This window comes from Halyomorpha halys, unplaced genomic scaffold, assembly GCF_000696795.3.
Source record: "Halyomorpha halys isolate HHAL.00 unplaced genomic scaffold, Hhal_1.1 Scaffold1014.1, whole genome shotgun sequence".
Classification (NCBI taxonomy): Eukaryota; Metazoa; Arthropoda; class Insecta; order Hemiptera; family Pentatomidae; genus Halyomorpha; species Halyomorpha halys.
This window is the reverse complement of record NW_027116643.1, coordinates 242,441-302,012: the sequence shown is the minus strand read 5'-3', so window position 1 is coordinate 302,012 and position 59,572 is coordinate 242,441. Positions and strand designations below refer to the sequence as shown.

At 30.1% G+C, this 59,572-nt stretch overlaps 5 protein-coding genes across 12 annotated transcripts in view; 2 read left to right on the top strand and 3 right to left on the bottom strand.

Moving 5' to 3' along the window:
* Positions 1-15,675, bottom strand: part of LOC106687803 (alpha-1,6-mannosyl-glycoprotein 2-beta-N-acetylglucosaminyltransferase) — a 226,440-nt gene extending 210,765 nt beyond the window's left edge. For all 4 annotated transcript variants that reach the window (XM_067053366.1, XM_067053365.1, XM_067053368.1 and 1 more), the window contains exon 1: positions 15,488-15,675. The gene's annotated coding sequence lies outside the window, so the exon portion shown is untranslated. The remainder of the gene's footprint in view (positions 1-15,487) is intronic.
* Positions 15,676-28,500: 12,825 nt separating this feature from the next.
* LOC106687811 (ras-related protein Rab-24) lies at positions 28,501-34,677 on the top strand. Of its 2 annotated transcripts, none has more exons than XM_014431911.2 (6): positions 28,501-29,014; positions 29,137-29,221; positions 29,289-29,415; positions 30,623-30,722; positions 31,222-31,272; positions 32,676-34,677. In XM_014431911.2, exons 2-6 carry the CDS (start codon positions 29,160-29,162, stop codon positions 32,780-32,782), a joined length of 447 nt encoding a protein of 148 aa, XP_014287397.1. In that variant the 5' UTR covers positions 28,501-29,014; positions 29,137-29,159; the 3' UTR covers positions 32,783-34,677. The 2 variants fall into 2 exon arrangements, with proteins under 2 accessions (XP_014287397.1, XP_014287396.1); XM_014431910.3 differs by having other exon boundaries at positions 28,558-29,014; positions 29,133-29,221.
* A 294-nt stretch (positions 34,678-34,971) lies between these two features.
* On the bottom strand, positions 34,972-43,743 carry LOC106687796 (E3 SUMO-protein ligase ZBED1). 2 transcript variants are annotated; one of them, XM_067053356.1, is made up of 2 exons: positions 43,640-43,743; positions 34,972-37,345 (listed from the first exon to the last, which is right to left on the bottom strand). In XM_067053356.1, the coding sequence occupies exons 1-2, from the start codon at positions 43,685-43,687 to the stop codon at positions 35,648-35,650; spliced, it is 1,746 nt and encodes a 581-aa protein (XP_066909457.1). In that variant the 5' UTR covers positions 43,688-43,743; the 3' UTR covers positions 34,972-35,647. The 2 variants fall into 2 exon arrangements, with proteins under 2 accessions (XP_066909457.1, XP_014287375.2); XM_014431889.3 differs by lacking the exon at positions 43,640-43,743 and adding an exon at positions 41,309-41,874.
* Positions 41,317-53,048, top strand: mRpS29 (mitochondrial ribosomal protein S29). Of its 3 annotated transcripts, none has more exons than XM_067053357.1 (9): positions 41,317-41,385; positions 45,302-45,405; positions 45,488-45,701; positions 46,234-46,326; positions 49,171-49,316; positions 49,869-50,032; positions 50,121-50,262; positions 50,930-51,022; positions 52,736-53,048. In XM_067053357.1, exons 3-9 carry the CDS (start codon positions 45,584-45,586, stop codon positions 52,919-52,921), a joined length of 942 nt encoding a protein of 313 aa, XP_066909458.1. In that variant the 5' UTR covers positions 41,317-41,385; positions 45,302-45,405; positions 45,488-45,583; the 3' UTR covers positions 52,922-53,048. The 3 variants fall into 3 exon arrangements, with proteins under 3 accessions (XP_066909458.1, XP_066909460.1, XP_014287390.1); XM_067053359.1 differs by lacking the exon at positions 41,317-41,385 and adding an exon at positions 43,861-43,977; XM_014431904.3 differs by lacking the exon at positions 41,317-41,385 and adding an exon at positions 45,024-45,218.
* Positions 53,049-53,723: 675 nt separating this feature from the next.
* LOC106687814 (uncharacterized protein C3orf38 homolog) lies at positions 53,724-56,399 on the bottom strand. The gene is made up of 3 exons (XM_014431914.3): positions 56,162-56,399; positions 54,345-54,529; positions 53,724-54,270 (listed from the first exon to the last, which is right to left on the bottom strand). Exons 1-3 carry the CDS (start codon positions 56,280-56,282, stop codon positions 53,788-53,790), a joined length of 789 nt encoding a protein of 262 aa, XP_014287400.1. The 5' UTR covers positions 56,283-56,399; the 3' UTR covers positions 53,724-53,787.
* Between the last annotated feature and the right edge of the window lie 3,173 nt (positions 56,400-59,572).

Genomic DNA, 59,572 nt, shown 5'->3' with positions numbered 1-59,572 from the left:
TATTATTGTCTGACATATTATTGTGTTCTGAAGGAGCATATTATTAGTTTATTGTAGTATAGGTGGCATATTATTAGTATATCGTACTATTCTCTAATCCAAGATAATCTTAAGGTGGCACATTATTAGAGTATGGTTTTACTTTTTTGCCTAAGAATTTTCTTAAGGTGATATATTGAATAGAATTATTGTTTTGCCCAAGACTGTTTTAAAGGTGGCATATTACCAGGGTATTGTTACCATGCTGATATACAAGATCGTCTAAGGGTAGCATATGATTAGTGTATTATATTAGTGCCTGATCCAAGATATAGGGGCATATTATTGGGTTATTTTATTATTATCAGGTGAGATTCAGTAGCTCATTTGTAAGGCATTGTGCTTCTAACTCCAACGACCCGGGTTCGAATCCGGCTGTGACAGATAATTATTTTCTTTAGTTACATTAAGGTAGCATATTATTAGAGTTTTGTATCATTGTGTTATCAAATATGACCTTAAGGTGGTATATTATTAACATGCTGTACTATTCACATACCCAAGATATTCTTAAGGTGGCATATTATTAGAGTATTGTATTATTGTCTTATCCAAGATGATCTTAAGGGGCATATTATTAGTTTGTTGCAATATTGTCTGATCCAAGATGTTTTTAAGAGGCATATTATTAATATATTGTATTATTCTCTTATCTAAGATGTTCTTAAGGGGCATATTATTAGTTTGTTGTAATATTGTCTGATCCAAGACGTTTTTAAGAGGCATATTATTATTATATTGTATTATTCTCTTATCCAAGATGTTCTTAAGGGGCATATTATTAGTTTGTTGTAATATTGTCTGATCCAAGATCTTCTTAAGAGGTATATTATTAATATATTGTATTATTACCTTATGCAAGATGTTCTTATGATGGTTTATTAATATAGTATTGTGTAGTTTTCTTTTTTCCAAGAATGTTCTTAAGGTGGCACATATTCATTTCAATCCTAATATTGATCGATCCCGATGACCTTTGCAGTATTCCGCCTTCGCCTATTGACTGCTCTGTTTGTTAAACCTATTAGTTCCAAAGCAGTATCCTCTCTAACTCTACTTATCAATCTATAATAGATAAGTAAATGGACATATAAGTTACGGTTTGATATATTGCGATATTAGCTGACAGCGGGCCATATTAGCTGATAGAATAGATATATCTATATAAGCGGATGGAGTCCGTAAAGAAAGCCAGTATTTACCCCAGCAGAGCGGTCCCTCCCCGTCTTCTTGTATCCCTCAGCCCTCGGCTTCCCGGCCATTATTTTAACCAGGTGACCTGAATCTCTTCCGTATTATGTGGTAAGAGAAGCATATTTTTATCTATTGTTTATATTTAGATTTAAGTCTTTATATATGGTGATAAATCTATTGATTATAAATAAACTAGAGGTAAAAAAAAATAAATAAAAAAGGAGGTAGAAAAAAAAGAAGAAAGTCAGTTTTGAAGTTGCCATCAGGTTTTGTCTATCGTGGGGCCTTTACCTTTATCTCATTCGGATCGTAATAAGTCGTGCCAAAACCCACGATCGTAAGATACAGAAGAAACGGTGGAAATGATATATATATTTTGTTTGTCTTTGAACCCTTTTATTCATTTTTTCTTTATTGTTGTGCGAACAAACAGGGTTGAATCACGGCTGCGTAGAATAAATAATTCCGCATTATGTATAATTAGCCGGATTCGACCTCGGGTACTTGCTGTTAGTAGTACAGTGCCCCTCACCACTGAGCCACCCCGCTGCAGAAAATTGAACAAAGTAACCAATATTAATACATGTAATAATTAGTAAGTAAATGGAAAACCTTAAGTAAAATAGCTTGAGAGCTTAATCAGCTTCTGTCAACGTAAAAGGGTTCTGTTAACCAACCTCAAATCGACCTGTCTCTTTGTAGGAAAGCTTAACTAAAAGAAACACTGGCTGGGATCGAAAAATTTATTTGTAAAGTAAATACAACCAAATACATAAATTAAATTAAAAACAAGAAGCTCCTTCGATTTTAGAATCAAAAAAATTATGTTAACTATTATTATATAAAAAAATCAAAGACTAAAAATTACAATTAAAAAACAAAACAAAAATTACTAGTAACAATTTTTTTTGCGAATTGATGAACTCCGATGGGTCGGGGCCCTGAAGTCCGTTCCGAAAGGTTGGAGACAATAGTGTCAATCCACATCGGTGGGTCCACACGTCGAAGTAGCTTCCCGATAACTCACGCAGCAGATCTGGTGACGAGTAAAGCAACTGGGCGACTGCACTGTCCCAAGTCGGCTTGGCTGTATCTAGGCTACTGAACTTAACCCACAACTTGTTTTGTTGTGGCAAATAATCCCACTGGCCCGTATCTCAACCACCAATACACACACACCTATAATTCTCTTAATTTAAAACAAAACATACTTATAATGTAATTAAATCTATTTATTTCCTCTTTAAAATATTTTTACATTTTAATTAATATAACAGGTATAATATTATTCCTTCCTCTTTAAAATATTCAAGGAGTCAGAAGAGAGGAGATATCTTTCCTTTCTTAAGTTTTAACAGGGATTTCTGAATGGACTGTGAAGTAAGCAGAAATAATTGAAACTATAATTGTCAATGCTCCTTTAATCAACCCTTCAAGATCACTTTGTATTTTTTTTGTTCAATAATTGTAATTTCGGTATTATACTAGATCCATTTAAAGAACAGACTTAATGGTGAACCAGTATCCTAGCAGCCATCTTGTTTCTACAGCAATCGTGATGCGTTTATTTTCTTTTTTTTTTTTATTGCGTGACTATGATTGCGTACTTCCGCCAAATTCAATTCAACTCATGTTAGACCCGTCTCACTTTCACTATGCAACTTTCGTTAAAGAAAACTTCTACTCTCGCGCCTCAGGGCGAAAATAGTTAATTAAGGACAGATAGGAATCAGAATAACTGTTATCCCAGTAGATCCGGGCCTTATTAAGATGTACGTACACTATCAATTTTCAGTAATTTTTTCTCATAAAGCCTCGAATATTAAGAATAAAATACGCTTTGGCAATCGAAAGAACAAACTATTTTTTCTTTTGTTTTTATACACAATTAAAGTTAAAGGTAATTTTTTGTCTCTTAATCGAATTTTGATACCTTGCCTGATTGAAGAACAGGTATAAGTGTGCACTCATACCTTACCTGCCAGTTTGTAAAATATTACCTCCTCAAAGTCATATCCTTAAAATGAGTTTATTCGGCCTGAAAGATACTTAAATTTGAGTATTAAGTGTAATATAAGTTAAATAGATATATACTGCCGCCTGATATATATCTAAGATGTGATAATGTAATAACGACTCATGCATTCAACTTCAATTATACTTTAGTTTCACTTGATTGTTTTATTTTCCCATGTTTCACAGTGTAACGAAAAATAAACTATATATATTATTAGATATATAAAATAGTAACGCGAGGTAAGGAGCTCAGTTATAAATGAAGCTTTATTATTTCTTAGAGATTGGGATAGGAAAGATTAATGGAAATTTTTACCGTCAAAAAATGGGATGAAGCCACTGCAGCCCAAATATGTGTGACGGTCTGAAAACTCCCAAATAAATCTCACAAACCTATTCTTAAGATGCTTTAATTTTCCTTCAGGTTCATCAGTGAGTCCATAATACACTTGGCAACCATACTCCAAGTAACTGATGGGTTACTAAAGGCAAATATTTGAGGAATTTATGGAACTGTTTGATGATAATAAGACATTTCAGATACGTTATTACTCCACGATAGACTATTCCTAAGTTTTTAACTGAGTTTTGAAGTTGAATAGGATTGAAAAACAAGGGAGAAAACCTGACTACTTTTGTTTATATTCAACTTTTAATCCGCAGAATAATTAACAAATAATTTGAAAAATTAAAATCGCATAAATCCAATAAATAGTATATTTATTTTGATCAACAAACGCAATTGTAGAATTGAAAACAAGATAAGATGGCATTTTCGAAATCTGAAATTTTGAAACTATCAATGGTTGAAGAACCTACAACACTAACAAGAGTTCTATGATATATAACTAAGATTGCCACCCGTCCAAGATTTTTCAAGACAAACCCGATTTTCTTAGGCTTTCGAGAACGCACATCCAATGTTGGTTTAGTTTAGAGATAGCAAATTTTTTTTAGGTTTTTGAAAGACAATTTGATTGTCTATAAAGTTTTACTTTAAATGTATGAAACGTATTCCATATTAGTCGATATATAATCCGATATATAATAACATATATCTAGCCTGGATAATCTATATACATAAAATACGTAACTTATATCTAATCTATAAGATATAAAACGTATATCGAACCTATAACATATCTAATCAACAAGATATATAACATATAACTAATCTATTAGATATATAACACATATATAATCCATACCACAAGTTCTGGAGCCCTCCTGGGATCCACCCAGCCTCATAAAGTGGGTTATCTTTAATTGGGAAAAAAATCTGGCTGTTGAGCGCGATCTTGAAAAATTACCTCTTAATTGTGTATAAAAGCAGTAATACCTTACTAAGTGCTGAGCCCATAATCTATCATGAATGGTATTATTATAAGATATATAGCCGACATGTCACTAAGGTAGAGATTAGGATTGTGATGGGGGGAGATTGGAAAAATCCACACTTTTATGGGATCATTAGGAACGTACGAGTATATCCAAGTTACAAAATTAATTACAGAAAAAAAATGTATTTCTTTTTTGAGTCTTTCTTTTATAAAAAATAATTTGATAGTTTAAAAAGCTGAACAATGCATAAAACTTTACATTTCAAAATTAGCGAATGTACAACAAACAATTTTTGAGCTGGACTACGCACCAAGAAGAGGTAAGTCGTGTGAATAGACACACCAAATAGGTTTTGCTTTAAGTTTATATGTAATATTTCAACGAGTTTATAATGTGGATTAAGTATTAAACCTAAGTATCGGCAGTAACAAAACACAAAGGAATCATCCTGTCATTGAGGTGCTATGGAAGGAATCCAGATTTTAGATTGTTTGACAAGTAATAGATACGCTAGGATTGCCGAAATACATAACACATTGTACAAAAAGTTAAGCAGCTATTTTTTCATTCCATAATTTCTATTAAATCATAGACAAGTGTTCGCCGGCAGAAAATACATCTTGGGAAGACGTGCTATATTAAAAGAGACATTCCCTGCCAACGTTATGTTTTTGTGAAAAGAATTCTCTAGAAATGTGAACGTTTTAATGGAATGGTGGAAAACTCAGCTCCTCGGTTCCACTTTAGCAAGGCCACATTGACTGCGGACAAAGAAAACGTGATGTACCTCCAGCCGATGTCTCAGTCTAGGCATATCCAACGTGACCATTCAAATCGTCTCACCCTATCTCTTTCCAACAACAAATCCACATCTTTTTATTCTTTTACTTTAATGAATCTATACAGTCGTTACAGGAATAGAACGGATGTGTGTAGTTGAAATGCTGTTATAAGATTTAAGATTATTCCTGAGAATAATCTTCTAATAGTTCCTGAGGATATAAATAAAGTAACTCGATACATAAACGATTATCCAAATGAATATAAGAATAATTAAAGAAAATTATAACACGGCAAAGAAATTCTAGCTGTCGCTTTTTTATATCTTTCAAGTGTAAGCAACTCCATGTCTGCCTATCTTGAGCGATGCCTTTCCAGTTTATTACGCTGTGCCGCATCCTTCTTGATCCTGTCCCCACCCCTCTGAATTTCGGCCTCCCTCTTGATCTTGTTCATATTACTGTCGTTCATAGATAGGAAGAGAAAGCCTGATTGGTGGCTACTTACCACAAGTATTGTAACTTGCTGCTTCTTAGCTTTAATATCAAGCATTGAGTGTAGCATTTCTGATATTATTTTGCCTTCCTAATTCAAATCCCTCGTACTCTGAGAAAAAATTATAAACTTGTTTAATCTTCTTCTCAAGGGTGGCAGTAAGAGGCTACGACTTACAACCATACATTACTAGGGGTTTTATAATTGCATTGTACATCCATATTTCAGCTTTAATCAGAGTTTCTAACCTTAGGATATGAGCTACTGAAAAGATAGCTATATTCACACTTAAAATCTTTCAGAAAGGTTTGATTTCTTGTTCTTATGTTATCTTTTTGATGATTATTACGAATTACAATCATATAGTTTGATTTATTTGTAAGCCGTGGAAGATATCGGTGCTATTGGTGAACAGACCGAAACATTACGTCTACTGTACCAGTCCATGGAAGTCCCCCAGATATGCGAGGTATTTCTAGGTGTACTCCTCCTAGCTCCCTGCAGCATTTCCACATTGAACTCTCGAATGCCAAGTATGTCTGTTTCTCTCTCCAAGTAGAAGGACAAAAATGGAATTGTGCTCTAAATGATTCTTTTTATAGTATTCATTTTTAGACTATCACAAGTGAATCCATGTGGTAAAAAAGAGGCACCTACCGTAAATTGTGCAATGTAAACTATGGACAGTATAACGGAATGAAACTGTAAGTCTATAAGAGATTGTGTTCAAAAAGACTTCTAAAATATGGACTAAGCCTTAATATTAATACTTGTAAATGGATTAAATCGCAAAATCCGATGTTCTTCGTCTTCGAAAATCCTTTCCTACGACAGTTTCCGCGATATCTCCTTTGATATCATCACATTAATTCTAAAAAAATTCTTTAGAACCCAAATTACCACATCATTTTCGAGCTAAATCAAGAGGTCACTTAACCATGAGATATTGGATCACAAGGTGTCATACTTCGTTTGTATAAATTTTAATTCATTTGATTAGAAAAATTCTTTACAAATAAACATTAACGTATATGAGCTGGTATGACCAGTTATGATGCTCGGATGCAATAATGAAAGCTCTAAACATTTGTTTCAATCGATCGAATAAATAGTTATCACTTTCTATTAGCCAGAGGAAGGAAAAATAGCACATTATAACGATTTTGTTGAAATTACGTAAACATGTAATTTATTAGTTCATTAAAAGTTTTCTGGTGCTAAGTTTCCCCTAGTTTTTTTCTATTTACAACTCAAGTTTGAAAGAACAACAGTATAACATCCTGGATATTGATGGGATATTTCCACTACATGTATTAATTATGCACAGCTTTAAGTTGAAACAATAGGATGGTCAAGTGAAGATTTATTGAGCAGGCCATGGGGCAAATCGGTCTGTAGAGCAAAAGAGTTCAAGTTTTTTTTTTTTATAATATATTTATATTTATTTACAACTATATAAAAATACATACAACAAATTAATTAGCAGTAGGTGATATACTGACATGGTACAAACATGTGGGGAATCTACCCATTGAAAGAACTCCAATTAGTTCAAGTTAAGATAAAAAAGTTTAATCTATTTCTTTTCTGAGTAATTCTATGACGAGGCGAATAAAGTTTGGGGACCGTTGTACTAAACTATACAAACAACTCAAACGTCCCTCACCTAGTTTACGGAATAAATAACTCCACTTGACAGAAATTGCCCCGTTCTGAAACGTCTGTTATGTGCAGAGAGAGATCAAATCTTTGGACGTGTATCAACAACGCCATCTCAAAAAAATTACAAGGAGATTAGGCATAAACTAAAGAGTTAATGAGTTAATTTTAAATAAACTTCTGTAAATTGCTTCTCGTGATTACTAATGAAACAAATGAGACCATAATCGAGCCGAAGAACACGAATATGTTTACCATCACATTTATGAATTTGCAATCAGCACAATTTTTGAATAACGTTTTTAAAAGAATCATACGCCTAAAACGTAATATACTGATTATCCTACCAAAATAATGATCAATGTAAGAATGATTTTTCGTAATTTGGTAAAGTAGATGAGAGAAGTTAGAGTTCTTCAAACTTTCGAATGATATACAGTCAACAACTGGTGGCACACTGCAAGCGCCCACGATTATATAACCGAAATCAATTACCAAATGTCAAGGTATAATCGATAATCAAATCGAAATCTTTAATGACACTGATTTATTGGTAATCTAGATTGACTCAACAATCTATTGATGATAATCCCTAAGAGAAGTAACCGGCAAGGTAACATTCTTAGAATTCAAAGCGTTTAACTGCTCATTTTCGAAATATATAAAGATTAGTAGGTAGCTAGTAATAGAATTTATACTAGACCATATTTATTAAATTATTTATACATCATTCTTTATATTTCCTCTAAATTGTATGCATGCGCAAGCAAAAGTAGTGGACAAAATCTATCGACAAAATTTTGTACCAAACTACACAATCTCTAAAAATGTTATCAAATTCAGATTTTTTATTTTCACTTGGGCATAAAAGATTTGATCGAACGGGCTGAACACAAATTTGACTAAAGAAAGGGACAGACACGATAACCGAATTACCTCGGAATTTTAATCGTAACATACTATTAAAATTTTTGTTTCTTGGGACATAAATGTTTTCCATTACTCGCTTGAATACAATGCTTCCCTCACTACTACATAAATGTTTTCCATTAATTATTATTATTATTTTCATTTTTTCTTTTTCTCAAATTATATTTCCAGTATAAGCCAATTGTTAATTTCATTAATTCTATAAATATCATTGTTATTTTCTCTTTCATTATATAGCTATTGATGTTTATTACTTATAATTGTTATGATTAAAGCAATGTCAATAGTTAGAGGCGTCTTGTATGAGACTACACCCCCCCCCAACTGTTTAAAAAAAAATTAGCAAAGTGTTCCAATAACCATGTAAAGCCAACCTAGTAATAAAGGAATTTATAAAAAAATAAAAGGTTAATAAAAAAAAATTCCTATATGGTTACTTGGGAATCGATCTTATAACTTTTCTCTAAATGGAACACCGAAAAACCAGGGCCTTCTTTAAGGAAAAGGAGGCCCCGGGCACTTAATGATAAGGGCCCTTCAGATTATAGATAGCGTTCTTGAAATTATTTTATGAACTTCGGGTTATAAACAGTACGCTAATTAAAATCATTAATTAATTCAATTAATTGAAAAAGAGTTGAAAAATAATTTTTTATTTTATATTAAAAAAAAATTGCAAGAGGCAATTTTCTTGATTTTGATTAGCAAAATAATGAATATCTTCATAGTCTATTACTTAGGTATATCAACATCGACTGTTCGATCTTCCTAGTAAATGAATATATAAATAAATACGATTATAATTTATTATATAATATTTATAATTATAATAAATACATAAATATGATTATCACTAGGGATGGGATTGCTATATGATAAAAAAGTCAAAATAAAATAAAAAGTATATGTTTTTATGAATGAATAAATAACAAAAACATAGAAATATCTAATATATAAAAAAAAAAAATTAAAATAGTGGAATTCAACTAATAAAAGTCTAAAAATAAACAAAATGCTGTAGTCAACTATTTAATTTGTTTAAAGAAAAAATTATAAATAAATATATTGGAAGAAGATAGTTGACAGTATGCGGTAGATTGTAGGGCGGTAGTCCGGGTGACGGTCAATAAAGCTATCACAACAGTAAAAGAAAACTATTTATTGTTAATCAACGTTTCGCCAAACTTTGCACGGCTTCCTCAGGGCTGTCAGATTAAAACAGAGCGGACAAACTGAGTTAAAACAGCCCTAACAAGAGTTATTATTAACAGCGAGTACACATGTGTCATCGGCAAAAGTGGTGAGGATAGTGTTAGGATTTGTTGGGATGACAGCTGTATAGACGATGTAGAGGATGGGACCGAAGATACTACCTTGAGGAACACCAGCGGACTGAGAAATAAATCTTAAAGGAATAAATAATCTTGTAAATAAAAAAGATATGGTGGTGGGTTCAAAACAGCTATTTTCTGTTTGTTTCAAAACAATGGACAGTACACATAAGACATAATTTGTTAGTAGCACGTAATAGTTTTAATAGAAAAAATAGCATATGGTGTGTTTAATCTTAAATAAATCTACAGAATAAAGTTTTTAATTATATATTGAGGGGGTTACTTCAACGAATCAAAAAACATATTTGTTAATATCTATCAGGAGAGTAAAGATTTGCTCACCAATGAAAGAGAAAATGCTAGCCATAGTGTGCTCTGAGTTCCTGCTACAGGCACATACTTGAAAAACTATTATTAATAGATAATAATTAATAACTAATAGTTGTTAGGATAGTACTTATCTTAATTCACTTTCAAGAGTGTAACGCCTATTTTTTTTTTTTTTATTCTACGATTCCGATTTAGAGCAACGATTCTGAAGTTGAGATATCTTAATGAACGTATTACTACTAATGAATGCAGTTAAAAATTAAATTCATCTCACCTAAAAATTTGAGGTTATATGTTTCAAGATACGTAGAATCAAAATATTAAATAGATGTTCTTTCCAACATAAATATATATATGTATATATAATTAATTAATGTATATTGTCTGTGATATGTGAAGTCCGTGACTGAAAAATTAAAAATTTTCGATCAGATATTAGTTCTTAAGACGATGGGAGTTTGGAATGGGTCAAATTTTAATTATTTTAATCAATAATTGAAATATAATCAATAATAATAAATATTTCATGAGTCAAGAGGAGATGCTCAATTAAAAAAAAAAATAATATAAACAGTTTAAAAAAAATGTCTTCATGATTTGGAAGGAATTGATAATTAAAATTTACTAACTTCTGATGACAATAGTAGTTGTACTATTTGCGACGAAAACCCAAGAAAAGTTGGGAAAACATCGATATTTACGCGACGCTCTAAAAAATGCATTTCACATTTTTAAAAAAAAGGACCTTAATGTTCCCTATGTAACCGATCTAGCCCGAACCAGATATCACTCCTTCCATTATAAACTCTCTAACTACTCAAACCCCCTAGTTTCTAATCTTGCATCCTCTTCCATTCCTGACAATCTTCCGAGGCGCCTGAAAAGAAAATGGCCACGAGACCAGTTAATGTAAAATGTCATTAGAGTGCTACCAATGGGTAGTTTCTCTTCACGCCTGTAACACTCCAATTTAACTTAGATCAGATTTACTAAATGTATTATAATGTACAGTTGTAAATAACAATAAATAAATTTAAAAAATTTTTTTTTTAAAAATCCATACCAAATCAACAAAATGTCAAACTCAATAAAATAATACTCGGTGTACACACTAGGTACAGGTTTGTGAACTTCTAGATAAGTTTACTATAATTTTATTTTCCTCACATCACCAAAAAACAAAAATTGCAGTTTATTTGAGTATAACTTTGGTGACAAATGTCCATGAAATGTCTTTTGTGCCATAAATAATTGAACAATCCTGTATAAGGAAAAAACGAGAGGCATAAAATGTGATATTGGTACCTATCTAATCTTTGTCTTCCCAGTAATGGGTACATGCTTAGTGAAAAAATATGCATAATTTACTAATAATATGCGTAGTGTAATGAAAATAAAACAGTAATTTATTTGTGACTATTCATATAAAAGATAAACACTCAGTTTCTTACGGTACACCATCAATGTATAATAAGACTCCTAGATCTTGTTTTCTCTCGCCGTTTTGAAGTGACACTTCAGAACTGTTAGCAAAACAATATTCTACATACACATATATGACTCCATGCTCTAGACGATTGATAAATATGACAGCTTCCGTAAAATATTTTGTATCAATAATGAATTTATATCATACTAATGCAGGAAATAATTTTGATGAATAGAATTGTATAAAAATAGAATTTGGCAGTAATTAAAATAATATTAGCGTAAGGAAAGTGAATGAATATTATTTTTTGCAAACAATAGTTAAAATACTTCTACGTTTTGTACGGATTGGTTTTTTTTTTGGGGGGGGGGGTTGGCCAAGACTCCCATTGGAGTCCTATACTGCCTAACCATGGTTGGGGGTCAAAGTTCTTCATTTTGTGGGACCGCCACTCAATGAAAAAAGTCAACGTCTCAGGCCGGATTCAAACCGGCACCGCCAATAGACATCAAATTGGTTAGACTGAGTCTTAACCACTGAGCTACGGGCGGCCCGTACAGATTGGTTGACTCGTGTCCAAGTTATCACTATTTTTGTGATTTTCGAAAAACAATTTGCTTTTTAAATACCAGGTGAAAGTTATGCACAAAAAATTTGTATTTCTCTAATGCTATAGAAATTCCTATTTTAGAGCCTCTCGAGGTCCACCTTTTATCCATATAACGAATATAAATTTTGTTCCTGTCAAGATTAGAACAGTTTAACGAAACCATAATGCAATCGGGAAAGATCGTGTGGTATCGGCTTTTCCCGTTCGAATCGGATACCAATTTTTCTCAAATATCTTTACACACATGCTCAGACACACGCGCACACAATTTTACTAAACTTGGTTATTGGAACTCCTTGGAACTTGTATTTTCGTTGAAAATTACACGCAATACTTTCCCTTACTATAGATTTTAGACATAGGTAAATGAAAGTAAAAAATATATAATTTTCTTATATTCGTATTAAAATACGTGCAAAATTTGTCTTCCTTTTTATTGTTTCTATTTTTTATTCATTTTTCCATGACGTTTCGAGGTCCATATCCCATCTTCAGGATTACTTATAATATTAATAATTTGTTTTTATAATATAGAAATAATATATTACTACTCAAACATAAGGCTTTTTTTATATATAACAATTTTTTTTTTTATGTATGTAACAAATACCTTTTTTCAAGTATCCTTGTTAATTACAACCATGTACAATTAGTCTTAATTTTGCGTGGAGACATTCTCTTTACACTATTCCAAAAATAGTGGAGAAGGGAACAATACATCCCTAGTTAAGTAATAGTGCAAATGGTATAAACAGAATAGATGTAAATAATCCATAATTAGTATGGATGGGATATAGTAGGAAAATGTGATTTATTGTGCGTAAAAAAAATTTAAAAAAAAAATTTAATTTTATAATAATTTTGATAAAGAAATTGTTAGTATAGGTATAGGTATAAGTAATCCTGAACAAGTGTAAATGACCCCTAAACATCGAGGTAAAATGAATAAAAAATATAGAAAGTAAAAGTAAAGAAAACTTTCTATGTTCAATGAAAATTATTAATATATTATATCAATAAAAATTAGTTATAAAAGTTTATAAGAAGTACAAAGAAGTAGTTTAGAGCAGCGGTTCTTTAAGTCGATGCCGAGGCATACTGAAGTGCACCAAATGTGTACGTTAGAGGTGCCCCCAGAGAATACCACTTTCTCAAAGTATTAAAGAACAAATATTAAAAAAAAAAATGTATTTGTTTTTTTTCTTATTTTCTTAAACGCTCATCAGGTCTAAAGATAATTGTGGCGACATTTTTATATATATATTTTTTAAGGGTTCGATAAGGGTGCCACGAAATTGAAAGATATTACAATCTGCCACACAGTTGTGGGCAATAGGTAATAATGATGAACGATCACATTGACACTAAGACAAAAAAAATCTCTCTTAAAATATATACAAACAGAAGAATAAACAAAATGAGCATAATCAAACTGTGTATGGAAAAAAAAAAATAACAAAGATAAAATAATATAATCTCTAGTCACATTTACACTCTTATATACAATATTTACACAATCGACCTGAGGATCCCTGAGCCCACTCTATCCCCCACATTAGATGTAGGTAGAGCAGAGCTCAAAAGATCCCAGCGCATCTCTCTCGCCGCATCACTGGTAGTAAGCCAGTGAAGGCTGATCCACGAAATTAGTTTAGAACAACATGCGTGCCGCGAAATATTTTTAGCCCAAAAAAGGTTCCTTGGTGGACAATGTTTGGGAACTAATGGTTGAGAGAGAATTTCGCAACACTTCGCTTCATAAGTATAGAACCTGTCGTTTAGAAACAGACGAATAATGACTGCGTAGGTGTGTGTGCATATTTGTAAGTAGGTAACTGCATTTAGGACTGTGTAGCAATACATATCTTTGTGCATTGGTCTTAAAGATATTTTTTACATTAACAAATTTGATAGTTTAATGATACATGACACTTAATTAGTATTTAATATATAATATCCTCATGAAATATTATTTAAAAATCCTGACGGTAGAGAATAATTATGGATTTAGTTGAGTAACAGATGTGTGTTTTAAACAAAACTACCTAGATTTTTAATTTTTTTTTTTATCAAGAAAGATGATTTGTTTATGTATACAATATTACTATTTAAACAATAAGCTTTTTTTTATAAATAATAAATATATTTTTCTAAATATCTTTGTCAATTGCATCCATACCATTTATATCTAGTCATATTTATAATTTTATATGGAGACATTCTGATTTTTCTGGGAGAAAAAAATTGATGAATATAAAAAAAAAAAGAATAAAATTTGAGTAAGCGATGTGTATTTAAACTAGACTAAACAAGATAGAAGCAAACAGAAAATAATTCAAGCATAATAATATTTCCACTTCATTCAAGCATAATAATATTTCCACTTCATTCAAGCATAATAATATTTCCACTTCATTCAAGAAAGCAAATCCATTGACAGCAACACTCAGAATGGTTCAGTTCACTCAACCTACACTGCCAATATACATACAAAAAACACAGACCAAGAATAATACCAGATGGATTATAATAAGAAATACTAGATAATTATAAGTAGTATTATATACTAGACATAATTATCTAATATTATTTTCGTATATAAATATAATTTATATTGTACAATCAATAATTAATTACATTAATTATTATATTTACATTTGTTTTCGTATATCTTGTATTTGTATAACTAAATATGAAAAAACGAAAGTAAATTAATTTAATCAAGCAGTAGATACCAAAACTTTAATTCGTTTCTGGTAACATTACCACACTATTGGAAGATGTTTCGAAAAAAAAGATACATTAATTTATTGGATTATTACACAACTTTCACACATTAGTAATTACGAATATCAACATGAAACAATTAGGCGGCAAAAAAACATGGAAATTCTTTTCCTTTATTTTTTTTTTTTAGCTTGTACTACTATATATTTTAACGTCAAATATATTTTTGTAAGGCAATACTGGTATCAGTAATCGATGCAGAGAATAAAAAACGAACTGAGGCATCAATATAAATTAGATGATTTACCTAGTACTGATATTCTTGCCGGTCTCATAGCGACGAAATAGTTAAGTAACACAAATACTGAGGGGAAAGGGTAGTAAATAGTGATAAAATTATGAATAAAAGAAGTACCGAATAAAAAACAAATAAAAACCATTACATCTAAAACATATTGTTTTGAAGGAATGACAGGTACATGATATGAAATTGCAAATGAATGTTATATCAAAGTCTGATATTTGTATTGTTTACACTTATTATCCATAGTTGAGATGCAAAAGAAAAATGTTAAATGATTAAAGTTAAAATTTTAAGAATACCTTTATAAGAAGTTGAGAAAGAGAGAAGATGAGAGCCATCCAGCTGAAGGACGACACAGAGCTGACATTGTCAAGGACACAAACAATATAACAATAACAAGAAAGCAGACGATATGTACACACTACAAGAAGAGAAGCGATCACAGATTGAGGATAGTGAAGCGACACGGCGACTGCTGCTTCAGGCCGGGACTAGTTCGATCCCGTCCCACTCACAGCTGTCAGTGCTTCGATCGGCTAAGTTCGGCCATCTTCGGGGGACCATCAGCTGATACTGCCGCCCGCCTCGTTTCAAATGGAACCAAATGATCCGTAGAATTGATAGTCCAAGAACACGCGAAAAAAAAAATAAGTTAATTCTTCCTAATTTTATATTATTTTAATGAAAACTATATACAGTTACTAGGAAAAATTGATGACTATCAACCATAGTTGGGACTGAATAAAGCCACTGTATGAGGTAAATCATTACCGCTGTTTTTTTCATTTGGAGATCTTTAACTCCCTACAACCCTAAAAAATAAAATACAACCTCATTTAAAGATGAGTAAATTTTCTAAAATATGAAATTAAAAATAGTTTATTATTCTGGGACTAGGTCCCTTTAGAACGATTACAAAAGCAATTTTAATTTTATAATAACATTTATTGGCCACAAAAAACAGTGTGACAACACTTAATTATAACTTATATTAAAATTGTCTATAAATAATTTTAGATACAGAGACAAAAAAAACAATTATAAAACTAACTGACTAAATACATAAAGCATAACAAAACGATAGTTACGTCTCTACTATTATACTATTGGATTAGATTGGTGAAATAAAAGGCAGTAAATAGAAGGGTTTTAAACATGGGAAGGGTTGGTGCATGACGTATGTTGGAAGGAATAGAGTTCCAGTGATATGCAGCTCGGATAAAAAATTATTTATCAAACGCAGTAGTTCGGTGAGGTGGAAAGTAGGTGTCAGATAAACGGGACCTAGGAGAACAGAATTGGGCTGAGAATTTGAATTGCAGGTTTTCTAGGAAATAGGAGGGGCCTTTAGTACAAATTACTTGAAATAGAAAAGAAGCTAGGAAATACTGGCATCAGAAAGATGGATAGAGCCACTTAAGCTCGGAGTAATACTTATGTGCGTATCTCTGGTGATCCCGAAAATATGGGTCTTATAGAGCTGTTTACGTCCAATAGCTAGATAATTTTACAAAAAGCAACATATTTTCCCAAGTAGAGAAGAATTAGTATTTTGGGTATTTATTTTAGGAAATATTATGAAAACTCCTACGAATGACGTACAGATGTCTATTAGCTCTCAATTGGAGTAGTGACAGGAGCAGGAGCAGCAATTTGCACGATAAATTCGCAAAATATTGATTCCTCATTCTTTGGAAAAATATTTTGGTTAGACTTTCCAATATTGAATCTAATTGAATGTACTATAGGTAATGTATATGATAACGTTTATCTTCGTACCAACAATAGTTTTCATGACGTTGGTTTTTTTTTTTTTTTTTTATAATTGTATTTAATTTTTTTTGTAACGTTCTGAAGCAGCTGCCATTTTTTATTACCCTTAACGGGTGACCACCTACGTACTTCGAGGAAGTGATAAGCTTTTTACCACTGTGTTTTTTCATATATTTTTACATAAGGATCCATTGAAAGCAATTAGTTTACAATTACTTCTAGGAATAGCTAAATGTCAAGCTATTTTTACACGACTATTAGAAGAACAGTCATTTAAACAAATAGTACCATGAAGTAGTGTAGCCTGATTGATAAAACATAGAATTGCAAGTAATTTTAAATTTTAGGCCTTTCTTTTGGTTTAGTACTCCTTCCACGCATAATGCAATAGTGTTTAATTTTTTATACCATGCATATTTCGCTAGGATGCGCCATTTTGGAGTTATTTAATTTAGTTAATGGAGTTAGTTAATTATTTTCATAATTAATTAGCTAATTAGCAAAAGGTTTGGAACCAACAGAAATGCGTTTCCATAGTAAGTGTAATACAAATTACTTTTTAAAATAATTTATTATGTATATTCTATGTATTAATGATACCAATAACATAAGTAATACTGAATAAGCTCCGACACGAAATTCAGAGACGCCTCTACGAAATTCATAATATTTTCGAATTCGAAATATTTCACACTAATTTACGAAGACGTAGATTTCTCCTTGAAAAATCATTAATCTTTCTTGTATAAAATGTTGTGAAAGAATTTGTGTGAATTGTATTCATTGTCTAATTATGTTTAACAGATTTTTCCAAACTTAAGTCTTAATTTTACTATATTAAGTGAAAGTTTTGTTCACCATGTTAGCAAAAAGCTATCAGGGCTCAGAGTAAATGCCTGTTAATATTTCAGAACAACAGAGACAAAACGGCTATTTAGGCGGTTTTAGTTTCATAAAAAAATAAAATAATTGGTTGAAAAAGATCGATTTATTTATATTTTAATCTAAACAGGATAAACCCAATGACGTGCATATATTAATATAACTATAAGTACAAATATGCATAAGACATAAATTGCAATCTCTCACTATGGTTAGCACGCAGCAGCTACCACGAGTTAGCCAGTTGGAAAAAAAAAAACCGTGTGCCTTACGATGACGAATTAATTGTCTAAACTAGATTCAGTACTGGTACTATTAGGTAAGTGAAAATGAAATCTATTGTTGTCATAGCAACCAATAAAATACGAAAACATGTATTTTCTCTTTTAATTATCATATTTTATATTTATCCATAATTTATTATTACTAACAATGAGAGGTAGTTAATTTTATCATATAAATTAAATTAATGGTACTTAAAAATTCGAACTGTATCAGAATATCTCAATGAGGATAAGCCCTACCTGATATTAAGGACCACTTGATTGTATACTAATATGATGAATTTAACACACAAATTATTTTACGAGACTCGATAAGAGTTTATTTGGACAAGTTTGGAGTTTGGAATAACAATTTTTTTTATCTATAGATAATAACAAATAAATTAAAATCAAAAATGTTCAGAAAAACTTTTCAGACTATAAAAAAAAAGATTGAATATTTGTGTTGCAGAAATATTGATATTTTGTTTTCAATACCAGAACTGAATTCTGACTAATGCACCTGATCTCGTATTAAAGATGTGCTAATTTAGCCGGCAGTGTTCTGTACACAATCCTGTCACCCACCTGAAGGTCATCCTGTCCATATATATAATATTAAGTTTCTTTTTGCGCAGGGACCTCTGTTTGTTATTTTTTATTTATTTTAAAATTTGAATAGAGATGGATACGATAAAAAACAATGCTTCAAACTAACAGTCGACATTCCTCTAAAGTAGTATGTTGTCCTTTTGCAACTTGCTAGGAGATTACTAAGGTTGAAATGAAATAGCTTTTTATTTATGCAATAAATTAAAATCATTAAAAAATACAATATAAACATTTAAACAAGATAGAGAGAAAAAATAAAATAAATAAATATATACATATTAGAGTCGAGTTTTGTCCATTTCTTGTTCCAGACATCCCTAGCAGCTCTCCACCAGAGGGGTCCTGCCATACTCTTGAACATATCGCTACATCTTTTCTTTTGACGTCCTCTTCTTATTTGAAGGTCGTATGGAGTCCATTCTGTGGCAATTTTTGACCATCTGTCATCTTCGCATCGAAGGAGATGCCCTGCCAATTTCCATTTGCTCAATCTTGTCATCTTCAGTGTGTCAATGAGCCCTGTTTCTTTCTGGATTCAAGCATGTCTTATTCGATATCTTTTCCTCACATTGACAATGTTTCTTCCAATATTATTTTGCCACACCTGTAATTTCCTCTCCTAAGTTATAGTCAGTGACCACGCTTGGCATCCATAAGTGACCACTGGGCTATTGCAACTGTCGAAGACCTCCCTTTTAAGGTCAATACTTGTTTTTCCCTTCATTATATGCCTAAGGGACCAAAACTTTTTCCAACCGAGTGCTAATCTCCTCTGGACCTCTTTTGCTCCCCTATCCGTGAATGATATTAACTGACCCAGATAAATACATTCTTCAATATATGCCAACTTATGGTTGTTAATTTCACACTCCTCTTTTACGCTATTTGTCATAAGTTTCCTCTTCTGGTAGTTCGGGTGAAGACCAACCTCTTCACACAATGTCAGAAACCGCTTCATCATTTCTCTCAGTTGTTCCATGCCTTTTGCAAATAGCACAATATCATCTGCAAAGCGTAGGTTGCTCAGCCATTTTCCATTTATTTTTATGCTTATTTCTTCCCATCCAAGACGCCAGAACACCAGTTCTTCTGTTTTTCCAGATCTTCTTTTATACTTTTCCTAATTTGATTATTTAGGCCCGTGAGATCTTTTCTTTTGCTTTCCGAAGTATCACTTCTTTCTTTTATCTTTTTGCGAATAATAAAAAGTTCTTTAGTATCCTCGGATAGTTTACATTTTTTATTTCAAACCATGCGGGAAACCTGTGAAATTGTATCATCAATAGCTTTAGAGATGAGGTTATGTTTTTCCTGTACATTAAAGGGAGTATTTTCTTCTCCACATGCTTGACTGTTCTCCATGTATTTTGAGAAATCCGTACGGAATTTTTCTATTTGGGTTTTCTCTTGAAGAATAAGTTTTCTTTTTCACTTTAAATGGTCTCTTTTCCTTGAACTTTTTAACACATTACGCCGCTCTTAGCAGCGTGTGGTCTGTGTTAAAATTGAAACTGTTTATGATCTCTAGATTTTTTACTAGATTGATTTAATTAGTAAGAAAATAGTCAAGCTCAAACTTGTGACCTTTGGGTGAACACCATGTTCATTTTGCCTCTCCCCTTTTTTAAAGAATGAGTTGACAATTTTCAAACGTTGACTAGAGCAAAAGTTTATTATTCGGTTGCCACCTTTCACCAAATCCCTAATCTCCCATAACTTGGTCTTTGCCATCTAGTTTGATTCCAATTCTGCCACTGAAATCTCCCATCATAATAATCCAATTGTTTTTTCTTTTAAAACTCAAAACTAATAGCCCCAATTGTTCATAGAATTTTTCCTTTGCTTCTGTTGAGTCTTCCATTGCAGAGGCATTACTACGATTAACTTGAATTAATTGTAAGTACTTTCTTCCCTGATATTCTTATTTGTGAGAACCGACACCCAACTAGATATCTGTTTTTATTTAATTTTTATTTTAATTAAAATCGCATCATACAATTCCAAGTTTCCGTAACCTTTTAGAGCAGGGGTGGCCAACCGGTCGATCGTGAGGCTGATTTTGGTCGATCTTCTGTCGCTACCATCCTGAGGTGGAATTCCGTGTACCTTGGACTTTAAAGCGTTTATAGAAGACAAAACTTTTTAGCAATACTTTAATGCATTCTGGGAATTCTTATAATTCTGACAGCCTGACACTGTGATCTTCGCCCATCCAGAACAATACATTTTGACTTCTATGTTACACTTATCACCGGACGCAACAATTACGGCTCGACTCATCGAAGAACACAGTTAGTTTGCTAGAATATTTGGTATTGTCGTATGGTAGCTTCTTTTCTTTCGTATTAACACTATTATTATTAATTAATATTATTTATCCTCGATGACCCCCTTGAGTTTTAATTTTTTTTCTGTTTAAAATGCAAGTTCCTTTTCTGTGTTTTAAATTAAATTGATTTTTCTTACCTATCTATTAACTTGATAAGTGAACATTCTCGGTCTTACATATCTATTTACTTGATAAGTTAGAATTCTCGGTAACAGATCTCTATACTGCGGTCATTACACTGAGAGAATAATATGAGACAGTATTACAAATATATTAAGGATAACAATAATTTTATGTAAATGAAGAAGTTAGTATTGTAAACCGTAATAAATATATTGTAACTTCAACATACTTCTTGTAAATTCGAATATATCTCTATTAGATTTTAATATACTTGAATTGCAATCCCCGATCGTAATATGCAGTATTGTTATTATTTCTCTCAATGTAACGGAGATAATTACCGCAGTTCAGGAGTTTTTCAATTTTCTAGGAAATTATTTAATTCAATATTTATCCTTTAAATTATCATAAAATCCTTAATGCTCCTTATTTTGTACTAATAAAACCATCCATAAAGACCTAAATGTTCCTTATGTAACCGATCTAGCCCGAACCCGATATTATTCCTTCCATAATAAACTCCCTAACCACCCAAACCCACTAGTTTCTAACCTTGCTTCCTCTTCCATTCCTGGCAATCCTCCGAGGCGCCTGAAAAGAAGATGGCCTCGTGACCTTATATTGTAAACTGTTTTTAGAGTTCTACTACTGGGTAGTTTCTCTACATCCTGTATCATATCATTATGTCATTATGATCAAATTTACTTGTTATATTTTTTTATACAGTTGTAAATATCAATGAATAAATAAATAAAAAAAAAAATAAAAAAATTATCATATTTCTTTTCATTCTTGTATAATCGTGTACATGAGTAGTAAACCGAAAAAATCACTTCAATGAAGAATAGGAACTCGATTACGTTTTTTAAAATGGTGAATGATAAATGTTGTTTAATATTCGCTGGAATGGACCTTATACTGAAAAACAGTGTATAAACTAAGTATGCATTTCACACCCCTTCTTCCCCTTAGACTAAGCCTATGACAAGTCGATCACGACACTCTTCTAAGATCAAAAGTAGATCTGATATACAGAAAAGTTGGCCACCCCGGTTTTAGAGCACCAAAGTTTCAAATTTAATTTCAATCTTTGAATTGGAAGAAATTGTTATGGTTTTCAAGAATAATTCTTGGGATTGTTATTTTATATTTTTCTTTTTTGTTTTCAAACGAGTAAAATCGTTTCAGTCGACAAAATAACGGACATTGAAGTCTGGTATATTACTAAAATCATCGATGGTACACTCTTCCCAGATTCCCGTTCAAAATCATTTCTTTATATTGCTAGGTGTGGGAAAAATCATGCAACCATGGCACTACTTTTTTAATGACTATTACTTCCTCGGTGAAATGGTATGCTGCAAGAAAAGGTATTTTTGTCAAATTGTAACCATGATTAAGGCATCTATATCCCTAAAGGTGTTTTATCCTAAAATTCACATGTCGCGTGTCATAAGCCCTTATTCCATTGTGTTTCTGAAGCTGTTCGACCTCGGTTTTCCGAAGGTAGATTTGTAGTTTTTATCTGCTAAAAGGAAGAGAGATCCAACTCTAAATTGACCTCAATCGCCTCCGCAAGTTGTCACGAGATACGGAAGTTGTTTGGGAGCTACCGAGTACTATTCCAAAAACTTTGACAAAATAATGGACGTTCCAGAGCTGGATGGCGAGTCAATTTTAATTACACTTCAATCTTATAAATTGTTGAGATATTCAATTTATATGAATAATCCGAAAAACCACGTCAAGAAACGCGCGATGTATTAGGAAATACATCGCGGGAGGACTCCATGGTCTGTCGCCCATATAACAATAATAATAATAATCCGATTTCTATCTTCAGCAATTAAGCTTTCATAGCACTCAATCTCACATAGTTTGAATTACAGATCGGAATTTAATTTTAAAAAATATATAGAACTTATTTGTGGAAACAATCCGAAAAATGGAAGACGCTTTAGGAGAAACATGGAACAGAATCCAGACGGAACTGCAATATGAAACTAGAAGAGGCTCTAATGACATGCTGCTGATTGCCTTGAATGGAAAGGAGATGGTATAGACACTGTCCATTAGGCGCAACTTTTTTGGCATTCCATATCAAGGTCCGATATGACATAATTATACGTTTAAAAATGTTTTCCCTGATAATGAGCAGATTGGTTTTTGAGATGTATATATGAAGGTATTAAATAGTTTTAATCTATTTAAATATTTCTTATATATTTGTTCTAAAATGATTAAATATTTGGAATTTTTGTTTACATAAAAATTCCAGTCCTAGTGATGAACACACTAAAATTCTCCTCCCCCATACCTCTTCCGTAAATTAGGGAGAGGGGTAGGGAAAGGTAGAGTTTAAGGTGAAGTCATATAGAAACTAATGTTTAATATAAAATTAAAGCTGACAAAATTTCCTCTTAGAATATTTATATTTTTTTTCTGTATCTGTTGTAGTTTTGGAGATATTCCATTTGACAGATACAAAAATTTCTGGAAAATGGATTTTCACCTCACGTTTATTTTTTTCCAGAAAATATAATGTTAAAATAAAAATGTTTGAAAAATACGATGATTAAATTTTTCCACTCCCTGGAGGTTAGTAACATATATCTCAGGTTTTTCAAAAGGCTGCATAGATTTCTCGGTTTATTGCCAATAACTTTTAACGTACTGCAAGTTGCTGAAATATTATTATAAACTAATTAATAGTGCATTAAACTAGATTCAATTTGATCTTTAATAGAAACTCCCTAACCACCCAAACCCACTAGTTTCTAATCTTGCTTCCTCTTCCATTTCTGGCAATCCTCCGAGGCGCCTGAAAAGAAGATGGCCTCGTGACCTTATATTGTAAACTGTTTTTAGAGTTCTACAACTGGGTAGTTTCTCTACATGCTGTATCCCATCATTATGTTATTATGATCAAATTTACTTGTTGTATTTTTTATACAGTTGTAAATATCAATAAATAAATTTAAAAAAAAAATCTTTAATAGAGTTTTTTATGTTCAATAATTCCCGAGATATAGTTTATCCACCAACATTATTTTTTTTTTTCAAATAACGAAGAGGAAATATTTGCTAAGATGTTTCGACTAATATCATAAAAACTACTAACATGTTCTTAGTAGGACAATCATTAGGAACTACTTTATGGTGTGTATAAGGAGGTTCAAATACACCCCTAATAGAACTTTCAACATTTGCCTAGATACAGTTTTTTTAACAACAATATATTTACTAAACAACAATTAACACTACGTGAATTAATTTTGTTTATAATTTTTCAATTTTTTATTGATTTATTTATTGTTTTTATTTTTGTTCTACTATCTCTTATATGTATATATTCTGTCTCATTCTTACTCCTTCTAACTTTGCTATATTCTTTTTTTACACTTCGTAATTAACGCTCGAATCAAAAGACACCAAATTATTGTCATATAAATAATATTTTTATTTATAGGATGGGCCTGTAAAATACAGAAATAAACGAACATCCTACCCTCTCTTCCTATGTTCGCACTGTACGCTTTCTCCAGCACTGTGAGAGGGATTTTATTTCCTGTTAAATTCTCGAAATTCAACAAAGCATCCTATATCGCGACCGTAGCCCAATGCTTATTGATTTTCCTGCTTTATACCGCGCTTCTTTGATATCTTCAGATGTTAACGCCAAAAAGAAGTTGTTGTTGTTGATTGTTGCTTAAAGGCGTAAAGCCCTCTGGTCATCAACGCCTATGGTATGATAAAAGTAAAAAAAAAATCAAAGTAAAAAAATAAATAAAAAACATAATAAAAAAAATCAATAAAAAATATAAAAAATCAATAAAAAAAAAAATCAAAGAGGATTTATAATTTATAAAGAAGGCGATGTACTTTTAAAAATTCAAAAACTAATGTAATTTTAGCTTCCTCATCTGTGAGAGCTTCTGATAAATTTGGGGTCAGTCGTATCCTGTTTATTATTGGTAAATAGTGAGTACATTCTTCAAAAATATAATTGTACCAAAAATTCACCAGGGAATGAATTTTATAAGTACAATTATGTAATATCTATTGCAAAACATTGAGTAAATCCATTCTTGATTACGCTAACCCAATAAAGTCAATTTTGTAAAATTTTTATAGCTGCGTTATTATACTTCTGATGCAGCGATATTATCCCACGAATGAATTTTTTTTTTATCCTTGGTGTTTTTATTATTTCCCATTTTTTTTTACAAACTGTTTATGCCAATTATCTTTATATTTATTAATAATGACTTTGCGTCAAAACTCAATATTGCGTGTTTATCAACTCTTACATTCATATTTGTGAATAAATATATATTTTACTTTATCAATAATTCAACCACTTTTTTTTTCGTTGTATATGAACGTATTCATCATTATTATGTTTTTATTTTGATTTATAATTTTTTTAATGTTTAAATAATCTCATGGAAAGCGGGGTAGCTTAATGATTTAGGCGTTGTCCCAGCACGCGAGTGTACTTACTTCTTACTTTGCAGGTTCTCCCAACCTCCATAAAGTGGGTACCCTTAATTGGGGTAAAATCTGGTGATTAAGCGTGATCTTGAACAAATTGCCTCCTTGCACAACCGTTTTTCAAACAGTAGTTCCTTATAAGTACTGAACCCCTGATCCTTCATGGATCGTTGCGGTACAGATTTTAGTTTTTTAATTAATCTCAATGTAGCAAAGCTAGCTGGAAAAACTTTTCCAAGATTTTCATTCGTAATAAATATTTGACCGCAGGGATTTATTCAAGTACAAAAAGGAGTAGATAAATAATTTTAAACTTAAGCACAGCCAGATTATAATATTTCATTATTATTTATATTCATATTCATTATTTATATTCATTATTATAATATTTCTTATTACTATTTATAAAAGAATATATTGTAATATGAAATTGTAAATATCAATTAAGCGTCCATTTGATCAATAAAAATTTTAAAATAAATGATTTGTACCGTTTTTAAATAAATATTAATACAAGAGGCCTCTCGACGTCAATATAACTTATATGGATATATTAGGATGTAATCCACATCAGAGATGGTAACTCAACACGTAGGTGATTATCAATTTATATTTGGTTGACGTGCTTGATTTTTCTTCCACCTTCTTTTCCAGCAAGCTCCGAGGACCGTTTCCCTTCCGACGTATAACCCCTCGAGGTCTGGGATTGGTGTTCGCTCGTGATCCCGCATGATCCGGAACCTATTCATCTCCGCTTGCGTACCATATTTCCTTATTATTCCAGGAGAGAAGGTCCCTCCAGTGGTATGGTAACGTCGAAAGATTAGTGTCTTCCCACCTTCTCTCTAACCTACTCTTCACTAACATAATTCTATCTCTTCTCTACCTACATTCTAATATTAGTGACACTGAAAAATATTAAACACACAATAACGAGGCCTTCGGTTAGATCATATTAAAAAAAACCCTCGATACATCCGTTCCCGTCACTATGGGTACTTTTTTTTCTAGCGTGCTTCAAAAAGTACACCCTATGGACATGTGGTTAAAGCATGCGGTCGACCATGCAGTAGCCGCAAGCTACAAAAAGCGTACATTAGCTCATAACTTATATGGTCAGTGCCTTTGGACCAGGGAGGACGACAAATTATAGTCTTCTTCAAAGAAAATGAAACCGAATAGAGGAGGTTGACCACGCTTACGCTCCCCAGCTTTATCTTTGGCGCAATAGAAATTTTCTCCATTTATGTAAATATATTTAACATCGCAAATATGAACTGCATATGAAATGCTATTTCCAATCATTTTCTCCATCTACAATGCAAATCCAATAAGCCATTCTCGAGAAAGTAGAAATTTAACCAAGAAATTCTTAGGCAAGATTAGAATAACTCAATTATTGTATTGTATTAGTAAACACAGAGAGAGAAGATATCCTGTGAGTGGGTCCCTCTACTCCTCCCCTGACTGCCCACCACTCCTATTAGCCACGCCTTTTGACTTCATTTTTCTTGGGAAAATGGCCAAGAGACCTGCTAATGAAAAAACGTCATTAGAGTGCTACCAATGAGCAGTTTCTCTGCTCGCCTGTATTATTCCATCATAAACTTACATTAAATTTACTGGATGTATCATTATGTACAATTATAAATTTCAATAAAGATTAAAAAAACAAAAATTTCTTAGCAGCTTACCATCTCCATTATACTCCCTTTTTTGCGGTTTCAAACATCATTGGAACAATTTAATCACTTTAAATCTACTTTCCTACTTTTTTAAATAATAATGAGATAAACAATCTGGTGCAATGCACGCCTCACAACATTTTCACTTACCAAACTACTTTGAGTTGAAAAGAATCCTCCTTCGTCCCCAAAAAAATATTTCTATATGATTCACTGGGGCAATACTTTTCCGTACTAATTTTCCAAATGAGATGAGAGATTAGCCAACTCCAATTTAAACAGTTTTCAGGAAAGCACCTTCAATATCATTTCTAGCTCTAAAATTTTAACATCTTCTTTGGAAATTTAGTTTTAAAAAAATAACAGTTTAATAAAATATACATTCTGCTCTTAACCATTTAAGGATTGCTAAATTGTTATGGAATCAATATTGAAAATACTAAGAATGGTTTTATGGAGTTAATCATTATGTCAGCTGAAAGACACAGTACATAGGTTAATTGGAATTAAAAAAGTAACTATTCAATAACTATGGTGGCATGAAAGCATTTATCTATCAGACTGCCAAAACGAAAAAACGTACTGCGCATGCGCCCATCAGTTTAACAGTAAACAGGTCTTACAACAGATCTTTTATTTATGTAATTTTTTTTTTTCATTCTCTATTACTTTCTGCTACTATATAAGTAATATATTATTTTTCTAAAACCTTTGGTTTATATAATACGTCTACATTACTACTCTTATCTCCAGAAATGTGTTTTCAATCTGGAAAAAAATATTAGTCTTCTTATCTCCTTAAGTAAATTATCAAATTCTTTCAGAGTTTATATTTTTCCATTTTCACCATCAGTAAAATGTCAGATGGTTAATTATATCAATTTAATAAAATTAAAGACACTTCAGAGGAAAATTTTCTTTTATAATTGTTTGATCCTTAAGTTCCCTTTTTCATTGTTTATATTTCCATCCATCACAATGGCCCCGATGAAGACCTACATTGTGGGTCGAAATGTCAGCAATCAGTACATAGTTGAAAACTTTTATTCTTTGAACACAGCCCTGACCATTTTCAAAGGATATATTTTTTTTTTCTTTGGATTCTACATAGCTAGAAACTTCAAATTTTGAGGAGTTAAAATTGTTTTTGGTAATCAAAATTACCGAAAAGGAGTTTACTCCCGCTGGGATAACTAATATTTACGCAGCCAACTGTCTCTTCAGGTGCATTACTGAAATCTGATGACATATTTCTCGGAAGCTGTGATGAATGTTCATTGGGAGGAGGAAAGAATACTGTTGTAATCTCAGTGTGATTGTGCCATCCTCATTGATATCTCTTTTGTTCTGATAGTTCAACGAGTCCAACAGGAGAACATCAACACTGTGTATAACATAATAGAACATTAAATATCGCGCTCCAATAGTGTTTGGGGTCAGCACTGGCTGCGATCATCAGCTGATTCATGCCAATGGCAGTCTTGGAGGTTATTTCAAAATGAAAATTTTAGTGTCTTTATCGTTTAAACTACTTTACTGAACATGAAAACACATAACAACCGTGTCGATATCAAAGTTGTCATAGTAGGGAACATGAGTGTAGGAAAAACTTCATTAATACAAAGATTTATCCATGAAAAATTTAAGGAGAATATGAACGAAACAGTAAGTAGCTAAGAACAGTTGATTGTAGCATTATTTTTTTAAAAAAATGACTGAATCTGAAGTTCTATCTTATTTGACTTAATAATCTATTATCAGCATGATTAATATAACCTGTTAGATAGGTGCAGCCTTTTCCGCTAAAGAAATGACATCTATGAATGGTAGCAAAAGAATTGTTGGCATTTGGGATACTGCAGGTACAGAAAGGTAATGACATTGTGTTATTTTAAGATGATTTCATTCGACTAGCACAATTAAAGAGAAATTTTTGTAGGTATCGTTCCATGGTGAAAATGTTCTACCGTGATGCCAAAGCTGCTATTGTATGTTTTGATATAACAAACAAAAGTTCATGGGAAGGCTTGAGAAGTTGGATCTCTGAGTTGAGAGAAGTAGAAGAGGTATTTTTAATTTTGTATTATTTTTCATGTTAGCAATGCTTAAAATTTGTTTATGTAAGTATAAAACTGTAAATTAATTATTTATTGCTTGCATTTCCTTTAATATGTTTCTTTTTTTAATAATCTTTTTAGTTATGCAATGATTAAAATATCATCGATTTATTGTTTTCATCAAAGATGTAGTTCAGTTGCTGCTTAAAAACTATCAGTTTTGAGTTATAATACCATTATAAATAGAATACCAGTTCAAATGGTATTTCGAAACCTCTGATAGAAAAAAATATAAGTTACTGCAAATGTATCGAGGGTGTACAAACAAACCAAATCATCAAAACCTAAAAATTTTCTTAGCTCTTATCCATCCCTTCTATAAAAAATAAAGCAAAAAAGAAACTTAATTCATCAATTTTATTTACATCCATACAATACATCCCACAATCCAAATGTTACAAATATTATTTGAAACAAAGAGCATACATACTGTGTTACTATCAACGAATTTGTGATTGATAGCATTGGTATCCATCAACCTACAATTAAATTTATCGTCCACTTTGATGACCTCTGATTTAGAGTGTCATTGTATTAGCTAACTATATAAAATTACTCCAATATAGTCCATACTTGTAATCTCTGTATTTTTATTACTTCTCTTATAAGTTGTATTATATTTTTCATGTATTTCTTATTAACCATTAATTTGGAAAGGATATGATTTCCAAAAAAACATTTTTTTTTTTAATATATTTTGTCAAGGTTCCTGATTTATAAAAATTTAGAACTAGGAATATTGCCATTGCAGAGACATTCAATAAATAAATAAAATGTGAAAAATATTTTTAAAAAAAGTTTATTAATATTAATATTATGGAGAAAATATTATTTTGAGGATAGAAGAAAGTGTGTTTGTTTTATATATAAAAAATGATAATTTATTTCATAAGTCTGAATTAAAATTTATTTACGATTTATAAATAATGCGTCTGAAATAAAGGATTATTTGGTGTTTTAAGTAGCACTATGTTGAAAAATAAAATTTATTTAATCATTTATATGTAAAATAAATATTTCGTATATTAAGGGTTAAAGTATGGATGAGCAATCATGATTATTAAAATACAGTAATATAATATAAAAACCTCTTTTTATATAAAAAAGTATATATTTGTTCGCATTGTATCTCTTATAAATTTTATTCAATTTTTAGCACTGCAAAGTTTATATTTGTGGAACAAAGAAAGACCTTATAGATGAAGGCATTTCAGAGCGAGAAGTTCCACTTGAAAAGTGCAATGAGTATGCTAAAGGTGAGTATAGAAAACTTATATCACTGCTATTATCAGTGATCAGTTATTTTAATTATATCCAAGTATTTATTATTGTTATTTATTTATTTGAATACCGTTGGCCTAGTAATAGTACTTCCTTACAAAGTACTGAACCCCTGATCCTTCTTGGGTTGTAGTGGTACAGATTTTAATTTAGTTTATTTGATTAATCCTTCATCAAAATCATTTTGAGTATACCAATGATCAGTTTAAAAACAAATTTTATTATCTACTTCTGTATCAATGGTCTGTGAATAATATATCCAATTATCATTTTAAATGGATCCATTTGATTGAAACATAATTGAGGAGAAAAATAGATTTTAAGAGAAATGAATTTTTAAATATTAATTGTAACTTTAAAGATTGTTTTACAAAATTATTAAATATTTATTTGCATTGCACTATAGTGCAAATAGTTTTATACCGAAAGTATTGATGTTATTGGTAATTGCTAATTGTATTTTATTTGGCATAGGTATACAGGTAAAACTAATGGAAACATCAAGTAAAACTGGAGAAAATGTGGGTAAGTTTTTATTACTTTTTGGTTTAGAACTAATAGTAAGGTTAATTAGGTATCATGTGTCCAACCACTTTGTAAAATCCAGACCACAATGGAAAACACTTTGTTTGGGGTTTGGTACTATCCATCAGAAAGGTGCAGAGTATATAATATCCACACTTACCACCTGTACCTAGGTTTTTGGAGGACTTATGATAGCATTAAGAGGAATATTAGCTGGTTCACAAGAGGCTCTTCTGCTAAGATTTGAAAGGTACCTACTAAGGAGAATCTAGGGCCCAGAATATGCAAAAATGTTTAATTAATAGAACTCCTTACTTCCTGATGTAGTAAAGGTGATAAAAGTGGGACATCTAATGTCCCCAAGTTTTGTATAGATTAGTGGGCTTACGTTGAAGTTCGCTATTTTTTTGATTTTTGAAAAAAAAAATATCTAAACGCCAGGAAAGGCAAAACATTTGTTTCTGCCATGAATACAACAGTGTAACAAAAGATAAAAAGTCATCAATTGTTCAATGCAATTGGGAAAGATCGTTCGGTCTCAGCTTTTCCTGTTCAAACCGTATGTAACTACTTTTCCTTTAGTTATTCATAAAATTCATTAATATTTCGTATTTATACATTTTTTACTATTGCTAACTATGGAAACTGATTATTTTTTTCTCGTAAACAAAATTGAAGTTACTTTAAAGGAAGTTTTTTAGACTATTTAACTGAGGATAAGATCTACTTGGTATTAAATAATGCTTAATTCCTCATTAATTTACCAAGAGAGATTTTGGAGAAAATCAAAAAAATCTATCAATTAAGTGGCACTTCTGGTCAGTCAATTTTAGCAAAAAAATTCATGTTTGCTAATAATTCTTAAATATATCCATATTTTCTGTATTTTCCTTTATTTGTAATGTTCCTAGTAACTGTGACCTTGACTAATACTAATATTAAAATGGATTTAAGAATCTTTGTGTGTATTTATATATGTATATCAATGCATTTTTTAATTTTAAAAGGAAATTACCTATTAATTCTAATATATTTGTAAGCTAACATTATAATACAAATTTTAAAACTTACAATCCTTGTTCACCAAAAACTCCTTTGAAAATATTTAATCATGATACAATATAATAAACATAGCTGCCTTACAATACAAACTCATAATTTCTTATTGATTAATAATTGTATTTTAATTTATATGTTGTATATCTAGGTTTTGTACTTGACAACAATTTACATTTTTAATATAATGTAACAAAAAAAGAAAAGAAGTACATTAAAACAGACATTTTGTAAAGAGTTATATTTTTAGGTTTTAAAAAAAATGTAGTTCTTATTTCTTGTTAATCTCTTTATATAGATTTATATATATATATTTCTATATATTTTTATATATGCCACTTTTTTAGGTGAACTTTTTCAATCAATTGTTGATGAATGTGTGCTGGATGAATCTATTACTGGAAAAAGTAGTTTGCAACTTGCTGAAAACGATAAACGAAGAATGTGTTGTTAAGATATTGTTATTAACTTTTAAAGGTATGAAACATCATTAATGTATCAATTTGCAAGTCTGAATATAGAATGTACAAATGTAAGTAACTGTAGATATCATTATTCTGTTTTAAAATTGTAAATAAAACCTCCTTTCTGATTGTAACAGTAATCCAAAGTTCAATAATGTATAGTATTTATAAAATTATTATTGTGATATAGGAAATAAATTCATTTTTTTTAGTTTTTACTAACCAATAACTTATAACTTAAATAGTTTTATTGCTATTGTAGGCACATTATTTTAATGTATTAATCTATGAATGTAATACTTCATTGTAAACTTTCTGAATTTTTTTTTATTAACTATCATTCGTCCCATCAATCGTATTACTTCAATCAATATTAAAATACATCATTCAAGTCTCAGTATGTCGTCTAAATGCTATATGATCTATCCATCACATCTTGTTGAAACCTTGCAATGTGTATTGGTCTTCTGGTTTTACTGTAATTGTTCTGATCCTCAATTTTAAAAATGTGGCACCGAAACTAGAGGCAGTAATGAAAAAAAAATGACATCAAAAAGATTTTTCAAATATTTTTTTAATTAAATGTATTAACATGTAAAAATTTCTTTCATTTGTACCCTTTTTTCGTAAAGGATTTTTTTTTTTTATAAATGCTGTATTGCTGTAATTATTGTGTTAAAAGATCTAAAGAAAACTTAAATGGCTACTTTTTGTTTGTTATTTTTTGTTAGCAATAACTGATAAAGTAAATATCACTGTGCTTTAATAGAAAAGATTTGAATTTCTTTCTAATATTTTACATTTATACATGCAGAATAATCTAAACACTTACTTTTTAAGTTGAAGATTTTAGTTACCAGAATGTGTCTTGTTCCTATGTAATTATATGTAGTGGTTCTCAAGAAAATATACTATGATATATCTTGTTCCTATGTAATTATGTGTATTGGCTCTCGAAACAATACAGTGAAATCCCATTTATCCGTAATAATATGGATGAGGTTTAGTAACATTAGTAAACAAAAATATTTTATATTAATTACATTTAATTAAGTGATCTGCAGAAAAAAATATATTTATTTACATAAGCATGTAAATATAAAATATTTAATCAGAAATTTTTATTTAGAGCTTGGAACTTTTCTTCAGGCAATGTTTAGCCACTATTTAAACAATAATACATCGGCAAGGGGAGTCTCTTCATACTATTCTATGAAATTTAAAGTAACTTTTAATAAAATGGATTGTCACTGGTTGGAAATTAATTTTGTAAGTATTAAAAAAAAGTAATATTTTGAACAATCTGAGTTTCTGATTCGTTAAATCCAATTAAGTGGGATTTCTACTGTAGGCTATTTCTGAAAGGATTTGTTCCGAAATTGTTATCACCTTAATTAAAAGTATTATATATTATAAAACAAAAACATTCTGTTGTTTTTATAGATAAGGCTGTATTTTAATAAATTTTATCTCTATTTCTTAGCTTGTTTTTACTGTATTTTTTCTCTAACTAAAAACTTTAAATTTCTAATAATTAATTGTGAAATATTTATAATTCATAGAAATAGATGAAATAAGAAATGTTCTGATATCTATGAACAATTAAGATAGATGATTGTAATTCTATACATCTATTAGACCAACTCAGGATAATATAAATGTTATGCTAACAGTTTTTCCTCAATAATGGAAGCCTTCTAGTCATGTTATTGTTAATATTATTCCTGTCTTATAGAAGGTTTTACTCTTGATCATGTGGAAATAATGTAATACAACAACTCCATAAATCAAGGAAGTATATTTATTATAAGTATGATTTACATGCTTATTTTGATAATGTTTACTGTTTGTATTCATTAAAAAATAAAACTTTGGTCTTACCTTATTACTTCTTAGAGAGTCTGCCTTTAATATCAGTTTTTTTTATATAGGGGATACATGACTATCGACGCCTCTCTTTTACTCAAAGGTGTTAAGAACTTGGTTAGTTTTAGTTATGGTGAATAATTTTTTTTTTTTTTTTTTTTTTTTTTTTTATGAGCTAATTCTTCGTGTAACACTAAGAGAAAAAAATGAATCAAATAAAAAAAAAACTACATGTATTTTTGTATTAAAATAAACAACTAGCATATATAATTGTATTTTTTTAACAATTTATTATTTACATTTATAAAATACATCACTACAACATTATTTCTATATCACACAAAAGGTATTTACATTTATATTAATATACATACATACAAGTATAAATATTTACAGTAATTTTTTATTAATTTCTTTAATACACTTTTTGAACAATAACTAACTGCACTCCTAAATAATAACAATTGATTTTCAATTTCAATTTCTCCACTGTTTGTGTCATAACTTATTTGTCTTGTATCACAAAATTAAAAACTAAATATTTACTAATTAAATTAACATAGATAAAAGATTCTTTATATTTTAGCTAAATATCCTTAGTTGACTCTTTTCCAAATCTGGAAAATAGAAAACTTTACCTAGTTCAAGTGAAAAAAAAAATAATGTCAACATTTCTAAAACAGATTGTTCAGTCTACTGTAACCATCACAATTAGTGAGTTTAAGGACTTATGTTTTTCAAATAATGTTATTACAACTACTTCAGTTGTAAGGATTACAAAATTTATTTATCAAATCCTGTGATAAAGGTTCCCTTTGTTACAAAAGGCTACCCATCAATAAAACTGTTATAATAATGTTATTGGGGTATAATTTAGATACATGACGAAAAGTTGTTATAATAATCAATTTTATATTATTAAACTGTTTTGGGTAGTGTCAAAGCTCAGGATCAATATTTGTTAAACTCAAACAAATTTATATTTTATTCTATGAAAATTTTTCATTAGCATTTAAAAATACAAGTTGCTTAAGCTTTCCTGCACTTAGTTTCGATCGACGGTCCATAATAATATTTCCAGATTTTGTGAAGAGCCTACTGCAAGGAACAGAAGTTGCTAGCGAACAAAATATTTCACGAACGACTTCACTCAAATGAGGATAATTATAACGATGAACCCTCCACCACTCCAAAGGATCGCTATTCCTATTTATCAAATCATCTTCTATGTACCTATCTACTTCAAGCTGGGCCCTGGAGTCACCCGATGCCTCGAGTTTAGAGTTTGCTGCAGATTTGTCAAACACTTCCCATACAGATAGCTCTTCAATGTTTTGAGATTGGGAAGCAATTCCTTGAGCTTCTCCAGTTTGTGTATTATCTAGATGCAAATGTTTCATAACTAGGTCTACCACACGCTTTTTTACAGAACCTTCATTATTCCCAAAAGGAATTGTTTTAAATCTGGGATCTAGAAAAGTACACACAGATAGGATTGGGTTTTTAGTTAGTTCACTAAATCTTCCATTGAATCCATTTTTCAATTTCATAACAACCTGCTTAGTAGTATCTGATAGTTCTACACAGCTTTCCAATTTCCGACATATTTCAAACAAGCCATTTGTCAAAACAATTGGTAATGAGGCTAGCATGTAATTTTCTTGGTCTGCTGCTTTTGTTATAGCTTCTAATGATTTAAGTATTTTGGTCAATTCTTTCAAAACAGTCCATTCATCAGGTTGAATAAGAAGGTAATTCGATTCTTGTATTGTAACTGTGCAAGAAATAGCATTTTCTAATTCAACAAAACGCTCTATCATATAAAATGTCGAATTCCACATCATTGGAATATCCTGTTTAAGTTTTTTCGGTTCGATGTTGCAATTTATTTGAGAAAGTTGTAGTTCAGAACTGGCCATTGGGTCATTTTTGAAAAATGAAACAACTTGCCTGACTTTAGAAATGAGCTCTTCAACAGGCTTTAAACTTAGTGCATCTCCAACGACTTTGTTTAGAGAATGAATAAAACATCCGAAATGTTCCCATTTTGGAATCATTTTTATAGCATTAGCGATGTAATCTTCACCAGAGGAAACAGAAAAAAAAATTTTATTCTGCAACTCCCATTCATTTACATTGCGATGTAATTCATCTGCCAGAGATTCACTAGTAAAGTTTTCCTCTAATAGTGAACAGCTTAACAGAACAGACTTCAAATAAAAATCGCTATCTAAAAAATGAGCAGTTATCGCCAGGAAACTTTCATCATTGTTTGATGTCCAACATTCAGTCGTGATGCAAGCACTTGTGATGCTTTTTGATATTGTTCTAGCATTTTCCAAACATTTTTCATACATAGCAGGTAATAATTTTTGAGAAATGCATTTCTTGCTAGGTATTTCACAGGTTGGATTTAATGCTGTGATGAAGCTTCTGAAGCCTTCGTCTTCGACAGTACTTATTGGATGAAAATCTTTAATAAATAACTGCATCAAGGCATCATTCACACTCCTATCAGATTCATTCTGTACAGGTTTCCTATCTTTTTTTAACTTCTTGAATGCTGCAGAACTTTGTAAATTGAATTGTGGAGTATAAATTTGTTGGGCATTGACTGGCTGAGTATTGACTTGCTGCGTTGGTATTAATTTAATCTGTATATGTTGTGAGGCAGCTTGTTGTACAACCTAGAAAGGGTTATGAAATGTTTAATTATAAGTACAAAAATAAATCAAATAATCCATATTATATACTGCCTACACTAATGGGAAAGTCCAAATATAGTGATCTAAACACTTTAATGTTAGCTAAATCTAAATTCATTTAAATACTTTTCGAATTCTTACTTAATATAAACTCAATTTTCTTTTGTTTCTGAGCACTCCTCCATCTTCAGGGTCTATATTTTTTAATACAATTGTGTTTTATTATAAACTAATTCTTGTTTGTTCCTATGATTCTTTCATCAATTTCATTAGAGAAGAAATCCATGATGGTATGCTAGAGTTAGGGATCCCACCGAAACGTGTGAAGTGTATGTACAAATCCAAGGAAGTACAACTGAGAAATTTTCCACACACTAGGAACTCTATCAGGGGTGCATTCTTTTCAACTTCATTCTAGAGTGTCCAGTGCGGAGATACAAAATTCAGGTGGGTGGGACAGTGTTCAACTGGTCAGCTATGAGCCTAGTCTTTGCTGATGACATCAAAATGATTGAAAGGACTTTTGGAGTGATGAGGGACACCTTTATCTACCTATAAAGGGAACTGCAAAAATGGGACTATTTGTAAATGAAAAAGACGAAATACATGCATGTCAATGCCATTGGTGGGGTTTACATTGGTCAGCACACTTTTAAGAAAGTAGAAGAGTTTATCTAACAGGGAACTCAAGTGAACTCCAGAAACAACATTAATCCTGAAATCCAGGCAACGGCTGCTAATAAGTGATACTGAGGAAAATAGAGGCACCTTAGAACCAGGGAGATATCTAGAACTACTGCAACACACCTTAATAAAACTTATTGGATCTAAGCTGTCCTACAGATTGAATTGGTGGATACTCCCTTTAAGTCAGGAACTGGCTCTTGCAAGATTTGAAAGACTAATACAGTCTACAATGCTCGCCTTCCTATAAATAATCTAAGGACCTCTTATAAATAATGAGGCTTCCCATAAATAAATGCCTTACTACAAATAATAATGACTTAAAATATTTGACCAGACTCCTCACCAACCTACAAGCAATTACATTTTACATTACACATTACCAAGTACAGAAAATTCTTTAGAGAAAAACCCAAAATATCTCTTCATGGAAAATGAATAGGTACTTATGATTATAATAGGTATTTTTATATTTCATGTTATATGCCTAAAAATTGATTGTTAATTAGAATTATTTTAACCAATTAAAAATATTTTATTATTGCTTGTTCTTATTTTATAATTTATTTTAATTATAATTACAATATTTCACATTATTATTATAGTTCACTTAACACTGTACTGAGAATCAATTAATCATTTTTGTTTCATTATTCCTTAAAATTCAATTTTGTTTATTTTTAAGTATATTATTTGATAATTTTACTTCAATAGTTATACGAAATATTTTTGAAGATTTTGTGTTACAATCATAACATCTTATTGAACTGTTTACAAAAAATAAGTAAGTTGTGACAAGATTTTTCCTCTTTCCCTTCATATGAGAGTTCAAATTACAATAACAAACTTGAAATTTTTCAACTAGGAACTTTTGGAACTATAACAAAAGCACTCTTGTACGTTAGTAACATAACAGTACATGTAGGTCAATAATATACCAATTGCTAATAAGCACATTCAAACCCATAACCAACGAAAAAGAATTTTTTTGGTTCAAGTCCTCCAATGTGGACCTATTCAGCCCCAAAGTAGAAATATTAGGATTCATTCCTCAGGGCCTACACAAAATAAATATTGACTAACAAAGGTAGGGAATTGAATCCTCAACCTTCTGAACCAAGTTTCAACCACATCATAAAAATAAATAAATTTTCTTATCGATTTATGCATTTTGACATCCACAATATGATTGTACTAGGTTGGGAACTTATAGTGAAATTAAAAAATATTAACTTTTATTTTTTTTTTCAATCACCATAAACTAAATAATATATAAACAATATGATCGTAATAAAATAAAATAAAATAAAAACATTTTCTTTTTGTACATAAACCAATCATGTAGAAAATCTTCAGGGTTAGAGTTAACTACTCAATTATACTATCAATGTAGAGTTAAATTTAAAAAATAAGTATAACTCCTAACAGCCAAAATGATATCTGCAAATTTGGCTCCCTTGGGTTTTATGTATTTAAATGTGATTTCTATTCTCTTCACAATGCCAAAAGACCTAAATGGATGTATGACATCACTAATTAAAATTACTAAACAATCAATTTATGTATATTTACATTAAAAATTACCTGATACCTTTATTCTACAACCATAATTCAAAAACAAAATTTTTATATCGGGATATCATCGACAAAATGTCTGTGAAAATTTCTTAACCAAAATTTATTTTAAGTTAATTGGCTTAGATATATTTTAAAATAAAAACCATCTTTAAGATTCAATAGGCACCATTGCTGTATACACAAATTCAATACATCACTGTGACTATTTATTCATAAAACAGTCAGTTTTTGGAATAATAAAGAGGTAAATAAATATATATGAAATTTACAAATGTAAGCAGTACAATATAAGGTAAATACAAGCAAACATTGATAGTAATTAAAACTGGCTGTTAGTGTTTAATAATTAGTGGTGGCAGTTATTCTATTATCTGTTATATTAATTTCAAGAAGAAATTCGACCCTCTTTATTTTTTTATTTATAATTTTTCTTAGTATTTATTTTAAGTAGCTTAATCCAACGCATATAAATTAATAAACGCATTATATTGAACACATAATTTGATATTGATAGGAGATAAACATTGTAACTAGATCTAACAAACTCACCTGTCACATTACGGATTAAAGAATTTATTTTTTACAGACAGTAAAGTATTATTGTATAAACAATAAGTCAAAATAATTTTTCAAATTATTGTTAGTTCTATTAGCATAGTGGAAAAATGATTTGACAGCAGTGGCAATTTACCATAACAAATAAATTATAAAGGTAAAGGGTATTGGTAATTTGAAATTTGCATTTATTAACCCCTGATCATTCCTAGATAAGTTTCATAACCCAGGTCTTGAATCTCTAGAAACATTTTAATTCACTACTCTTGAATGAGAAACACCAAGGTTCTAACACCAAAAAATTTAAATACTATCCAAACAATTTCAAAAAGATTATATTTATATGGGAAAACATTAATTTGTTAACAAGTTTTACTTTTAAAGGACTAAAAATAACTAATTGTAAAAAAAAATTAGTCATTTACAAGATGAATACAAAATTAAAGTAATCATACTATTGGCAATAATTTATTAATTTATTTAATTAAAAAACATGAAACTCTTTTTTTGTATTTTTTCATCAGTTATTGATAATCAAAATTATGACTGGAAGGGGTACTAGGATCCTATTTCCTGTAACCAAACTGGTTATTTTTTAACTGGAACGGTTATTTTTTCCCGATTAATTCGTTATTGGAGGTGAGACTAACAGATGTGTTTTAATCATATCCACTCTTCACTCAGTTCAAATCCAGTTTCAATAACAAGTTACTTTGTTAATGCTTGTGAGAACTACTGTTAAGGGATAGTTACTGACAATAACATGAGGTGACTTGTCTATTAGTACCTTGAGTGTCTCTGGGGCAGGACTCAACTGATAGGTGAAGTGCTATTGAAATTGAAACATTATAGTCAAGATAACAAGAATATTTTCCTCAGTTATGTGTCTGAATATATGCGGGGAATATTTAATAATCATTTTGACACAAATTAAACTACTTCTGATTTTTAATATGCATTTAATGAGTTTTCCCATGCTTCAATTTCTCTAGAATAATTATCATTCTCTTAGACAAATAGCTCTTAAAAATAAACAAATTAGTAATAAATATTCCATTTACAATTTTTAAATACACTTAAAACTCAAATGACAACATACAGTTTATCAAAATGAACTTTGTTACTTGCCTTTTTAGGTGGACCTGCTAATTGAAATATTTGAGATTGAGGTGAAGCATACTCTGTAGTATCAGAATTGACTCCAGGTATAGTTGAATGTATAACTTGCAAGGTAGAATGCTTACGGTCTATATGTTTCCGTAAATTGGAAGTAGTACTTCTATATGAGAAACGTTTGGCGCATATTAAACACTTTGCACAGTCTCTATCAATTACTTCAAACAAATTCCATATAGGACTATATTTATGTTTTCCTTTTTTAGGTTTGTCCATTTTAACTTAAAATTGAAAATGAAAAACTTAGAGAATAACTGAAACTTTGATTTTGTTTCTTTTTAAGGGTTTAATTTATAGTTTTTCATCTATAACCTCATGATATAAAATTTGATTGAAGTTAAAGATTTTAAATTCTTAAGAAGAAACGTATTATTGAATGTAACGTAGGACAATAACACTCGCAAGTATTAATAAAGTAACTGATATTCTAAAATGTACTAGAAACAAGATAACATTGAAGGTAACTTATAACTCGACACTACCGCCATTGCATACAATGCAGTAACTGCTCCTGAAACTGTAGCTGTTAGTACCAGTGTTGCCATTGCCACCCAGTGCTTTACCTAATTCCCAATTTTGGAAAAAAATACTATTTTGACCTTTTTCTTATTCATGCTCCAGAGTAGCGAACAATGAAAAATTTTTGCTTTATATACATAATCTTGAAACACTCATAGGCATTAGTAATTTATAAAACAATAAAGGATATTTTTATTTTGATCAAAAACCACTATTGTGTTATAGTAACCAAGGTGGCGTCCATAAAATAAGTTTAATTCCAACAATCTGATTAAATTCTCTGGTTGAAGATATAACAGTGCTTTTATTAAGCAATCCAAAGGAAACAATATTAAATTATTTATTTTTAAACTAATAATAATTGATTATGCTTAACTACTTTCTTGTTATTTATTCAAATTATTCTTTATTATGTCTGACCTTTATTTTCAAGTTCTCCATTTTAATGGACCCATCGCTAAAAAAAGGACCCTGAATTCCTTCTTAATTTTTTTAGAGCATAAAGTTTACCTCAAATATAGTTTATTAAGGGTGATTTAATTTATAGAAATTTAGATATTCAACAATTATTTTTTTATTTCCAACTAAAGATATTATGACCATGTTTATTCTCATATCTGCCTCAGTCTTGCTTTATAGAGAAAAAAAAATTGTAAAAGTGCTAAGCAAAATTGGGCTAGACATTGACCAATATGTGATAGAATGTGGACATCTACAATCAATATTTTAAAATAAGTTTATTAAAATCAACATCAATCGATCAATTGGATAAAGTCATTACAATCCAGTCTTGGAATATAAATTGTAAAATCGATACTATATAATAAAATATTATTATACCATTGTAATATTATACTACAATTATTATTTAGCTATTACAATATTACTAGTTTACTACAACAATAACTCTCGTATTTGATATCTAACATCCTCTATAATAAATACGAATTATTTTTTACTAGTACTAAATCCGTGCATTATTTCTACAACGATTAAGTTTAAGGCCAATATATATAACGTTCCACGTGAACAAACAAAAAGTCAAAAGTATAAAATTAGGACTAAAAAAAAAATTTCCCTAATTTGAGCTTTGTTTCAAATTATTCATGGGATATCACTGGATAATTTGAACCATCAAACGTATGAAATGGTTGAGCTGCTCTATCTGTTTAAAAAAATATTCACAGTTTTTATTGGTGAAGATACCTTAATATGTTACTTGAGGAAGTTAATATCAGTTCATTCAGTAATTGCCAAGTGCCAACGGAAAAAGTTCCTATGTTAGCAGTAAAATGCTAACCCATTTAAGCTAATTTTAATTCAGTATTGTCCAAAGAGTATTTTTTTTTTTTTTTTTTTATGGTCTCTGGTCATTTCTAACATACGGGGGGAGGGAGATATTTATAGGTGACCAACCAATTCTAACTATGGCTGGGGGACAAGCCATGAAATCAAAAAGTCCAACTTGATCCGTTTCAATCCACCGACTTACCTGTACCAGAGTTATGAAACCTCTCACATTTCCTAATGACTTTAATTAACGTTCCAGTAAGAATTTTAGAATCGAAATTGAGGTTAGCCGCTTGAAATTCGATTTCATTTGATTCCTCTTTGTCAAGATTCATCGCCCCTGAGAGCCGGAAAAGGGATTTATAGTACCATAACAAGTATAATATATATATATATATATACGATTACTGCATTTTATATATTTATTAATAATATTATTGCTTCTTATATTCTTAATATTAATACATTACTCACTGTAGCGACATTGCTACTATTTGCTGAACACCGGTCTTTAGCTACCATTAGAACATCACTACACACTCGGCTGAACTATCGTTACATATTAATTTGTAATAATTGTGTAAATACTTTATCTTTACTTGTGCATAACCATTTATTTTATTATGGTATTTATCAATGTATTACTAGAATCAATAAAGACCATAATTGAATCATCTGATCCACTAAAAGGTAACATCTTAAATGTAGCTTCTCTAGATGGCATTTTAAAGTCCAGAAGTGAAATGTAGTGCCATTAAGGGAAATAAAGTTTCTGATTCAATCCCGTAACAAATGAATTTTGTTATAAGACTGTGAGTACTAATACACATTACTGTAAAGTCGTGATACCTCCATACCGCTGCAATCAACTTGTATAGTCCAGTGTCTTAAAAAAAATTAAAATTAAAGGTTAAGCTCCAAATAAAATCAGTATTAAAGGAAGAAAATTATCCACCCTAGCATCGCTTGTAACGGATGGGAAGTGTCTATAATAGTATCGAAAAAAAGTATTAATAGTACAGAGTAGAATGTACGGCTTCGAGGAAGGAGTATACTGGAGGGGGTACGTTTCCAGGGCGAGTGACTCCAGAAGGCGAGGCCTATTATTTCCATAGGCGTAGCATCCAGTACGCCGTATTTGACAGGTGACTGTCAAAAATGACCGGACCTCGTACGCCAAAAATGACTTGGCAGGAGGATTAAAAAAAGTTGAGAGTTACTCAAAGCGTGCTCGTGATTAGTTGTCGCTATTTTTGAATTATTATTAATTCTCTGTTCCTTTTTTTTAAAACATTACATATTCTAAAAAATAATGTTCGCTGTTTTTACTCTTTTTTTTTTTGTAATAAACAACTTTCTCCATTACATCTGAAACTTTCTCAATTATTCATTTGTATCCAACCTTATACTTTAATGTTTTCCTTAAAAGAAAATTTTTTATTTACTGTTTCTAGAAAAAAATATTCGAAAAATTGACCAGGTTATTTCAATTTTATATTCCCTACTTACTTTTTATAACAGTAAATATATTTTGGAATTCTTAATATTCACATTGAAATGAGTCTGAACAGAATAGAGAAAGAAGCACGAATTTCTAAAGAACGTATTAATGGATTTTCATTATACCATATTATTGGAAAGAAAATTTACTAAAACTTCTATTCTCTTCAAATTTGCGAATACATCTATAGTTTTACAGATACGTAAATTAATATGCGAAATCTCTATTAACTTCAAAGTTTAGCTGCCTTTAAGGGGCGTGGCCTAATTTTCATCTCAACCCTCATTTCTATTTAGATAGAGAGTAGGGTTATGATACCCCCTGATGTATTGTAACGTTCCTAGATTGAAGTACTCATTAGCGATCTAGTTTGTTGGTAGCGGTAGCAGCATTTGATTATTAAGTTTAAAGCTCGTCTAGTATCTACAAAAAATCATTTCTCATCAATTGTTGTTTTTTAATACCATTAGTATTTAAAAATGAAAATTTTATAATACATCGCTTTGCTTGATGAATATCTACTTTAATTTGTAATTATGAAATCATTTTCAGGTACTTAACCTCTAGAAATGATTAAATTATTTTAAGTACAACATGAAGTATTTTATAATTTTACTGAATGTTTGATTTTAAAGGAAGCAGTCAAGAATTGTTGAAGATTCTTAAAAATTACAAGAGATTTCACCAATTGTGCTATTCTAGTTTAGCTCAGGCCAAAAGAACTAATGAAACAAATCCTGTATGAACATTGCATTTCAAGAAAAAATACTAGATATTTTTATATAGATATTTTTTAAGGTAATCACAATTTTTTGTTATAGGCCCTGCACAAGGCTGATCAAATAGGTTTGTTTTATTCAATAAATGAAGATGATAGGAAGAGGGTATTTTCATTTGGAGGTTTCCCCAAACCTTTTATGGATAATGTAAAAACTTTTACTGAAGCAAGTATAATGATACGGGAGCCTGCTTTAGAAATAATTGATTATTTGAAGCGAGCAGACTACAATAAACCTACTATCAGATACGTTCTTTGTATCCTTTCAGTTTTCTCATTATATTATTGAAAATGTGCCTACAGAAACCCCAAAACACATTTTTAATTATCAAGTAAAAGTATTTTGTATGTAACCATATCTTCAAAAATATTTAAATTATGCTGAAATTAGTTTGTTTTCACAAATTTATTTGTTTTATATCATAAATCTTTTTATTAATTTTTTTTCCGGTACTAGTTCGCTACTGCCTGTGATATGGTAGTGAGTGCTCAAATATAATGAGAAAATGGTGGACCATTACTGTTGGCCCTAATCTGGTACCATAATGTAATACGCATTTGATAAATACCTCATCTCAAATTTTTTATAAAGCTAAGTTTACCATGTAAATCAACTGGCTTGGGAAAGTCTTCTCCATGTCACTTAAAACACTTGGAAGTCATTTGTATCTTAAGATAAAAAAATTATAAATATAAGTTATGATAATGTGCTTTGACAGTTTTAATTCATTTCAAGAAAATATCTGAATATACATATGTTATTTTTGTTTCCTTAATTCATAGTTATAGATGGTAAAGCAGGTTTAGGGAAGTCGCTGACAGTTGCTCACATACTTCATTATGCCTACTGCAATGGTTTTTATCTTCTGCATGTCCCTTGGGGTTTGTAATTTGTCTTTTTTAGAATATTAATGAGTAAACTCCATTATTATAATTTTTTTTTTGCATTAAATATCATCTAGATATATTTAGTCATTAAAATATCCTAATTTTGACATTGGATTTCAACTAGTTATGTTTTATACCCAGTATCTAAAACTAGTTTTGATAATTTGACAATTGTATTATAATTCTAAACCATCATTTAATAGAATAAATAAAAGAGGCCTTCTAAAAATGAAATATTCTAACTTAGCTCAGTGAATTAAAGCTAAGTGAAATTTAAAAAAAACTGCCATTTTTATATCAATTACTTAAGGTAGAGAAAATCGACTAAAAAATAAATTTGAGAATTCACTAATTTATATCTTTTAGGGATCTTGTGTCCAAAAAATTGATTTTTAACCATTTACTGACCAATCTGTATTCTAATTCAAATTTTATTCTATTATTTTTTTATTTAATATGTAAAAATTCAGAATTGACTTTTTACAGGATTTGTTTATGTTACCAATTTACAACCGTCAAGTCAAGTCAAGTCAATAATTATTCAATTTCCAGAAATTTTTATTTTCAAACTTACATCAAAAATTTAAATTTATTAATGCTGACCACTAACCAGTTAGTTATTATTTTTTCTGTGAAACTTTTTTGGGTCAGATTTTTTTCTTTTAAATGTTAGAAAAAACAAATAATTGAAAACACTATCAACATCATTATCTAAGCCATTTTCATTATTTGAACCAGGACATGCTTAACCCTACACATTGTTTAGGATGAATGGATCCAGTCTCTTTATCGAAATTTTCCTCAACCGGAGGTATATAGTAGATGTCAAGCTCATCAGAAATGTTGGCCAATTTTTCCATTTTATCTTAATAGTTTAAATATTTGATTCATTTTTCCACCATACAAAATACCTTTTCGGTTTTTTAAAAAAAAAAATGAATGTAGGAAAAAAAATTATCTTGTTACATACAAGTTAAACAGTACCCAGTTAAGAGCATTACAGTTTGATGATCAATAACACTTTACATATTTCACTTTCTTTAGTCAATTTATTTATATTCATCATCATTAAGGGTACATTTGAAATTGTAAAACAAAAATAATTATACTGGAAGATTATTGATTGACCGTGTGTAAAGATGATAGGAATATGGTCCGGGTGCGGTCAAAAAGTATATAAGTATATAAAATAGTATATTTCTACTATTTGAGTTTTTTTGACCACACCCGGACCATATTCCTTTCATCAAAAATAATTATACATTTACTAATATTACAAGTTATAAAAGTATAGTGGAAAACAAATAAAAATCAAAATTCAAATTGCTCAAAATACTATTATTACATGAATTGTAGGTATTAGAAAACAGGAAAAAATGTGTTCACTTAATTAAATATTTTATTTAACTGTGATTAAATTCATCAAGCAATCAGTGAAATGAAAATATGGTTAAAACAGTGGAATCCATGTTCCCAATAGAAAACAAATTTCAGTAAATGTTTAAAAAACTGTATAGTATTCCCTTATCTCTAAAAGCCTTTTATTCTTTGAAACTGCTGGAATAATTATTATGAAACTTTATGTAAATTCTTTAAATAAATTCATGAGACATATAGTTGTTAGTCACATAGTCATGAAGAATGTAAAGAGTTATGATAAAAAAATATAATGTGGTGCACGTTCACACAACTTTCACTTGCCAACCTATTTAGAGTGATAATTATTTCTTGAACTAACCCCTGTCAGACATTTTTCAATGAGGATAAGACCCATCTGATAGAACACTTTAATGTACATTGATTTACTGAGTTTAATCAAAATCATTAATGCCGATTTGAGGAAATAAAAATTTATTTTATAAAGTGGTACTTCCGGTTGATTGATTCTAACAAAAAAGTTCCTATAACATACCAGGCATGAAAAGTTTTATTTCGACTTTTCATTTTTGAGCTAGGATGTTAAGGATACACACAGACACACCATTTGTAAGCCTTGATAATTTGAATGCAAACCTCAAAAAACGTGTATTTTTATCAAAAACTCAAATTCAAATTTTTTAATGATCACAATACTTTTTCTTATTAGAGTTATATATTATATATAGGCAAGTGAAAGTAACACTTCATTAGTGTGGTGAAATGGGCAATCAAGCCTCTATAAAACGATAACTAAATCAAAAGACATTTTTTTGTTTAGATATCTTGAATTTTCCTTAATTTTTGGTTGACTCCCCCTTGAGATATTTTATAGAGTAATTTTTTTTTTAAAAATAGTTAACTTTTAAATTGAATCATGTAATTACGTTTAAACCGTTATACATTTAGTATTCGTGTTTCTAATGATATCAATTATAGAAAACTTGGACTTTTTTTTTCTCTTAAAACTATTAAACTATATTCAATCTCAAATCCAATTGTAGAGAAACAAGTATATGAGATAAAATATTAAAATTGTAAATTTAAAAACATTTTAATATAAATGTTATAACAACAATTAAAATTAATCTTTATTAGATAACGAGTAGTTGAGAAAAAAGCATGAATAAAAGACAAACCAAAAAGTAAATATTTTTTTTTCTAAGAAATTTACTCATATTATTATTGCCTATCATATTTATTTTTAATAACATATAGTTAGTTACTGTAATAAATAATTACGTATACTTAGTAATTTTTGATGTATTTGTTCCTTTCCTCTTACAAAATCCATGACTATTAACCATTTATACTTACTCTTTTCTGTTTTATACCTTTAAACATTTCTTCTTATGACTACTAAACATTTATGCAATTCAAGCATTATATAAATATCATCTGAATTACATTAACTTGTTACAGTTTGGGATTGGTTTAGAAACAACAGGATTGAGTCTGCACCATCCACATTTGTCAAAGGGATTTTAGACTTCCCTGTGATCTCAGCAAACTGGCTTAAGCATTTTCAGGCCCAGAATGAACACTTTCTCTCTGCTGAAGATGAAAAGGTAATTTATTTTATTAAAAAAAAATCTATTAACATTACAATGTTTATTCTCTTATTTGGACTAAGTTTATTTTACCCAATGTCATAATAATAAAAAAGTGTTATAGTTATAAAATAAAATAAGAAATGTCAAAGGGATTTATCACTCAATCTAATCAAATTTTTGATAATAGTTATTTGTAATAAATCGTCTGTACTCAACAAATGAGATATCTAAAAGGACCCTAAGTAAATTTTTGCTTTTGAATGAAAGTGATGGAATGTAAATCCTTTAATTTTAAAGGTATTAAAATACATTATTTAATATTTCTTCATAATTATTATATGTATATTATACTCTTATTTATGAGAATATTAAAAGTAAGTGTTACTAGCCAACCACATGTTTTTGCCGCACATCTACTATATGTCACCTCAAAGTTATTTTGACTGGAATAGAATAGTAGCCTGTATTACCTTCCCTTCCCGATCCATTCTGAATCAAATCCCATAAACTACTAAAATGTATGTTATTACCCTATTATATTGCTTATCCTCCTTTTTCTGTTATCAGATAATAAAGACTAGCCAAGATTATGTTTGGAATCAGAGAGAAACTACCCCAGCCGGTAGTCCTCTATCAGAGTTAGTTATCCACGGAATCAACAGGGTCAAATATAGTGGAGCTGTAGTTTCAGCTATCATTAATGAGCTTAAGTTAGCTGCTTCTGCTGGAAGGTGAGCTTTGTTCATATTTTCAGTTTTTACGTTATAATAATGTAACAAAGATTGGAATATTAACTCATTTTTTAACTGTCCTGTTTAGGTGTAAGGTACTGGTCGCAATTGATGGGTTCAATGGATTCTATAGTACTGAATCTAAAGTCAAGGCTGAAGACAAGAGTATTGTTCCTCCGAACAAATGTTCCTTGGTCCACTGTTTCTTGGAAGCTACCAAGCAGGATTGGGTGAGTTTATAATCCTTAAAGTATTAGTTAATATTAATTGTAAGCCCAGTTCTGCTTTACCATAAACTAATTGATGTTATTTTATTTAACTAAAGAGCAATTTATTTAAGTAGAAAAGGTCTTGAAGATTTTCTTTTATATATGATGAATCTGATTTCTTATGTTATCATTCATTGTGTGCTTATGTAATATTTAATTGGTTTAAATTTCAGTTCAATATAATCTGAGTTTATAATATTAGAAACATATTTACTTTCCATAAAAGAGAAAAAAATATCTCCCATGATATACTTAATACATATTGGGTACATAACATTTAAGGTTAATAATTTATCATTTGAGAAGGCCTATGAAATGACACGTTTTCGAAATATAGGTATATTTTTCACTCACTTTACTTATAGTATACCGTAGGCGTATTACATTCAGAAGAAATCAGTAGTATGTACTTAAATTATTTTCCCCAATAAATAAATGATATATTAAATTTAGGAATAATGAATTTTTCCATACATATTTTGATGTTATAGAGTGAATAGTACTGATTTATTATTCACTGTATTACAGCAACATGCTTTAAACAGTCTTTGTATCCAATATTTTATTTTCCTATGAAAGAAAAACTTTTAATTTGTCATAATTTTACTCTTGTAACTGTGATTTATAGAAGGGTGGAGCAGTAGTCGTCACTGTAGATCAAAGATATGGCTGGCCTCCTGCTAATAAGTCTCCCCTTCCTGTCTACCTGCTGACCAGAAAGGTAAGTTGCTGATTCTTGAGGTTATAAGGCCTATGTATTTATTTTTTACACCTAACAATTATATCTGTTTTATAAGTACTACCAATTTAGTTTAACATTCTACCTTTATTCACTTCTTAACATTACAACATCAATGCAATACTAACATAACTTAAAAATCTTCCCTTTTAGAAAAAGGGATTTCTAACATTTTTATTTTATATTAGCAGTGTAACAAAATTTCACCTACAATAAATTCGGATTATACATACCTTTTTCTTACACATGATGAGTACGTGAATCTAACTACCTAAATAACACTTGAAATATTTATGTGAAAATAAAAGGACCTTTGTCTAAAATAAAAAACTAACTTTATCGAAAGCATGTTCAGTTTGATGGCTTTATAACAATAATAATGTTTTTAATGAAGATGGTATGCTTTAAATTCTTTAAACAAAACATACAGTACTTTGGGATAAATGATATTTTTAATTCTTTCTTCCATTGTTGTAAGTATATAATACCTTTCTCAATATGTATCTCCAGTATATAACTGGAGGGTCTACCCCAAGGGTGTTTTCAATCACAGAAAAAATATGATATTTATTTATTCCACTTTGTTTTAGTAAAAAATGTGAAAAACAAATTTGCGGACAATAGCTACAAAAATATATTTCAATTCTATGGCAATAGATATTGTAACGTGCATTTTCCCAAGGTTATTAACTCTCTAAAATATCAACAAAATAACCAGATAAATGAAGATTTTTTTTCTAAATAAAACCAATTTTGAAATAGATTGAACTACGATTTCTTGATTTACGTCCATTTAATAACTTTTTTTCTAGGCGCCTAATTGAAAAAAATAATGCATGTAATTTAGTAGAAATGCTGTCTTTTGAGGTGTTTGCTTTTATGTTAAACTTCGTTCCATTTTTAACCTTCAATAATGTGTCAATGTTCATATATTTATTACTGAAGTTAACTCATATAATTAATTAATAAACGTTTACTAAAGCTAACCTAATAAAGTAAGTATAGTGAATGAGTTACTATGCCATAGATCAACCACATTATTTCCCACACCAATATAGAAAAAGGTTGAATATTAGTACATCGAAATACCCTCATTTTACAAAAAAAAAACAATATTTTTACCTGTTAGTTTTTCCTGATTTATCAAAATGTTAAAATTAACATTTGAATATCAAAAGCCAATGTTAAGAAAAATAAAATGTGTAGAACATGGAGTATATCAGTATTAGATATTTTAAAGATTGGTTTCTGATATCGGAATATTAATATTTTGTTCTCGTTATTATTGTTAATATATTTTTTAAAAAAATCATTTAAAATAGTTACTTCTTCTATCTAAATTTATTAGGAAGTTCTTGAATTTATTAAATAGATGAGCAAATAGACAAAGCATTGCAGAGATATATGATAATAGCTCAGTAGAAATGATAATAAATCTCTAAAAATTTGTTTAAATAATAGTAGCAATTTAAAAAAATTCAAATCCTATCTTTGTGGGAATTAGTCTCACCTATTACGTTTTCAAATATAACTTCTGTACTATGATTCCTATCAAAATGTTTCTCTTTAACTGTTTTGGGTTAATATTAAAATTAACTTAAGAAATTATGCTCCCAATCTTTCAAATAATTTAGGACAAATTTCTTGAGTTAGTGTTTCTATTAAAATATAACTCCTCTGCTTTATTTTTTCCAGGGTTTTGAGCACTTAGACCCTTTCGTCCCTGTTGAAGTTAAGGAGCTGACATCTGAAGAGTTCCACAGCATGTTGGATTATTACGAGGATCGACTGTGGTTCCAAAAAGGCAAGGGTAGAGATGAGCTTGCCTTTTTAAGTAACCGTAATGCTGGTACACTCATGAAACTTTGTGCTTCGTTATAGTTTCCTGTATATCCTAAAAATGTTTTGTTTTAGTAATGTATATACTTACCTTTTAATACCATTAAAGTGTTACTTACATAGATTGTTATTGAAATAAAGTAAAAAATTGTTTAAACAACTTGGTATAGCTGATTGTTTTACTGACCTTAAAATTTCCTTCTTTTCTGTGATATATATTTACAAATATGAATCATTAATCCTGTATTGGTCCTATGAATCATAATTGAGCATTTCAGTTGACAGAATAAACTCCAAAAAATTAGTCTATGTATTTTTAATATTTATTTTATAACAATGTAGTATTGAATAAATAGTTGAGAGCAAAATGTAAACTTTAGTAAAAAAAAAAAAAAGTTTTTTGCTAAAACTTACATTCTGCCTTATTTACTTTAAAAGTATAACAACACTTTAATATGCCTACAAAATGAAAAACTGACAACCATAGTTGGGCAGTATAGGACTCCAATGCTGGAGCTTGGCCGAAAAAAAAAAAACACTAATAATTTTGCACCAGAAAAATATAAGTATTTTGGAGAGAGAAATATTACAAGTACTTTTATAAAAAATGTTGAAATTTGAGTTAGTCTATCTGTCAATAGGAAGGCTCAATTACAAACTGTGATAAGGTTGAACTAGTGGATTCTGATGGCTATTTGAATAACTATTGAAAACTAACTATCTCAGGTTAAAGGATAGATACTTATCCCCACTTCAAAATAGACACAAATTTTCACATTCAATGAAAAAAGTGAACCAGTATCCACTTGAGTTATACTTACTAGTGATAAATAAATGAGATAAGTAAATAAATAAATATTTAATAATATAAATAAAATAACATTAAAAAACAAAATAAATTATCACTTTTAATTAGTTATCATTTTGGGTTCAACTGGAGAACTGTTGCGTAACACCAAGTTCATCTTTTTAACTTTGTAATTATTAGCCTTAAACGGGTTTTTAATCAGACCGAACATTTGTTCAAATAAACCGACGCAGTTCCCTGATGCACTATGAAGAGTACCATAGACCATAACTATAACTAACCCATGGGTTTCGACAACAGTTTTTATCCCATCAGGGCTTAGATTAGGTACAAAAATCAATTTATATTGTGACTGTAAATCCTTTAGCAGTGACAATGTATCTTCAGCTGTGTTCGCTTCTGAATTATGTGATTCATCCTCAGATAGAGGAATAACAATCGTTGTGTGGCAGTCATTCCAAAAATCCTCCTCAGTGAGTTTCTCGTCTTCTGTTTGATTTACAACCACATTCAATCGTTTGTAGAACCATTCAGTAAACTGGTATCCGAGAATTTTTGCTTCCGCTGGTCCCAATAGAACGATCTTAAAAAATAAAAAATTAATGAAAACTTTCAACAACCAAACAAAAATTGGTAGAAGAAAAAAAAAAACTATACCTCAGTTTCAGATTTCTGTTGATCACAATACTTAATGGCTAAATCTACTAATGAGTTTTTATCTATCGTGCTCTCAAAAGTAATATCTTTGCTATGTAAGAATTTAAAGAGCACATTCCTTGTAATTTTTTTTCTAGTCAATAAACACCTTAAAGAAGGTTCATGTAGTAATGCTTTAATGGCATCTAAAATAAAATTTATAACATTTTAACCTTTTTATATGAAACATATACAAATATATATGTGGGAGTGTGCGCGTCCATGGGTGTGTGAGTGTGAGTGTTAGGAAAATATGACTACAGTGACAAAAAAAAGTACTCGTACACCATTTTTTTTTAGTTTAATAAAGTTTATTTACGTGAAACACTATTACATTTTTTTACAGTGCAACTCTCTTTGAAAAATAAATATTTAAATGAAACAAACAAAATATAAATTACAAATATAATTATTATATTTAAAAAAACACATTTTTCAGGGGCCAAAAAGTATTCATACAGTTAAATATTATTTCATTTTTATCAAAAAATTGTAAATAACTAATACATATGTATATAACTTAATATTTTATGTGAAGTCCCTTGGCATTTACTAAAGCCTGACACCTAGGCATCAATTCCACTAGGTTTTCAGTCACCTCCTTTCCGATTTCATTCCACACTGTCTTCAACTTCACTATTAGTTCTTGTCTATTTGAGCATTTAAAAGTCTGAACTTTTTTTTTTCAATAAAGCCCATAAATTCTCAATTGGGTTCAGATCAGGGGACTGAGGAGGCATAGGGAATAATCTACAGGCATTGTACAATAACCATTCACTTGTCTTTCTTGTAGTGTGTTTGGGATCGTTATCTTGTTGAAATAAGTTTTCCAATCCTTAATTTTGCAACACTTTTATTTAAATTGCAACGCAATATGTCTACATAAATGTCTGCTGTCATAATAGCATGTGTTCTCCAACCCCTGTCTAGCTCATGCAGCACCAAACCATGACAGAACCGCCTTTGTGCTTAACTGTGGGAACAACGTTCTTTGCATCCAGTGCCATTTTGGGTTTCTTCCATAGATATCTCTTTCCATTAGATCCAAAAATGTTAAATTTGCTCCCCTCTGAGAACAAAATATTTTTCCAAAATTCCAAAGACTTGTTAGCATTTTCTTTAGCGAAATTCAACCTCTTAAGCCTGTTTTTCTAAGTAATAAATAGCTTCTTCCTAGATGATGTTACTCTGTAGCCTCCGCAATGAAGCACATTTCTTATAGTTTGGGATGCAACAGATTTGACAGATATTGTTTCTAAATGTGCTAAGTCCCTACCACTAATTTTTGCAGCTACTCATACAATATTGCTGGCTTCCCTAGAAATTATCATTTTAGGCCGCCCTGAACTAAAACTAAACCCTAGTTGGAATAAGGAAAAAATTGTATCTTTAATGATGAAACTCAATTAACATGTTTTACGACCCATTGTGGTAGCTGTGAAGTCTTGACTGGCATGATGTATTGCTATTAGTAAGGGCTATCAGTCACACTTTGAACCTACTAATCCACAACCAGTCCTGGGGTTTCTTTGACCTGAGGAGTTGCTTAAAACTTCTCAATGTTCAGTTGTATAAATACTTTTTTGGCTCAGAAATAATTGTATTTAAAAATATAATAGTTACATTTTTAATTAATATCTTATTTTTTTCATGTACATGTATATTTTTCAAAGAGAGTTGCACAGTAAAAAATGTAATAGTGTTTGACGAAAATAAAGTAAAAAATAGAGGGTGTACGAATACTTTTTTTGATCACTGTATATATATTGCACACCTACCTTCCTTTGTTTTAATTTCAATACAATTATTTGTCACAGTGGCACCTAATGATAACAGGTCGTTAATTTGAAGGAATTCAACTATTTCACGAACACACTTCTGTTCATTAACTGATATCATTTTCTAACCCATATTAGTTAAATTTAAATATTTGGTCAAACCCACAACAACATAGCCCACTTAAAGACAGACTGTCAATTTTAACTTCTCCGCATGTCCCTCCAGTATACAACTATATTCTAAATTCCAAAGAGGTGAAATGTATGAACGACTAAAGTTGACGTAATTTTTATTTTATCTACAACTAAACTGCAAGTAATTTTTTCTAATTAATTTATCAAGTTAACTTATTTTGAACGCTTTCGTAATTTATTTGTTTGCAACAGTGGAATTTACTTATTGCTTAAAGCTTCATACAAAGTAAGCCCCAAAAGATTTATATTGATGGAAGTTTAATGAAACTTGTGTTTGGATGGTGAACTATCTTTTCTTAAATTAAAAATATAAATAATAAATCTGTACCGCTACAGCCAATGAGGGATCAGGGGTTTAGTACTTTGTAAGGAAATAAATGTGGAAAGAAGTGTTTTAGTCAGAATCACGCTCGACCCCAGATTTTTCCCCAATCAAAGTTACACACCTTATGAGGCTAGGTGGACACCGGAGGGGTCCCGAACCACAGGATTGACTCACAGCTACAGTAATAATTGTCTGTCACTGCCGGATTCGAACCCGGGTCCTTGTAGTTAGTAGCACAGCGCCTTACTATTGAGCCACTCTGCTCTCATCTTTTCTTTACACTTATATATACGAATTACTCTCTTTTATCTTAGTTCTGTGGAATTTAAATCGACATATACCTTAATACCTTCAGTTTTATTTCGATGTAAAATACGAAACAAAAATCTGATAAGATAGCAGACATTGGTGCGACTATTAATCTCTAAAACAATACTTTCAGAGTGAATAAGAAACTCTTCAGAAACTACAAAGAACTAGGTGGAAATCTTGCCTTCTCGGTTCAAAGCCGCTCTATGTTTTCAAATTTTTCTTTGTAAAGATTTGCGCATTGTAAAATTAAGGAGCCCCGGCTCCCCCCTGCTCCTCTCTGCCTACGCCCATGTCCCTATTTATGGTTATATCTTTAGAACAACCCCATTCCAAAATACAACCATTTTTTTTTTGTGTAATGTGCCACTAGTCAAGGAAAGTGATACATCCTGAAAAAATAATAATAATAAAATTTCATATTATAAAGATAGGTTAAGTCTTCCAGTCAGTTAGTGAAATTTTATTTTTTATCTTTTCTTTCTATAAATTATAATTCTATAAATGTATTTTCCATTTTTTCTCTCATAAACTTTAGTTCAGTGCGCCATACTTTATTCGTTCCTTTGTAAGCCTATAATCTCGTTATCTCAGCAATCAACTAAGTGCACCCTCCATTTTCTCACCCCTTTACCTTTTTCATCTTCACATCCAAGTTTCCCATCATGAACAATTTTCAAGATAGCGTTCTCGAAGAGATTTGTAAGAAAAAATATATATTGTGCTTTTTTTCTTTGTATTGTTTTTATATTATGGTTTACTTTGTAATCTATTGTGATTTTTTTTTTAAAAATAAAATAAAATTTATAGAAACATAAAATATATCTATTGAGAATCAAACCTTTATTTTATGGATTTAAATAAATCGCGAACCTCCGGTAATTGTTCAGTCTATTAATTTTTCATATTTATATTTATTTCACACTATTATTGGAGTTTTATTTCTATTCAATACTTCTCTACTTGGGCGAAGGCAGGGTCTAGATTTTGAGAAAAAAAAAAGAAAATAGTGAACTTTTTTGATCGATAATTTCTTTCTTGAAGCATGCTGTAATTAGAAAGAAAGCATTGTTGAGTTAACACGTTTACTGATTTCAAAATCACAACCACGACACCTTTGAAGGGATAAGATATACGTCGATTTTTCGGTAAAAAAGGTAAGATTCAATGAGCACAAATATTCGTCATATACTTATCTCTCAGAAAAATGAGGGAAATAAATAAAAAAGAACCTTTTTTAGATTCCATCTTCCTACTATAATTTATAGTTTGCCATTTTAATAATCTATACATGTTTGTTGAAAATAAGAAGGCAACCATCGTAGAAGAGGTGGTTAATATTTGCCAGCATCCTCAAAAAGTTGATGCTCTCATAGCAATCCTCTTCATCACCTCTTATTTTTTTGTGTATATTGTGTCCAATAATGAAGTTTATGGTCTATTTTCAATATTTTTTGTGATTATGGGTAGTAAAAATTTTAAAAGTAATGATTGAATATCTTTATGAAGTAAAAAAAATAGTGGGTGTAATTCTTGGAATGCTGAATTACATATCTTTCTTCTACCGAACGTTTCAGTATATTTATCCAACAAATATATATATAGGTTTCCTTCCCCCTTGGCGAAATCTTGCCTACGTCTATGCATCCCTATTTTATATTCAATATCCCTCAAACTTACAGAGGGGATTAAGAGGCAACTCGACATAATACAAGAGCCCAAGAGGAGAAAAAAGGCAGTAATCTCACCCCAATTTCTGATTACTTTAATGAAAACTATGTATAATTAATAGTCAAAATTGATGAGTCTGCCAAGTATAGGTAGGGGGAATAAAAAATGGTGGCTGTTTCTAGGCGTTTAAAAAATTTAATTTTTCATTCGGAGCTCTATCTCTTAAAAAGTAGGAACAACACAAGAAAACCTAAAAGGACGTCATTTAAAGAAGAGTAAATTTCTAAAATATGAGCCCTAATAGAGTTATTTACGTTTATTAGTTTTCGAGATATAGCTTTTTAAAAAGCAACATATAAAATTGTTGTATGAGACGTACTAAGAAACCAGTAGTCAGTGAATTTATTTTAACAAATCTATATCTCAAAAACCATTTGATGTACAGATGTCTATTAGCACTAAAATTAAAGCTAGTTTAATGAGCTATAAAGTAGATTATGATGTTTATCTTTGTAGGAGTAATAGTTTACATGAAATTTGCTAAAATAAGTTGATTTATAGTTGTTCCGACAAATTTTCATTCGCCAAAATTATATTCATATATGAATATCATAAAAACTACTACCCCTACGAAGATAAGTGTCATAAACTACTTTATAGTAAGTTAAATTTCCTTTATTTTGAGTGTTGGCAGTCATGGGTGCGTCTTATGGATCTAGAGATATATTTTTTCAAAAATCCAATATTTTATACGAACAACTAGAAATTAACATTTTGTGAGTTTATTTTATCAAATATCATAAAAACTACTACTCCTACAAAGATAAACATAAAAAACTATTTTGTAGTAAATTTAACTAGCTTTAATTTGAGCGCTGGCGGACATCAGTACGTCCAATGGTTTTTGAAAT

Excerpts from the sequence above, each read along its gene's own strand:
- LOC106687811 (XM_014431910.3), top strand. The coding sequence starts at position 28,892 with ATGAAAACACATAACAACCGTGTCGATATCAAAGTTGTCATAGTAGGG. Across the intron at positions 29,416-30,622 it reads AGTTGAGAGAAGTAGAAGAG|CACTGCAAAGTTTATATTTG; the intron begins GTATTTTTAATT and ends TTCAATTTTTAG. Across the intron at positions 31,273-32,675 it reads TAAAACTGGAGAAAATGTGG|GTGAACTTTTTCAATCAATT; the intron begins GTAAGTTTTTAT and ends CCACTTTTTTAG.
- LOC106687796 (XM_014431889.3), bottom strand. The coding sequence starts at position 41,572 with ATGGACAAACCTAAAAAAGGAAAACATAAATATAGTCCTATATGGAAT. Across the intron at positions 37,346-41,308 it reads TAGCAGGTCCACCTAAAAAG|GTTGTACAACAAGCTGCCTC; the intron begins GCAAGTAACAAA and ends AACCCTTTCTAG.
- mRpS29 (XM_014431904.3), top strand. Across the intron at positions 50,263-50,929 it reads AAGCTACCAAGCAGGATTGG|AAGGGTGGAGCAGTAGTCGT; the intron begins GTGAGTTTATAA and ends TGTGATTTATAG. Across the intron at positions 51,023-52,735 it reads TCTACCTGCTGACCAGAAAG|GGTTTTGAGCACTTAGACCC; the intron begins GTAAGTTGCTGA and ends TATTTTTTCCAG.
- LOC106687814 (XM_014431914.3), bottom strand. The coding sequence starts at position 56,282 with ATGATATCAGTTAATGAACAGAAGTGTGTTCGTGAAATAGTTGAATTC. Across the intron at positions 54,530-56,161 it reads TGAAATTAAAACAAAGGAAG|ATGCCATTAAAGCATTACTA; the intron begins GTAGGTGTGCAA and ends ATTTTATTTTAG. Across the intron at positions 54,271-54,344 it reads AACAGAAATCTGAAACTGAG|ATCGTTCTATTGGGACCAGC; the intron begins GTATAGTTTTTT and ends TTATTTTTTAAG.